Source organism: Glycine soja, chromosome 14, assembly GCF_004193775.1.
Source record: "Glycine soja cultivar W05 chromosome 14, ASM419377v2, whole genome shotgun sequence".
Classification (NCBI taxonomy): domain Eukaryota; kingdom Viridiplantae; phylum Streptophyta; class Magnoliopsida; order Fabales; family Fabaceae; genus Glycine; species Glycine soja.
The window spans coordinates 7,843,558-7,915,646 of NC_041015.1; the positions used below are offsets into that span (position 1 = coordinate 7,843,558).

General features: G+C 32.4%; 6 protein-coding genes across 9 annotated transcripts; 3 read left to right on the forward strand and 3 right to left on the reverse strand.

The window, feature by feature from the left end:
* Positions 1–4,584: 4,584 nt before the first annotated feature.
* On the reverse strand, positions 4,585–8,810 carry LOC114384904 (acyl-CoA-binding domain-containing protein 5-like). Its single transcript, XM_028344734.1, has 5 exons — positions 7,686–8,810; positions 6,104–6,209; positions 5,918–6,021; positions 5,728–5,794; positions 4,585–4,941 (listed from the first exon to the last, which is right to left on the reverse strand). Exons 1-5 carry the CDS (start codon positions 8,588–8,590, stop codon positions 4,930–4,932), a joined length of 1,194 nt encoding a protein of 397 aa, XP_028200535.1. The 5' UTR covers positions 8,591–8,810; the 3' UTR covers positions 4,585–4,929.
* Positions 8,811–10,238: 1,428 nt separating this feature from the next.
* LOC114384699 (transcription initiation factor TFIID subunit 4b-like) lies at positions 10,239–20,413 on the reverse strand. Its single transcript, XM_028344433.1, has 15 exons — positions 20,295–20,413; positions 19,811–19,882; positions 19,596–19,701; positions 17,175–17,716; positions 16,903–17,004; positions 15,083–16,006; positions 12,882–13,000; positions 12,687–12,774; positions 12,438–12,573; positions 12,261–12,316; positions 12,130–12,186; positions 11,906–12,046; positions 11,714–11,779; positions 11,374–11,638; positions 10,239–10,869 (listed from the first exon to the last, which is right to left on the reverse strand). Exons 2-15 carry the CDS (start codon positions 19,847–19,849, stop codon positions 10,703–10,705), a joined length of 2,808 nt encoding a protein of 935 aa, XP_028200234.1. The 5' UTR covers positions 19,850–19,882; positions 20,295–20,413; the 3' UTR covers positions 10,239–10,702.
* Positions 20,414–31,779: 11,366 nt separating this feature from the next.
* On the forward strand, positions 31,780–34,098 carry LOC114384445. Its single transcript, XM_028344116.1, has 3 exons — positions 31,780–32,317; positions 33,183–33,244; positions 33,486–34,098. The coding sequence occupies exons 1-3, from the start codon at positions 32,218–32,220 to the stop codon at positions 33,696–33,698; spliced, it is 375 nt and encodes a 124-aa protein (XP_028199917.1). The 5' UTR covers positions 31,780–32,217; the 3' UTR covers positions 33,699–34,098.
* A 7,580-nt stretch (positions 34,099–41,678) lies between these two features.
* Positions 41,679–48,330, forward strand: LOC114385486 (QWRF motif-containing protein 2-like). Its single transcript, XM_028345595.1, has 6 exons — positions 41,679–43,470; positions 43,779–43,898; positions 44,492–44,608; positions 44,740–44,829; positions 47,562–47,669; positions 47,786–48,330. The coding sequence occupies exons 1-6, from the start codon at positions 42,112–42,114 to the stop codon at positions 47,837–47,839; spliced, it is 1,848 nt and encodes a 615-aa protein (XP_028201396.1). The 5' UTR covers positions 41,679–42,111; the 3' UTR covers positions 47,840–48,330.
* A 2,229-nt stretch (positions 48,331–50,559) lies between these two features.
* Positions 50,560–53,858, forward strand: LOC114384522. Of its 3 annotated transcripts, XR_003660708.1 has the most exons (5): positions 50,560–51,728; positions 51,832–52,483; positions 52,622–53,156; positions 53,239–53,487; positions 53,561–53,858. XR_003660708.1 is itself a non-coding variant. In XM_028344216.1 (4 exons), the coding sequence occupies exons 3-4, from the start codon at positions 52,632–52,634 to the stop codon at positions 53,413–53,415; spliced, it is 702 nt and encodes a 233-aa protein (XP_028200017.1). In that variant the 5' UTR covers positions 50,560–51,728; positions 51,832–52,483; positions 52,622–52,631; the 3' UTR covers positions 53,416–53,858. The 3 variants fall into 3 exon arrangements, 1 of the variants encoding a protein (XP_028200017.1); XM_028344216.1 differs by having other exon boundaries at positions 53,239–53,858; XR_003660709.1 differs by lacking the exon at positions 50,560–51,728 and having other exon boundaries at positions 51,780–52,483.
* Positions 53,859–63,094: 9,236 nt separating this feature from the next.
* On the reverse strand, positions 63,095–64,885 carry LOC114382954 (LOB domain-containing protein 39-like). Of its 2 annotated transcripts, none has more exons than XM_028342503.1 (2): positions 64,483–64,885; positions 63,095–63,538 (listed from the first exon to the last, which is right to left on the reverse strand). In XM_028342503.1, exons 1-2 carry the CDS (start codon positions 64,664–64,666, stop codon positions 63,234–63,236), a joined length of 489 nt encoding a protein of 162 aa, XP_028198304.1. In that variant the 5' UTR covers positions 64,667–64,885; the 3' UTR covers positions 63,095–63,233. The 2 variants fall into 2 exon arrangements, with proteins under 2 accessions (XP_028198304.1, XP_028198303.1); XM_028342502.1 differs by having other exon boundaries at positions 63,095–63,565.
* Between the last annotated feature and the right edge of the window lie 7,204 nt (positions 64,886–72,089).

Genomic DNA, 72,089 nt, shown 5'->3' on the forward strand with positions numbered 1-72,089 from the left:
AATTTAAAATTTTTATTTTTATTTATTTATTGAGATTTCAATTATTAAAAGCTAAGCTTTCAAAACTTCAAAGTTTAGGAAGTAAAATCTTAATGAAAAAAATTAAAAATATTAATGTCTCATAAAAAAAATTCAAGAATTAAAAATTAAATTTCAAAAATGTTTCGGAAGTAAAGACTTAGTCCTATTTTTTATTAAATATTTATAATTACTCAAAATAAAAGTTAAATATTTTAAACATAATTCTTGTAATATTTTATTTATGTTTTTAATAATTATTTAAGAAAACACGTTAATATTTTGTTTTTAATCAATACTCTTTTATTTTACTTGTTTTTTTTATATTTATTTTAAGAGAATTTAATTCAATGAAACAACTATCATTGACATGGACTGTTGGAAATCCGTTGATTGAACCTACGAGAAAATGGAAATGAAAGAATAATATAAATTTAAATATGTTTTTAATCTTTTAAAATTGAGTTTTTTTAATTCTCTAAATTTTTTAAAGTTTTTCTAAAATTCTTGAAATCCACAAAATATTATTCTTAATCCTTATGGAATAAAAAATTTATAATTTGTAATAATTTTTTACCGTCAAAATTTGATTTTTTATTTTATATTTTAAAATACACTTCTGCTAATTAAAAATTATCCTAATCAAGTCAATAAAAAAATTATAAAAAAAACTCATTAGTTACTTTAAAAATCACTTTAATTTTTTATTGACTTGATTTTAATAATTTCAAACAACCAAAAAAGTCTTACTTTAAAATATAAAATAAAAAATCAAATTATCACAGTAAAAAATATAAAAAATTATGAATCTTTAATTTTTCTATTTGGCCCACAATTTATACAAGGACAAAAAAAGAATATTATGTGAATTATAAGAACTAAAATAAATAACTTCAAATTTAAAAGATTAAATTGAAAATGATTTATATTTGAGTGACTACAAACATATTTAAGTTAAAAATATATTTATGATTTAAATTAATATTACTAATAACTAACAAATTACTAGTTTAAGTGATTTTGAAGTGAGTCCGCATAAGGAATAGTTGAAACACTTGATATATTTAATTTAGATTAATGGTCAAGGGTTTTTCATTGTTTTTTATTTTCTCCTCTCCCTCTTTTCTCGATTTACCTTGTTTTTCTTCTTTATTCTTCCCCTCATTCTCCACCCCCTCTGCCTCACCTATTCTACCCTTTCACTACTGGCAAACCCTTCACGGACTGATGCAAACATGAGAAGCAGAAGGGCGAGCCTCTTTGAGAAGCAAAAACAAAACACAAACAAGTACGAACCTCTACACATAAATGGAACACAAAACAATGTGTCTCCCTATGTATTCAGAAGTATAACTTGGGGGTGCCAACTGACTGGATAGGATAATCCTAATCTGTATTATAATGAATTGGATTGTTAAAGTGCAATAAAGACATTCGAAAAGTCTCCTTAAAAACCAATTCATAAGGGAGTGATCTATCCAGTTATATCATGTTCATTAATCACCCGATGTGGGATTCTTAACACAGATTAAAATAATTCATTAGGTTGATTTATTTTATTCAATCCATTAGGATAGAAATTAAAATTGATTCAATCCATCTATTTTTCACCCTTAATTAGAGACGATGAAAAGTTTACTTACAGTTAAGAGGGGTGGAGTTGGTGAGAGTAAAGAAAGAGATGAGAAGAAAAATAAGAGAAAAGAAAAACAAAGAGATAAATTAAAAAGAGAGGGATAAAAGGAGAAAATAAAAAATGAATGAAAAAATCTCAATAATTAATCTAGTGCAATTCAAATATATGCACTATTAAAATCCATATGATTGATATCCCAAAATTTATAGATAATAATAAATTAGTATTTACATGAAAAATATCAAAATTGATATTAAATGTGCAATTCAACCTTGATATAACTTTAGAATGAATAGCCAGTTAACAATAATTTTAAAATTGGATCAACCATTAAATTGATCAAAATATTAGTTCTAAGGTGTAATAGTTTAATAGTGATTTAACTTATACTAGTAAATAAGAGTGTAAATGACTTAAATAGGATTGAATTTAGTTTAATTAAAGACCCAACTCAACGAAACACAATTGAATTCAGTTGGGTTGGATGATTTTTGTTAAGCAACTTAACCCGAAACAATCTAACCTTAATTAATATAACATTATCTCTGGCGTAATCTTATAACGCATTTTTTGTTTGGGCTTGTCAAAATGGAGAAGGCTTAGAGCCTTTAATTTTGTTTATCGAAATGGTGGATAAGGGTTTGGGGTTTATAGATTTCTCTTTAACCAATGGTGTTAATGCTCTTGGCATGCTTGTTCGTTATAAGGTCAATAGGAAGACTCAAGGGTTTGCAGAGAATTGGTTGAAGTTGCATTGTCGTCAACTGTTTTATCACCTTTACTGCAAGTTTCTGAATCTCGAAGTGTTAAATTTCCAATACTTTCAAATATTAATTTCCAAAAATGTGTTAAAACATTAATACATTTACTCATTATTAAAATCATTTCTGAAATTTTATTTATGAGAAAAATATATTTTTTAAATAAAATTAAAATTAAAAGAAAACACAAAAGTGTGCATAAGTAAAAAGGAGTAGTACAAATAGCAATTGTCTCAAGGACACCATATCGAAATCCAAATAATAGATTGATTTTGTTTAGGAACTATTTTAAATAGTTTAAATTTTTAAATTTAGTTTATCTTAATTTTTTTAAATTTTTTTGTACAGGCCTAGTCTCATTGTTGTAGAAGAACCTGAAAGATGTAATCATGCTAGGCAGAAACACTTGGTCTATATAGGTCCTTTAAGTATAGGTTTGGTTTAAAAGATGAAAATAAAAAAGAAAAAAATATTTTTTAAAAAAATTAAAATAGAATATAAGAGATGTAAAATCTACATGAAATTCACACAATTTTTTCTTTATTTCTCTTCTTCTTTTTCAACCAAACACATCCTAAGGCCCTAGCTAGACTAAGGTACCATTTGTCGGGAACCCTTCATCCCCACCATTGAAGGTAAGCTACCCCTCCTCTCTGGCTCTAAGGTAATTTCCCAACGTTGCTAGACATCTTTCATGAGTAGCCTTGATAGTATGCACGCACTAAAAATTGGAAGGTGCGAATACTAACATAAAATTATGGTAAATATTGTTATCTTAAACAATGCTAGAGTATTATATAGTTGACCCTAATTACCATATTTTTAAATACTCTATGATTAAAACGGTTACACCAATAACATGAACCCCGAAAAATCTAGCGAGCAGTTCTAGTTGCCGGTGCGTGGTATCAATTTTGATGGTGGTTTAAGCATAAGCCTGCCAAATAGTACCATTCATGAATCTGTGATCAAATTATCTTCCGTTACAATCATATCCCTTAAACGTGTTTTGTTTTGGATGTGTTTTAAGGATCAACATATTAATTTAACCAAATTAAACATATGCATACATTTTTGTCCATGTATTAAAATAAATATTTATTTTATGTAACTAAAATTTATAATAAATAAATATTTTAACTATATAAATTATATTTGAGATTTATGATAAAAAATATTAAAATTCAAGGTTTTTTTTGTTGTGAAATTCAAGTTAGAATTCAAAATATTAATAATAATGGATTGAAAGAGATATTAAGAAAAATCCTTAAAATCACTCTTGTTTTTGTTGAAGTAAAACTCCTAAAAATATTCTCATTTAATATACTAAAAAAGCTATTGTTTAAGATAGTTGTATGTACCCTAGCTTCATAAAATACCATGATTTAAATTACTTCATCTCCATATTTGTCATTTACATTTATCAATCACTTCAACAACTTTACCAAGTCTATAATTTAATAGATAAATATTAACCAATATCCTAAGAGCATGGGTTAATATTATTATTGTGAGACCAAAGATTGCGTTCCATATGATTTTATTTATGTTCTCTTATAATTTACACAATAAGATTTTTTTTTTAGTTCCTTAACCAATATATTAAAAACACTAACTAGCAAGACCCAGTCTAGTAGGCTAACTTTATAACTTTCAACTAAAAACTTCTAGTAACTTTTCAGATATTTTTAATAAACATAATCTTGAACCCAGTTCCCAAGTTAAGAATAATAATAGATTGTAGTAGAGAGATTTTTTTCTTCGAATGAACAAAGGGGCCTAAACTCAAAATGCTTTTGAGATTAAGTGTAGATTTGAAATGGCGGTAGAGTTAAACTCACCATGATTTTTGAAAGTAACAAATAGATAAAATAACGGTAAATTCACCACAGAATCAACTATTTATTACTTTCAAAAATCATAATTAGTTCAACTAACCACCAATCTAAACACACTAATATTGCAAAGCACGGAGTGCTGGAAGAATACACACTAGGAACCACAACATTTTTTTTATCTACTAGCAGACTTCAATACCATATATAACCAAGACAGTAGAATGAAAAATCAAAAGATAGTAAACTTAACGATAGTTTGGACTTTGGTGTAACCGGATTTCACGTTACTAAGAAATTTATAAATACTTAAATAGGTAGGTATCTTAGATAGTTGGTCAAATTGAGATATTGCACTAGATAGCATAACATTCTGAAATGCCACAGGAGTGACATGATATTGATAATTAGTTTTTAACAACCATAAGTACGTAATCTTCGGCTGCGCATATGATCCTATACACACATTTATTTATGTACAAAAAATATATTAACAACTTGAGCATATTGAAGAACAATAGAACACATCATGATCAACAAATAATTTAAGGAACAAAGCAGAAAACAAACAGCCCAAGAATCTCTCGTACTTCCTTATATACTTGAATCACTCTTTCTTTTTGACGAAATAAATGCAGGAGAATGTCCCGTTGCGCGGGATATTAGCAGAGAGATGCCATCATTTGTTAACCTGAAAAGTTTCCATGTTAAGCTAACTAATGTCTATGCAATCTACTCATGAATTTCAATTTCTGAAATAATTCTAACAATGACATAGATAAAAAGAGTAGATGGTAACATATGGCATGGGAAATTTTGGAGCAACATCAAATATTTTCATCCAAGATTGCATTTACAAATTTCATATGATCAAATTTTGTTGGGTGACATCTTTAAAAAAAGAAGAGAATACTAATATATATATCCTTAGGATATAAGCTAAGGTTTCAAAAATATTTTTTTATATATATATGAATGAGTAATATTTGTTATTATCAATGCCCCCTACCGTGATTTAATAAAAAATATTTATTGATTCTTTAAGCAATGCTTAAAGGGTATTTGTGAGCAAAAACCAAGATAAAAAGGACAGAAAATCAGACTGTTAGCCAAGGAAGAACAAAATAAATCATTCTAGTTGTTTGCAGTTGTCGAAAAAAATCATTCTAGGTGTCAGGTAGAAGCCTAAGAATGATACAGTAAGAGAAGGGAAGCGACACAAGTAAAACATACAATGAAATCCCACATTTGCAAGATGAACAACAGTCTCCAACTGTTTATGTTTTCTTACATTTTCCTTCAACAATTTTGTATGATTATTCACTATGTGGCTCCTCATTTTAGTGCAAAGTGTCTAGATTAGAATTTGGTCACTAGAATCTAGATAGATAGATAATGTTTTTCATTAAGATTCAACATTATGTAAGTTATGATTGTTCGTCAATGAACAAGTCTCTGAATAATATTAAAATCTTACACTGTTCTCCAAATCTGACACTGTAAGTGGGCTACGGTCCTTGGAATCAGACTCTTGTTCAAGCTCCCTGAATGAGAGATGTAACCATCATAAAATCAGATAAACCAAAATCAAACTACACAAAATTTGATCTAATAATATTGGTCAAATGAATAACAATAACAAGTATTAAAAATAGACTATCAACTACCTTTCAGTTGTGATCATTTGTTGTTGATTAGACAAAGTTGTGCTCAAATCAGAAGCAGCAGACTCAGAAACTTCAGGCCTTGTGGTTTCATGTTCACCTATTCCCTGCGAAAGGGTTTTGCTTCAATTCCATTGCCATGTGAGTTAAGATATTAAAACACAATATGCCTCAACAGCAAAAACTCACAGCAGAAGTATCTTTCATCCATCCGGGAAATTTATCCGAAAGAAGGCTGACATACTGCTCCATTGCAACCTCTGGATTCATGTTCCCCAGTTTTTGCCAAGCATTCCTTGCACAACGGAAGCAGTACTGTCGATCACTCATACAAAGCAGCTCTCAACCCTGTTATTATAACTAGCAATCAAGCTATGCCGTGTAACTTGTACAACACGGCCCCATGGGTTGTTTACATTGATTTACCAAGTTAGAGCGTTTGACACAGTTTTTCTTTCCCTATTGAATAATAATACCTGCGTCTTCTATATTTAAATTAATGGAAGAAGATGGAAAAGAGAATATAAATATTATGTTTCATTATTTGGATTGATAAAATGAAGATGAGATATATTGAAAACTATGGAATCTATTCCATCATATTTCATTATTTACCTTCTTTTTTTATCCTCAATTTGGGAGAAATAAGATGGAATGGAAATTTTGTTCCATTCCATTATAGCATATCCAAACAAATGGAATTGAAGTTGTTATTAATTATTTCATTATATTTCATTCTTTCTCATCTCTTTCCATTAATTCAAATATTGGCATGACTAAGACAGTCTTATCATTCACATTAATGATTGATTTCTTATCTGTCCATTTTTCATGTATATATGTCTTGACGGAATACCCAACCAAATGCATGAGAATTACTAGGTGACCATATTCGCTGACAACATCGCAGCCTAAGGGTATGTTTGTTTACACGTTGCAACCAATTTTCACTCTTTCCAATGAATGAAATGCATAAGTAACAAAGACGTGTCTATTGCGTTTTAAGCCTTGGGATGATGCAAAGTCCGTTGGAAACGTTTAAACAAACATACACCAAGTGCAATTATGGAATTATGTACACAGAACTGGGTTGTGTTTCTTGTCTTTTGGGGGAGTGATTGAAACCTATCCTCTACCCATCAATTTCCACATTCACAGCTTATTAACAAGGGGATTTGAATCTCCATGTTCCCATCTTATAAATAACGTTGTAGTAGAGATTAAAAGAAAACTTCAATTAATAAAAAAAAAAAAGAAAGACAATTCAACACCCAATCAGGTAACTTCTAAGCACTAGAAAGAATTAGTCGTCTCTTGCCATCAATTCAGAAATATCTTGGTGCATAAAAAAAATAATCACACACACATGTTTAGCACAATTGGTTGAATAATCACACACACATATTATAAACTCTTTGGGACGGTCTTCGATTCCTAAGAATAGAAAAAAAAACACAAGCGCGCACACACTTCTTTCCAATATAAAAAAAGTGAATTCTATAGCTAATCACGGCAAGTCAAAAGATTGTATCTCTATTCAACAATGCCCAGTCTATCACGTTATTTAAAAATCTAGAAAGGGTAAAAATTTAAATCCTAATATCCTATTAGTAATAATTGCTTCAAAACAAAACCAAGCAAGTAGAGTAAAAAATAAGGCAATGCAAAGTTAGGCAATTCAACAAATTAAACAAGGCATGACACAACATAACATAACACGAAGCATTAATTGATACCAAAAAAGGGAGTTACGTAAGTTTAAAATTGATACCACTTGGCACGTGCGGCGAGCTTGAGAGCCATTGGTTGAGGTTCACGGCATGGCCCTTCGGTGGCAACCTTGTGAAGCCCATACAACTCCATCCTCAAATTGCTTCCAGCACCCCCCAATCGATTTTCCTCGCCACTAACAAATTTCGTAGCCGCCATAAACTCTTTCTCCAACTCGCTCCTTTCAATCCCTTCCCAATCATCATCATCATCATCGAAGTTCTCTTTTACGCCGCTATCTGTAACAGAAGCTTCAATTTCAGTTGAAGGTTCTACGCTGATTTCTTCAACGCTTTTCACGTTCCTCTTCTCCGCAGAATCATCCAACTCTTGTGTTCCTTCATTGCCCTCAGCGATTTCCTCTTCAACGTTTTTATCGGATTCTACCGTAGTAGCCTCTTCTATCTTCTCTGCGGTTCCTACACACGTGTCATCTTGAACCGGACTAATTAAACCAACAGTGACCTCGGTCTGAACCGGAACCGGTTCGACCACAGCCTCTTCTATCTTGCGTTCCGGTTCGACTGCAATCTCTTCTCTATTACATTCTGTTTCTACGCCACTCTTGCTTTGAGCGGGATGAACCGTGAACCGTTTCCCACGAGGACGAACCGGTTTGACGGCAGCCTTTTTTTCTATCTTGTGTTCGGTTCCTACTGCACACGTGGCAAATTCCTCCTGAACCGGACTAACGAAACCGACCTTGGTCTTGGCTGGAGCGGGCTGAACCGTGAAGCGTTGTTCGGCATGAGAAACCGGACGATCCGGTTCGCGGTGGACGACGTGACGTTTTGGTATGGCGTGAGTGTCGTTGATGACCTCAACGAGCTTTAAGACGATGAAGGTGAGAAGAAGCGCCAGGGAAGCCGTGACAAAAAAATCATCCACCACCGTCAGAAGCTCCATAACACAATTTTTAGTGGAAAAAAAAATCACAAAACTATGAACAGTTTGGTGAGTAAGGGTTTAAAGTATAAGGATTAGGTTTAGGGATTAAATGGTGGTTGTTTTGGAGAAGAGAAAATTAATGAGAGAAATGATAAGAAGGAAGGAAGGAAGGGATAATCTGTGCAACAGAGCAAAGCATATTCTGCGGTTATTTTACTTTATGCTTTGGCTACACATAATTCTAATACAACAACAATCTCTATTTTTTTTAGATTTTTTTTTTTTTTTTGTATATAACATTTTCGAATTTGTAACTTTTTGGATTTGGGAAGGGTAGAGTGAGTGGGTCCCGTTGTTGCGGAGACAACGGGGAAGGGGTCACCGACGTGTGTGACAGAAAAGCGCAAAAGGACGTATGTCCGTGACCACGTTGATTATGCTGACTCATCACTCGCTGCCACGATCATCATCGTTATCCAACTCCAACATCCTCTATCTTCTTATTCATCACATGTTTCATTCATTTTACTCTTTTTTTTTTTGTCAAAATCGAAAAAGTAGTTTTTCAATTAAACATCTTATTTTTTAAGGCTTAAATAATATAATCCCTGTAAAATAAGGTATTTTTTTTATTTGTCTTTTAATTTTTTTTAATCCTTTAATTTAAATTAAATTTATTTTATTATGATTCCTACTATTAAGAACCGCATTAAATGATGATAAACATCAATAATCTACTACTTGTCATATCATTATGAGTTTAACAAGAACAATTATATGTAATTCATTTTATAAATTATATTTTTTAAATCTCATCTAGTCTAACGTAAGACAATCAAAATCTCAAAACCAAAAGACTATTTAAGCATATTTTTAACTATAATAAGTAAATTCTGTCAGTGTTGCAAACATGACATTCTCCACCACAAAGCACCATAAAAAGAAAAACGAGATTTAAAGTGCTCATGTGCTCATCATTATCAACATTTTCATAACTTTTTATCAATTAATACAGTAGCTTATTGCATTGCTAGTTCTCACATGTAGGTAGTGTTTTATTTAATTACACAATCTCATCCCTCTACATTCTACTTTGATTCAAATATTTAATCTCTTTATATCTCAATTTGCACCTTTTTCATTTCTTTAAACGGATTGGAATCTCAATTTTAAAACACTCGGCCTAATTTGCCAGCTAAATGAAAAAGCTAATGCTAAAATTTGAACTGCAGCAAATAATCACGGTACGATAGTTTACATGGATAAAGTTCATTAAACAAATCCCCGATCCTCCTCCTTTGATCGTACTTCAAATCTTACTAAAGCTCATAACTACAAAGCAACCACCCGATCCACAAAACAAAAAGCATGGACTATTTACCCATTGACTTTTTTCAAAATTTGGGAGATTGAAATAGCATTTTGAATTACCCTCGAGTTAGCTCGATTAAGCTGCCGGACATAAATTGGGAGTAAACACATTCGATTTTCCACAATTTATTTGTCCCTTTCCTATTCTCTTATTCCCTCCCCCCTCCCTCTTGCAAGTCTAACCTCTCATTGGACCCAAAAAAAACACCACAAATGGCATTTTGAATGTTTAAAAAGTAATGTCGCTGTAAGTAAAAGCGCCTCATGCATGGATGTCGGGAATTTAAAGACTCAGTTAAAGAATCATGCTACTTTCGATGGCCTGCACTTACAAATGTATTGAGCAAAAAGCTACAACTCTGGCTCAATATTAGTTTAATAGCATTTAAACAACAATGGCACAAGGCGATAGGGGTGCTGTTGTGTTAGTAGCATCACTGTAGCTAAAAAAGCCTGCCCAGTGAGAGGTTTCTGTTTAATTGCACTAATTTCCAATTTTACCGAGTGACTATACAAAAGAATACACACAATGGAACCAAAAACTAGGCAAACCTCTGACAAGGCGATCACAAATAAAGGAGAAAAATCAAATTCAACAGGTAAACTATCCAGGGTTGTATGAAGTGGAAGTCAAAACAGCCGATTTCAACTTGAGGAAACCTTTCAATTTCTGTCGGCAAGCATTAGAAGATAATAACTTAACAAGCTCAGCAACAACATTAAAAAACCCAGACACCTAGGTACTTTGCTTAACCTTTGTTAAACTGGGGCATCCGAATGAATTCTCTCGTACAAGCGGTGCATGAGTGGAGATTTAGACATCTGGGGTTCCCTCTCCAGGACTGCAATCACATCCTTGACAGAGATGCTTCGAGCTACCCTAGTTTGAAGTGCCATGGCATGACTCCTCCCAAGTTTTCTAGCCACTGTTGGAGGAATCAAAAGAGCAAAACAGCAATGATAAGTGGCACAAACCAATAATAAAAAAAAAAGGCACCAATTTACTTGATTCAAACCAACATAGCATCTCTGCAACAAAATGTTACTTGAAACCATTTTGTTGGAAACATTAATCATTTAGTAACAAGACAATGGCAAGGCCGGGGAATCTGAAGCACAATACAGTCCCTTCAGCCCAAAGAAGCGGAAAGAGTAGGATACTGTACAATCTCTAGATATTTATCAAAACATTTTCAACTAAGTATAGAATATCACGCAAAACATATGCACTAGTGACTAGTTTTTTATTCTATATGAATGAGTTTTCTGACAATGACATAGTCCACTTCCTTCTATTCTATCTTAATTTGTTTTATCCACATATATTAAGAAACAGCATTTGGATCATGAATAACTAAAATTGATTTCTATCTTGCAATCGAATAATTTTACAATGGAAATAACAGAAAAACAGCTTAAAAAAACCTCACCTGAACTTGCTATAAAAGTAGATGAACCTTTTTTCTCCCCTTCTTGATTATCCTTTGTACTTCTTCCAGATGTTGATAAAAATTTGCGGTTCACATCTTTAGCTGGTTGAGAACCAGATAACACGTCCACCCCCCCTTCGCGTTTCTGCTTGGCTTGCTCAGCCATTAGTTGCCACTTTGACAGCATGTCATCTCCTCCATAAGCAGCACGGGCAGCAACATTTGCAGCATTTGTCCTCATCTTCTCATCCTCTTCCTTGTTCACCTGCAGCGTATTATAAATCACAGAATGGATTTCAAATGTTGACAAAGGTGAAGTATAAGAATGAGATATAAATACCTTTATTGATTTACCACGGCCGTCGTCCTTCTCCTTGTCACCATCAAGTCCAGTATTGCTGTCAACCTATAAATGATAGGCACACAAGTTACAAATGAAAATATACACAAGACATGCAAGGATGGGAAATGTGTATGAACAAGGTTTTTATGTAGTCAGTAACTCAACAAAATTCCAATATTTGGAACTCACATCATTTAGTTTCCTAATCTTCTCTGCTTCTGCCTGTTTTTTATCCCACTCTTCCCTTACTTTCCTATTTATTGTCATGATTTGCTGCCGAACATCTGAAGTGACAACAGTCCGATGTCTTGTTTTCTCAAAATCAACCCTCTATTAGAAAAATTCTTGTAAGTACAAAATTTTATACGATTATGAAAAACTATTCGCAGGAGCACCTAGAAAAATCGACTGACCTGTTTTGATATTCTAATCAGGTTACTTATCAGCCCACGCATCCTTTCCTCTACACACTGAACATTTACTCAGTCATAAGATTACATGCAAACCAACTGCAATGAAAAGTGAAAAATTGCTTGAATCTCACCAGTGACAAGCATTTCTCCACATCATTGCTCATACCCTTCAAGCCACACTTGGCCACTGCCAGAGTAACAACATAAAGTAGCCATAAGGTTTTGTATGTCTAGCACATATCTAGATCAGCTCAAAAGGAAAGAACTAAAACAGATGGACAGAGGTATGACACAAATAGGACACTGACTGATGTCAATTAATTTTTTTTGCAATGGAGCTTTCTGCAAGATCAGCCTTTCCTCTTCTTCTTGTACAGCCTTTCGAGAAGCTTCTGACACTCGACTATCCTCTTTGGGCCCTGAAAATAACTGCTCTTCCTCTTCCTGTAAAAACAAAGAAATATTAGAAATGACTCCCAGATTCTGAGGTAGAGGAGTAAACATTCCCTACTTATTGAAACTATCTGATTTAGTTGAACATTGGCATAGTATCATACCCTGAGGTCAACTCCACTAACAGCAGTGACATCATTAAGTTGTTCAATGCTTTGTTCTACAGATCCCCCAGAAGTTTTTTGTTTTTTACTGTAGGGTAAAGGAACATTATGTATATATTGAAATGAGTTAGGAGATTAAGAAATTAACCCATAAAATAAGTTATTCATGATCCAGTAGAGTAGGACATGTCTCACTTTGCAGGAGGAGGTGAGGAACCAAGTGCTTCATGTGGTTTCTTTTGGGCAGCAGCAGGCTTTTTAAGAGATGTCCTTGCACCAATTCCAGAAGCATTTGATGGGATCTGAGAGCTTAGCTGATCAATTTCAGAAGTGGGCCAAAGGAAATTAGGCATCGACAAATTTGAAGATATATTTATAAACATGGGGCATGCTCAGTGTAAATAATATTTTGGAATTTTTAAAAAAATGCATTGAAAAAGCAAGATGAGTTAGTATTTCCCAATAGTAGATTCTATTAAAAAACTAAAGTTGGAGCCCAAAGACATGAAATAAAAAACAAGCACAACATTATATCCTTGTCATTCTCCATTGAAGTTTACAATACATTTGTGATGCACCTCATAAACTTGCTTAAGAAAACTGATCAATCAGAGGTTTCTTAGAGGTGAGCAATTTTGCAAACAATAGGTTAAAGAGTCAAATCTCAATGCTAGTAAAATTGGAAATCAAGGTTGATGATGGGTCTAATAGTACAAATTAAAGCAATCAAGGATTAAAATAAACCTAGCAATCAAGGTTAATGAACTGACATAACATACACATCTTTAGAACGTATACATTTATCACAAATTATTTGTCATGAACCCAACTATCCCAAAAGCTTAAGTTGTTAGGTAAAATACATGAATGGTTTTATATCTAACATGCCCCCTCTTGTAAGGGCTTCCATGCTTGAAGCATTAATAATGCTCAAACACACCATAACTTGTGCTAAAATTTAACTTCTTATTTAAAAGATTACGGACATCAAGGATCAAACTCATGACCGCTTGATCATACAGGATTTGATAAAATGTCATGAATCATCTATTCCAAAATAAATCACCAGGTGAAAGTACATAAATGATTTTCTAAAGTATATAATAATAGTTTTTGATCCATTGAGTGAGTTTTATGCAATCTGGAACTCCTTATTTGGGTCATTAAATGTTGAGAGTTCACTTGGCTTAACCCAATTGAGCTCATTATGTGGACTCAAGTCTCATGATTCTAACTAGAGCCAAGCATGAGCCTGGAAAATTGGCTCACAGAAGGAGTAAACTGAGAACTAGGATAAAAATGAATGAGCAGTGCATGAGACAGTGGAGCTTCCAAAAAATCAAATTTTAGTCGTCTTCCAAATAAGGAAAATGACAGAACATAAACCTAAAACCAAATGAACACCATCACCTATAGATGGAAAATTATAAAAACACACCTAGGATGGAACTAATGAAATTAACTAAGTTCCTAACAAATCTCAAAAATTAAGATCTGGTAATGATCAAAAGGAATATAAATCAGCCCCACAATTATAGTTAATTAAAACAGAGAAAACAAAAGCTAGGAAAAATTTTATCTTTGAAGTTGGCTTGCTTGGCACTTGTACATCCTGTGTCAAACTTACTATATATATATATATATATATATATATATATATATATATATATTGCATTATCTGTGAGCTAGTTACAAGTAAAATACAGAATAAAGATGATTTCGAACAGGGTTCTTTTTATATTCATTAATTGTGGTTTATGAATTGGGGATTTTCAGTTTTCCCAGTTAAGGATACTACTATCCCACCTTATTTCCAGTTTGGTTCCTGGTATTACATTTTTATGGGGATAAGTGGGGTGCATAAATTAGTGTGGAGGGATAAAATGTCTCTTTTCAGTTTTCATAACTTGGAAACTTTTTGCTTGATTATTATTGACAATCATGAATTTCAGAGTTGTTTTAATCATTTCTTGCATGCTTTGTTCTACCTAAAAGTACAGTAAATAAGCTATCCCAAATAAAAGACGGTGAGTACTATCTATGCTTACTCAAAACTTAATTACGAAAGGGTTTTCAGAACTATTAGTGAAAAAGATTCTTTGTTAAACAATTTAACAAAAAATGAAATTTCCTGAAAACATATCTGAGAGAACTAATGTTTCATATATACATTCAGCATCAAATAGTACTAAAGGATGCATTATGCCCATGAGAATAAAAACACATTTGGGCACTATCTATGCTTACTCAAAACTTAATTACAAAAGTGTTTTCAGAACTGTTAGCGAACATTATGCCCATGAGAACAAAGACACATTTAGGCACTACTTGACCTGCAAAAATTTACCATTCTCTCTTTAGACAAGATCACATACATCGGTCGGTCTCAAACTTACCGAGACACTGGGGTCTAGTTGGGTCATTACAGAAGGGGAAGCAGAACTTTGTGGCAGCAAGCCAGTAGATGTAGGAGGCATGCTTGGAGGTGCTTGACCTCTTGAAAACTCATCCTTTACAGTTCCTTGACTAGCACCACCCTGTTCAAGCTGAGCAGAATTAACAGGAGAATACCCATGCAATTTAGACAAACTATGCCTATTTTGCTGCTCAGTAGATAAGTCACTAGGTTCCTTTTTGACATAAGAAACAGATGACATTAAGCCCAGATTTTGTTCTTTGTTTGTTGATGGTTGCCAAGCATTTTTAGTTTGTTGAGACACTGTATTGTTTACAGCAGGAGACACAGATCCACCTGGCAGTCTCTTGGGATCATTAAAAGAATTCTGCTGTTCAAGTTTTGGCATACCAATTACATTCAAACCATGTGTTGACCCACTTAAGTGATGATTTGAACCAATACTTTGATGCAAAATTTGACTCATGTGTGAATCATGCGATTGTGATTTGATAGATGAAGTGGAACTACTGGTTGTCCCAGAAAAAGGGTTATAGTTAACACCACTATTTCCATATGCTGATGGGAAATGTAGATGTTGTTGCTGCTGCTTATTAAGCCCTTGTATGTGAACTGATGTTCTTTCTGTTTCTTGGCCAACTGTGTTGGAACTGGAAGATGTCAATTGGCTTGGTTGCAATCCTTGAGATTCTAATTTAACATCCAGTTCCTGAGATTTTCTAGCATTGCTCTCCATAGTATGGCCAGCCGAAGAACCCATGCGAGATTGGTCAACGGCAGCATTCATACTTCTCTGGTGCATCTGTGCTAAAGCATGGGGATCATTCAATTGCCTTGCACCTGAACCAACAGTTGGCATCCTCATAGGGTGCTGCTGCCCAGCAGATGCTTGATTGGGCCTTATCTATAATAATATGAAAACATGAATCTTAGCATGACCATAACATCAGTACTACTTCGATTTCAAATATAAGCAAAAAATTCCATTGGGTGTTGGTTTTTAATATTAAGCAAATCTTAACTAATTTTACTTCATTTAACAAGACCATCTCCAAAAAAAACCCTTCATTTAACAGGGGCCTTAATTCCAATGATTCCTTATTCTTGATATCAAATTCTAATGAAGGCAGTTTAGGAAAATAACTTATTTTTTTAAGGCCAAATGACCTATTTGGTCCTTTATCTTATTTTTTTGATTCAATTTAGTCCTTTATCTTTTTAAAAGTTTATTTTGGTCATTTATCTTTTCTTTTTCTTCAGTTTAATCCTTTGATCCATTTAAGATTGACGTCATTAATCATTTAAGAATGATCTTTTTTTGTTAAAAATAAAGTGCAGGGGTAGGGGAGAAAACTGAACCAAAAAAGTTCATTTTTAAATGATTAACAGTGTCAATCTTAAATAGATTGAATGACCAAACTGAACAAATAAAATAAGATAAAAGACGAAACTAAAACAAAACAAAAAAAAACAAGATAAAGGACCAAATAAACTTTTTAAAAAAATACAGGACTAAACTGAACCAAAAAAGTAAGATAAATGATCAAATTGAACTTTTTAAAAGATAAAGGACCAAACTGAATCAAAAAAATAAGATAAAGGACCAAACTGAATCAAAAAAATAAGATAAAGGACCAAATAGGTCATTTAGCCTTGTTTTTAATTGAGATTGGTGCAATGTTGTTAACCAACTTTCTTAGTTAGCGTGAAACAGGTTTTTTTGCTTATATTTAAATCTGGAGGGAGTATTTAAGTAGACCAATAAAAACCATCCACAACACAAATCATGTCTCTTACTACCTGTGGTTGCACTTGCACCTTTGCTAATGCTAATCTAAGCATCTGATCCCCTACGATACCTTTCATAAGCCGCACAAAACTGTCTTTCGGTATCTCCTCTTTCTAGAACAAAAAACAATAAAATAATGAAACACAAAATTAGTAGCATACTAGCATGGGATATCTGTTTATAAGCTGGTCTCCTAAACTATCATCACAAATACTAAAACTTAACACAGAAAGAGGGAGGGGGCCAAATGACCGGATAGCAAGATAGGATTTTGAAAACCCACCTTCAATTTAGCAAATAAAGTTTGAAGTTGCATGGCTCTGTCTTTGGCAAGTTGAGGAAGCAAGATGGGTAGCAACATGCCAAATGGTACTTGTTTACTAGTACTACGATTTCCTTGACTACTCGGCTGCTCAGAGACTGTAGCCTGTTGATTACTCATCTGCTGCAACTTTGCATACTGAGATTCACTGCTGGGGTTATGATTCTTTACTACCTCATTATTAAGGACTGGATCTTTTCCAGAATTCTGAATTCCGATAGCTTGAGAATTGGGGAGGGAAACTTGTACAGCTGGTGCTTGGTGGCATTCATCTTGAGATTGTTTCTGTGATAAATGAGGAGTATTTATGTCCTGAGAAGCAACATGCTGTAGTTGTTCCGCAAGAGATCCGTGCTGCTTCAGTTCCACCTCAGATGAAGGTTGCTCTTGCTGTTGTGCAGTTTTAGATTCTTGCTTTTGACAGTCAGTTTGGGTGTCATGGTTAGAAGTAGGCCACTGTGATAAAGATTGACTTGATATATTATTGCTTCCTTGAGACAACACTGCAGCAATTATAGCAGCATAAAGAATGAGCACTTGTCACTTGAGAAATCACTAAGCAAATATAAAAAATCACATGACCCAACACTGAATTAAATTTAGAACTAAAACTAATATTTTTCCTATTAAGGTTCAACTCCCACTATGCTTGTTCTTTCAAGGGATTCAAAGAAGAATTACTACTTCTTAGTCAATTATTTGGGGGAACAAAACCAGAAAGCTACATGCAGCTTTGTTTCAGAATCAGAGTGCTACAGTTATTATTCAGAAGCAAAAATGATGGTAGTAGTCGCAACTTGCAAGAAACAAAGAGGGGACTATTATTTATAATGCAATGGTCACACAATCAGCTCCTGAGGGTTGGTTGGTCTATGACTTATTATTGTTTGATCCAGGAGTTGCTAATGCCAATTCCAATAGCAAAGTGAGTTCCAAGGAATGGGACTCCTAGCCACCATATTTCTAGCAATGGGATCCAGGGGAGTTCTTTCAGAAGCTACCGGGCAATCACTCAAACCTCTAATGCCAACTCAAATAACAAAGAATTCAGAGGAATGGAACTCAGTCACCATACTCCAAGCAATGGGATCCAGGGTAGCTCTTTCAGCTACTACAGGGCAACCACTAGAACCTCCACCTTGACAAGGTGATTCTTTCAGCTACTACTGGTTATTGTTAGGCATTCCTATGCTAGACCACATGAGAAACATGAATAAGGGAAGAATAGGGATTTATTTAAGCTATTACAAACACATGACATGCCTACATGGGAACACACATGGGAACTGGGAAGCAATGAGGTGAAGTTAGAGGGTGTGTGGGATAAAAGGGAACAGGGGGAAATGAGATAGGTGGGCTATTATTTAGTGCAAATTTGTAGGTTTCAGGCCCTTCAAATGACCTGTGATAACTTTCCTTTTTCTGTTTTGTGGAATTCTAGAGACCCATCTCTACCTAAGGAGTTAGCCTCCATATTTCCATGAAGAAATTCGATATCCTATCACTGTGATTGGGGAACTATCCAGTTAGCTGTAGTCCAGCGCTTGGTCTCCTATCAATTGGTAATAGAGCTTCAGATCTAGAGAACCATCAATAACTGGTAATAGAGAATATAAGCTCTGGGCAATGAGGACAATGAAATAAAAGCACAGAGTGCATATTTGGGCTGCAACAGCTTTATGTGGTAAGGATGACGAAACACAAGGGAGGAAATGGGAAGAAAAGGGGTATTACATTGAATAAGGTATTGGTAGGGAGGGCCGGAGGAGATAGCCAAGTAGGCACCTCAACTAGCTTACAGCTCTATTTTCCTTTTCCTGTTTGAAAGAGATCTATGTTCCAGACTCACCCTGTTTATGAGGTCATTTTGTTTCAGCAACAGAGTGAATTTTAGTTCTGATTATCAGCTCTATCAACAATGCTGGCAAGAAAATTAGCAGTCCACAAAAAGCAACAAAAATCTAACCACACATATACTTTGTTGTAGTGGGGCATAATGATAATTTGATATTGAAGTAGAAATCCGTTTAGTCCATATATTAAATAGTAAAACATCTCTTGGACCTTTGTAACTAGTACTGGCCAAATTCCATTCAAAGAAACACAAGGCATAAATGGAGATATCAACTTGAGGCATAGTTAATTAACATTCATCAACAACCAAAATTCTTCAGTTTTCAAACATCGTGATCAAACATAAAGATTTTCTATATCATTTTTTATTTTTAATGTGTAAAAAGTAAACAATAAACTCAAACATGGGCTGAAGAAGCAGTGACTTTGAATAGAATAATAAAAAATAACAACAAAGAAATCAAGCATTACCAGAATGAGAGAGAGATTAATGTTGAACAGAAAATAATGAATAAAATTGAGAGATACCTGCATCTGAACCAGAAAACTGTGAAGTAGACCCAGCTCCACCTATATCTCTATTTAGGGCAGCCTGGAAAGCTTCCACATCCACCCCTGAATGCATTGTTTCATCCTGTGAACAATCAAACACAGTGGTAGGATAAGCAAAACCCCAATTCAGTAAAAGATAGGCCAAAGTTTTTCTCCTTGAAACAAAATAATGAAAGAAGAACGGAGTAAACCTCATCATCTTCTAGAAGCTTCATGATAGATGGGTCCATAGCAATTTCGCCGCACTTGTTATCTTTGTTGCTCTATTTAACCAAAATGAGATCAGAATTTTTCTTTACACCATATCAGTCTATAAGCATTTTGATCACGTGTTCTACTTCTACAGTTCTGCCTAAACATTTACAATCACATACTAATAGAATTCAATTAATTTCACTGTAAAAGGGGGGGGGGGGGGGGGGGGGATTTCATGGTGTCATGTTAGCTGGGATGGTGAATAGGGTTATTCACGAGCTTGCAAGCATGCTCTAAATTCTAAACATCTAAAATAAAATACACGTCAATTCATCAAACACATGGGGTGCGAGAACAAGACCTAGCAATTATGATATCCACTATGTATTCCAAAGTTACGCGCTAAAATAATATAAATTCTAATTACACAGAAAATTGAGAATAGATGTGAATGAAATAGGTTGAGTAATTGCAACTGACCCAACCAAGAGAGAGAGCAAAAGGAACCAAGACAATTGTCCTACCGAACACGATTCGCGAACAAGGGATGATCAAAGAGGGATTTTGTATTTGTAGGTTCGCTTTTACACAGGACAAACCCTTTATATATAAGTGTAAGTCTTCTATTTTTTTTTTTTTTCTTTCTTTAGCCTCTTTTTCATCATGATAAAAAAAAAAACAGATGCCAATTAATATAAAGTTCGATTGAAAAGATAAATAAAATTTAATCAAAAAAATTGAATTCAAGCACTGCAAAAATCACTTAACTTAATTTTGGCACATTAACTATTTATATACAATTATTTGCGATAATAACCAAAAAGAAAATCAATTATATGATTTACTTGTAACTAATATCAAAAAATCAATTTTCAATATATATAATTCTTCTTTAAAATTCAAATTATTTATCCTATTATGTCTTGATTCAGAATATATCTTTTTTTACACCAATTTCAGAATATATCCTATTATGCAATATCAATGACAAAATATCAAAAACTAATTTAAATATATATTTATTTTTAAAAAATTCAATTACGCTTTTAACATACATATTCTAGATTCTCTTATACTTTTAATATCAATCAATTATTAAATAATATATCAAAATATAAATTATTTAACAAAATTTAAATATAATTTATAAGTACAAAAATATTTATTTATTACAGATTTTAATTATAATATAATTTATACATTTAAAATATTTATTTATTATAAATTATAGCAGTATAAAATAAGCATTTATCATGCGTAAATGTGTAATGCATACGCTTTTTTTTTTTTCTTCTTCTTACTCTGGTGTAATGCATATCTTAGAAAAAAAAACTAGTGAAAATCAAGGCTTTTATATACGAAGCGAAGGAAGCATTGAGACTCGGACATCGCCATATCGGTTCGGCCATTTTATTGGGCTTGTTGTTTTGGTCTTCTTGGACAAAGTTCTCATTTTTAAACGGGAATTACTTTTTGTATATTTTTTCTAAGCAATTTTTTTTTTCTTCACGTCTGAAAAAATAATTTTAGAAGATCTTTAATACTCAAATTTAATTTTTGAATGGAAGATCGAAAATGATTTACTAATTTCTTTTAGTACTAAATTTGTATTTAATATATTCTAAAATTAAAATTTTTGAAGAAATTTTAAATATTTCTGAAATTAACTGAAATAAAAAAAACAACGTTTTATATGTTTAATTTTCTTAAATTAATGTAAGAAACTGTGGGGTAAACAATAAATCTCTTTCCAAACTTGTTTCAATTTTGCGCATAGTGAATTTAAGCAGTTTTATGTGAGACGAAAGGAATTGTGAAAAAGCTACACTTGGCTCCTTTCTTTGCCAATGAATCCGCAACAAAATTGTATTGTCTCAACGTATGCTTGAAGGAGAGATCCCAAGAGAATTGCATGAAGTATCGAATAGCATCCACAATGGAAGCATAAGGATAAACAACCATATATAACTCCTTTAGATATGAATTGTAGAGATATAGTTGAATCCGTCTCACAAATTACATGTATGCAATCAACTTCTTTAGCCACTTTAAGACCATATTGGATAAAGCTCTGCAATGGTGGTATTTGCTGAAAAATCACTAGTGTCCAAGTATCCTGAAATCCAATTTTCCAAAGTATCACGAAGCACGCCACCAAACCCAGATGGACTGTGATTACCAAAGGAACTTCCATCAGTTTTAATCTAAATAACTAATGACATTGAAAGGAGAGGAGGTTCCCATTTGATAAGAGCTATAGGCCTAATATGCTGCTAAACCAAATTTGCTTTATGAGATATATGCAGCAAATACCAAAACTGATTATAGACATGTACCATGAAAACCACTTGTTGTTGTTCAAAGCGATTTCATTTCGCGCTTTCCAAATCATCCACCAAGTTTTTGTGACCTCATTGTTATTTTTTAATATTGAAAAGGCAATATTTTATCACTATCTTTTTTAAAAAAAAATTAAAGAATTTTGGATCACTTTGTTTAAATTAAAAAATATTTTTTATTTAAATGTCTTTTAAAAAACGAATAGAATTTGTTTCTTAAAAAAAGTAAAAAATTATTTATTTTAAGTAAAAATAGTTTAGAGGAGCACATTAAAAAAATCATAACATTGCTTATTTTATTTATAAAAATATTTTTTTAAAAAAATAAAGCTTAAATAACTAGTCCCTTCATTTCGTTGAATTTTTATTTTTATTTGAGGTGGATATGTACACTACTAAAAAATATCATTTTAACATCAATTCTATAAAAATCAATGTTAAGAAAAACATGATGGCATAATTATAAATAATTTGAATTCATTAGCATTAGTTTTTTTAAAAAATAATATTATTTATTTATATTAACATCGATTTTTATAAAAATTGTTATTTGAACAATTTATCAGGTTTTATAAAAATTGATGTTGTTTGATCAATTCTTAACATTTGTTTATATAAAAACCGATGTTAGTTCAATAACGTTGTGCTCTCTCTCTTCGCCACTCTACACTTCCCTCGCTTCTTTGTTCTCTCTTTCTCTTATCTAAGTGAAGACTTTGACCGGCAAGACCATCACCCTTGATCTGGAGAGCAACGACACCATCAACATTGTCAAGGCAAAGATCTAGGTTCTCTCTCGTGATTTGATTTGGGGCAAAATTGCGAGTTGGGGATCTTGATTTGGGAAAAAATTACAAGTTACAGATTTTGATTTGGGGGCAAAATCATTCTTGGGGTTTGATTTGGATGACTACCTCGACGTTGGGGGTTTTGATTTGCAGTGGTTCAAGGTCATGGTTCTCGAGTAGGTTTTGTAGTTGACTCCGATTCTAAATCTAGTTTCGCACCACCATGAGAATGTGTTCCTATCTGGCTTATGGTTCATTTTAAATATTTATACTAGACCTCGCCCCCTCTTATAAATAGTAATAACTTAAGGATTGAGGATTATTTGTTTGTTTCAATCTTCTTGCCATAGCTGAGGATCCTCGAACCTTCTAAACACCAATGCTCTTACTCTCAAAAAACAAATTTTTATAAGAGAAGGAAGAAAAAATTTTAGGGAGAAAGAAATCGGACTGTTGCTCTGCTTGTCTGTTTAGAGGAAGAAAGAGATATATAGGTATAGACCCCTTATACAACAACAAAAATTTGACCATTGGAACCTAACTTACACGTATCAAAATAAACGTAACAAATTGCATTAACCCATTAAAGCAAAATTTTAGAAAGATAGCAAATCTAATTTTACGTAACAGATTCTAAAATAAATATTTTATTTTATAAAATAGAATTAATATAAGTAATATATATTTATAAATTTTAAATTATAAAACAAATATTTACTAACATTCCCCCACATAATTTAAAATTTTAAAAAATATTTTTTTAAAAAAATAATTTGTATAAAAACGTAAGAGAAAGAGCATGTGATATTATATTTCGGTATAAGGAACCTTCAGGGTTTGAGTCTTATACCTAGTATTTATGAATTTCCACCTGCGAAAAATATAGTGGCTTAATTGTCTTGAACTACACATTCTTTAACCGGACTTTAGTACACAATCCCTACAATATTGGCGTTCAATTAGGTTCTAATCAGTGGTAGCGCGTTACACGGCCTTGCACATGTATCTTGTTTCGTGAGTGTCACTTAAAAATTAACCCATATCTCACAGTGGCGGCCCCACCACCACACTCACAAGGTGAATCCTCAAAGAGTGGTTTGTGACCCCCCCACCCGTACAATAATTGTCATGGGATTCATTAAGAAGTATTTTTTTATACCAAAAATACACATATATAAATACCTCAACCTTAATATTGACACAATTTATAATACACCTCGTCATAAGAATGAGAAACGAAACAACTCTGCAAAATTTTTATTTTGGTGTACTTTAGCCAACAAACAATTTCGTTGTTACCCGTTGAACTCCATTCATGAGATCACCAATCACACAGAGACGGGTGTCCATTATTGTAACTAAATAATGGGCTCTAGTCCCATTCCCCTCGACGACTCAAGTACTTGTTGACGCGTCAACCCTTTTGTAAACGGATCCATAACATTATTTTCTAACCTGACAAAGTCAAGAGAAATGACACCATGAGAAATCAAATTTCTAATAGACTTATGTCTCACTCTTAAGTGTCTTCTTTTTTCATTAAATTATTTTTGCCAATAACTTTAGATATAACAACTTGGCTATCATAATGCATTGGAATTGGAGGTATAGGCTTATTCAACAATGGTAAATCACACAACAAATTTTTAAGAAACTCAGCCTCACTATTAGGAGTATCTAAAGCAATAATTTCAACTTCCATGGTAGAACATGAAATAATAGTTTGTTTAGCAGATTTTCATGATATTGCGCCACCAGCTAAAGTAAAGACATAACCACAAATCTATAAGTAGTACTATGCAAAGAATATTCAATTTTCCTTTTCTTATTAATAGGGATGTTAACCTTTGCTAGACACCCCCACACTTTAAAATATTTTAAATTTGGTTCTCTTTTTCCCCACACTTTAAGAATATGACATGCAGAATATAAACCTTTACCCAAATATTCATTTTATTGCTTTGTGTGTTGTATTTTCACATGTTTATTTATTTTTGGCAAGGAACTACATATACAAAGGCAACTAGTCACCAACGTGTAGCAACAAAATACTTGCAACAATAACGTTAAAAACAAAAAATAAAAATCAAACAACAAACTTCCTAATTTTAAAGACTTGTAACGTTCATAAAGGAATTTGACCAAATAAAAGATAGTTTCCTAACACAGTAATGAAAGTAGTGGGATGTTTTTAGTTTTGCATGGAAACTAATTCTAAAAGTATTTTATTTAAAAAAAAACATAATTGATAAAGAAAAGATGTTTCAATTTTAAATTTCAAATTATAAGAAAATATTTTTCAACATTCTCCCACTAATTTAAAATTTAAGAAAATGAAATAATATAATAAAAACATTTTTAATGAAGCATAATGCATTGCGTTTTCACCCGTAAATTTTCCAGGCTTGTTAGAAAAGGACTTAATCATATCCATGATGGACATTTTGATAAAATAGAATGCTACTGCAAAAAATATCATGCAAGAAGAAAGTGAAACTTTTCTCTCTAAGACTGTTAGAAAATTAAAATAAAATAAAGAAATAAATAAAAAGAAAATGCAAAGCCTTGAATTAAATAACAAAATAACAGTAGTAAAATAACTTCATTTGGCAGAACATGAATCAACAATGCACTATATCATATAATAAGCACAAAGAAAAAATAAATTAGGGGAAAAAATAATTAGCCTAGGTCGAAGTGCGCAACGCTATCCTTAAAGAGAAAATGCCCTCACTGCACCGGTAGGAAAATCTGATTGCGCTCCTGTCTCAAGATACGACAACTCGTTGGTTCTGATCATGTGCAGCGAAAAGATCCCCGAACCTTCTGAACACGAATGATCTTGCTCTCAAAAATAAGTTTTTATAAGAGAAGGAAGAGAAAATTATAGGGAGAAAGAAATCAGATTGTTGCTCTGCTTGTCTGTCTTTTATATATATATATATATATATATATATATATATATATATATATATTGCTATTGTTATTATGTTAAAGTGTGGGGGTTGAGTTTATTGCTTTAGATACTCCTACTAGTGAGGTTGGGTTTCTTAAAAATTTGTTATGTGATTTGTCATTGTTGAATAAGCCTATACCTTCAATTCCAATGCATTGTGATAGTCAAGTTGCTATATCTAAAGTTACTAGCAAAAATTTTAATGAAAAAAGAAGACATTTAAGAGTGAGACATAAGTCTATCAAAAATTTGATTTCTCATGGTGTCATTTCTCTTGACTTTGCCAGGTCAGAAAACAATATTACGGATCTACTTATAAAAGGTTTGACGCATCAACAAGTACTTAAGTCATCGAGGGGAATAGGACTAGAGCCCATTATTTAGTTACAACAATAGACACCCGTCTCTGTGTGGTTGGTGATCCCATGAATGGAGTTCAACGGGTAACAACGAAATTATTTGTTGACTAAAGTACACCAAAATAAAATTTGGCAGAGTTGTTTCGTTTCTCATTCCTATGAGGTGTATTATAAATTGTGACAATATTAAGGTTGAGTTATTTATATATGTGTATTTTTGGTATAAAAAAATACCTCTTAATGAATCTGATGACAATTATTGTAGGGGTGGGGGTCACAAACCACTCTTTGAGGATTCACCTAGTGAGTATGGTGGTGGAGCCGTCACCGTGAGATGGGCTACTCTCTAAGTGACACTCATAAAACAAGATACATGTGCAAGGTCCTGTAACGCGCTACCACTTATTAGAACCTAATTGAATGTCAATATTGTAGGGGTTGTGTACTAAAGTTCGGTTAAAAAAGGTGTAATCCAAGACAATTAAGTCACTACACTTTTCTCGGGTGGAAGTTCATAAACACTAGGTATAAGGTTTAAACCCGGAAGGTTCCTTATATTGAAATACAATATCACGTGTTCTTTCTCTTACGTTTCTATACAAATTATTTTTTAAAAAAATATATATATTTTAAAATTTTAAATTATGTGGGGGAATGTTAGTAAATATTGTTTTATAATTTAAAATTTATAAATATATATTACTTATATTAATTTTATTTTATAAAATAAAATATTTATTTTAGAACCTGTTACACAAAATTAGATTTCTTATATTTTCTAAGATTTTGCTTTAACAAGTCAATGCAATTTGTTAGGGGTATATATATATATATATATATACACACACACAAGCAGAGTATCAGTCTTATTTCTTTCTCCTTAAATTTTTTTCTTCCTTCTCTTATAAACATTTATTTTTGAGAGCAAGAACATTAGTGTTCAGAAGGTTCGGAGATCCTTTCGCTGCACACGATCGGAACTAACTGGGTGTCCTATTTTGAGAGAGGATCGCAATCAGATTTTCCTACCATTGCATTGGGAGCGTTTTCTCTTTAAGGATAACATTTGCGCGTTTCATCTTACGCTAATTATTTTTTTCTTGTGTTTATTATATGATATAGTGCATTGTTGATTCACGTTCTGTCAATTAAAGTTATTTTGTTATTGTTATTTTGTTATTTAATTCAAGGCTTTACATTTTCTTCTTATTTATTTTATTTTATTTTATTTTAATTTTCTAACATGTTGTTGGCTCTGTGTTCCTTTATTCCCACCTTGATAAACAATGAAACTGGTTTTTTGAATTTGTGTTTGTTGCGTTTGTTTTTCAGGTTGTTGAGATACTAAAAGATTAACAGTCGTGGTATGGTGACTGTTGATGCGTGGATGTGTTGAGTATAGTCCCCGCTGGGAATGGGGCACCATAGAGCTCCTGTACATGCAGGTATAGTGACTATTTTTTCTGCATTATGAATTGTTTTATGTTTGATACCCTAGTTGTTTTGTTGATGTGTACTTTTTTTTTATCAGACATATGCGCCCACAACTTTTGGTAGCAGCATGGGACTTCTAGACACTAAGATACACAAGTTTGGAAGATGGAAGTATTGTGGTATTGAGAAGAATTTAATCCTGTTGTGTTTTTTCTTAGCAAACAATTGTCATGGCTAAATGAAAGTTCATTTTTCATATGTTGAAAATGGTCATTTCTTGATGTGGTCTCAGTATATTCCCTCTCTTATTTTTATTAGAAAAGTAGAAAATAAATTTTTAAATATTTTAGTTTATCAACACAAGCAAGCTGCTGCCATTGGACGGGACTTAATTTCTTTTGGTTTAAGCTGCGCCTCCTTACTTTGCTTCCATTGTGAATTTTGGCTGTTTGGTTTTGGAACTGTTATGAAACATTTGAAGCTGTTGCTTATAGGGTGTGGCTTAAGAATGCGATAATAGTATATTTTGATGTGTTTTATGTCAATGTATTGGAGAATATTGAATGATTATTTCCTTTTGTGATTTTAAAATTAATTTGGCTAATTGAAATTGTCATGGTTGTAGATATGTGAGAGATCATTGACATGCTTAACTGGTGGCCCCACAGGGCCTCCTTCTACAACCTTTGTAAGAGCTGAAATGCTTTCCAGTGGTTTTCTAGTTAGACCTTGTGAGGGTGGTGGATCCATTATTCACATTATTGATATTGATTTAGATGTAAGTAAAATATATCCAAGTCATACCTAAAATTTTAATATCCTAGAACCTATAGTCCTCAATCAGTTGTATAATACTATTATTATTATTATTATTATTATTATTATTATTATTATTATTATTATTATTATTATTGAATGCAGGTCTGGAGTGTACCTTGTGCACCATCCCTTTTTCATGATTTTATCAACTCTTTCTTAGCTTCTTTTTCTTCTGCCTTTGATGGAACCCCTTTTGAGGATGCATTTATTCAGAGCTCAAAAAAACTAGATGATGATCATCATCATAACTTATATTTGCATGACACATTCTAAAAAACAAGTAGTAGTCCTAGTGCAGCGGAAAATATTAAAGAAGGGTTAACCAGAGATTTCTTGGGTCTTAGGACCCTCTCTCTTACTGATATTCTCTTACTAGTGCAGCTGGAAATTTTAGCTACCTCCATATATATATATATATATGTTATCTGACTGTGTGTGAATATTTTTATATTATTTATTAAAATATTATCATATATAGCAATATTACTATATAAAATTAATTTAAAATTAATATATATATATATATATATATATATATATATATATATGTATCTGTTTGTGTGTCTGAATATTTTTACATTATTTATTAAAATATTATCATATATAGTAATATTACTATGTAAAATTAATATATTTTTATAAATTGATTTTGGTTGATTTATTGTAACAAAAAATAATATTAGTTAATCTAAAATTGATGTAGAAAATCTCGATGTTATATATAATTTTTAACATTGATTTTTTTTTAAAATTAATGTAGAAATCATTTTAAAATACACAATTTTGACTATACTTTTACATTATTTTAAATCAAAACTAATGTAGAAAGTGATTTTCAAAACTAAAATTGAAAATTCTTATTTTTAACACGGTCATTTCAATAGAATCAATGTTGAAACTTCTCAATTGATATTAAAAGTCTTTTATGTAGTAGTTGCAATGTGATAACTGTGCAGGCAATGACATTAATATTAACAAAATTTATCAGCATGACATTAGTATTAATAACTGCAACAATTAAGGCACATGACGTTTGCTAGCTGTCCAAATACAATGCTTACAAGTAGTAACATTTTGCAAAAAGCTTGGTCTTTCGTCTACAGAACAATCAATCAACTCTTGGACTGCAAGTTCCATCCTATCTTCTGCTCTGCTTACCCATTTGTGACCGTGAACCCAAATCAAGCAACACAATGACCACATATCACACAATATATGGTTGTGATATTACCAAGCATTGGCCCCTTTTCTCTTGAGTCAACAAGCCATAAGAGGAGGCAAATAAATAATATTAATCGTCAAATTTATGTTGTTTACCAAATACTTTCTAATTTTCATGTAATGTTTCTTCATTATATTTTTGTACTAAGTGATAGTATTTACTTAAAATATGCTAATATTTTGCACCAAACTTATATTCTAATATGAAGAAATAAAAGATTTTGATTTACATGAAATCATATGAATGTCATTCGTTCAAAAATAAAAGAACTCTAATTTAATTAAAATATGACAAGATTTAGGTTAAAATATAAATTTGGTCCTTTATGTTTTAATTTTTGTTCAATTTAATTTTTTATGTTTTAGAAGTTTTATTTTAGTTTCGAACGTTTTTTAATAACTTTAAATTAGTCATTGACTCATTGTCATCAATGGTTAAATGTGACGTAATAGAAACATAGGCCCATGTTTTATAAAAAAAATCATTTTTTCGTTAATGTTTTTTTAAAAATATCCAATTGAGTCCTTTATGTTTTTAATTTTATTAATAATGAGTGATCAAATTTAACTTTTCTTTAAAAACATGTGTATTTATTTTTGTTACATCATGTTTAACAATTGACGAAAATGACTAATTATTTGAACCTATTTAAAAATCTTAGAAACTAAAATAAAAATTTTAAAACATAAATGACCAAATAGAATAAAAACTAAAACATTAAAGATCAAATATCTGTTTTAGCATCTGATTATCATTAATAATTTTTTTTATAATCGATCATTTTTTGTAACTAAAGTTTATTCAAATTCATATTCCTAAATTTTTTTTAAATATTTACCAATGGAAATAAAATTTTAGCTAAAACGTAAAAATAATTTAGTGTAAATTTTTACTATAAAACATTAATTAAATTATTCATAGTAAAAATTTTAATGGAAATATATATAATTTAAAACATGATTTTGTAGATTTCAATTCTTCATATTATGTAAAAAATACTAAATTTTATTTATTAAATAAAATATGTAATATTGTTCTTATATTTTTTACAACAAATGCTAACCTTTCTAGTTAAGGAGTTTAAAATAAAAAGTTTTTTTGGAATTTATGTTAAGAATGCACTAGAAATTATAGTAAAAGTGTTTTAATATGATATGCTAAGAATTAATACATTATCTAACATGGCATAAGCTAGGGTGGACAAATTGAAAAGTTGGTTTATGCTGCACAATTTTTTTAATGTTTTAGTTAATTTTGGTAGATTATTTTATTTTGGACTTTCAAGACCTTATCTTCCTCCCCTAATTCTCTCTCGCTCTTTCTTGTGAACCTCAACGTTGACAACTGCACACAACAACAACGGGAAAACGGTTGAAAACACCTTATCTTGCATTTCATTTTTTGTGTCCAGTTTTTCTTCTTGTTTTCTTCAGAATTCAGACTATTATTTCACTTCCTTGGCTCGTTTTTTATGTCATTAATATTATTTAACTAACTGAGTTAAATTTTTTTAGTTCTTTAGCATTCTCTTTTAATCTCATTGATTATAATTGATTGAAAACCATAAAATTTTATGGGTTGTATAACATTATAAGTACTTAATAATACCTATCTCTTAATTTGGTAGTTTCTCATAAACTCCAACAATAAAAGAGAATGTGTTAAGAAGATTTTAAAAAGTGCGTTCTTAGTACCCTTCTTCTTTAAATTCATGCATGCATTATGCCTCATCCTTCTCAAAATAGATATTGCATTTAAGAAAAAAAATTATTCTAAAATAAGTATCATATTTAATTTTTCAATGTAAATGTTAATTATTTTTCTTATAAGTATCACTTTTAGTTTTTTTTATAAGGAGTATTTATTTATTTTTATAGATTAATAGCAGTAGTACTGTAGTATAATTTATGATTTTGTAATTTCAATAAAATTGTGAGTAATAGTATTAATAGCATCATTGCTTGTACCGAGTAATAATGTGGTAAGTATAAATGATAAAGGGCAGCATGGAAGTTTCATTGTCATTCATTGCGGTGCCTCTGGAGATGTTTATTGCTTTTGTTGGAGCTGCAGATAGAGCAGTGGGGAATGAAGAGGCTCATGATCAGTGATGAGTCTTAAATGCATGCACTAAAGGTTGTAGTCGAACGCGAGTCCCCAAGCACGTTAATGCTGACATAACGAAAAAGCAACTTAACAAAAGTGTTTAATACAATAAAATAATGCAAAACGCATGAAAGGGTGGGTTTGATTTATGAACCTCATCTTTTTCCCACCCCTTCAAACTTATTACTATCTTTCCGCGTTTTGAGGTAGAGACTTTGGTCTCATGAACCTGCAGTGACTAGAACCTGCTTCTTTGCCTCCTTTCAAGAAGGGTTTACACTATAGTTAGTTTGTAGTGTAGTGTGTGATAATAGTAACTTCACTTCAAGGACATTATCCACTTGAGGTTTGTTTGTAACTGATAAGCAGTAATTGAAAACATGAAGAAGGTTTCTGGCTTCTTTGTTTTGCTCTTGGTAGTTGGAGCAACTCTGTCGTTCCTTAACTTCTTAAGTCCCACTTGTGCCTCATGGTTTTCTGGTATATATCTTCTTTCCTTTATTATCATTTGTTGTAACTCTTTATTTCATTTGAGGAAATTAGATCTCTTGCAATAATGTAAATATCTTCAAATATTTTGTTATTATCACCATGAAAAACAAGCTTATCGGTTTAAAAGGCACATGGGGTGTTTTTAATATTGTGTTCCCCTTTGAATTTTATTTGTTTTTGTTTTTTTACTTTAGATTTCTTTGAAGAGATAAGGATGCATGCATGCATTAGTGATGGCAGCTTCCAATCCACAAACTCTTGGAAAAAAATCGCATTCTTTGTTTTTTTTTCTTCCTTTTGTGTATGATTTTCTGTGGTTGACAAGTTGTTTATGTTGTTATTCTGTTGATTCTATTTCTCACAGCCAACACTACTATGTTGAGACTTGAGACAACTCAGTGATGTTCAACCGCAAACATGAGTCCTTAAATTGTACGAATAATTTAACATGTGCTATAGCACGGTGAAATGCATTTTTTTTACTTCTCAAGTTTGCATCTATTCTAAAATTATTGCTCGGGAGAAAACGGCAACATGCTTTTAAGTTTTCAACATACACCTGATACGGTTGGAATTTTTATATCAGCCAAGTATACCATGCATCCATGTTAGCTTCTTGGAAAGTTAGTAGATTTACTCTAAAAATTAACTCGATTCTTGAATTGGAAATTAATTATCTTTCACAGTTCATACTAGTTAGTAAAAGTGACTGATGGTTGATTTCCCCTTCAGTTTTCCCATATTTGATAATGTGTACGGTATTTTTCAACCAAAATATTGCTCTATTGTTTAGATTGTTTAGAATCTGATGCCTTGATGTATTTAACCTGTCACTTTTTTAATACCATCTCAGATTTGATTGCTACCAACTGTGGTGATAAAGCTACACTGATTGCAGTAAGCAGGAAACTTAAGGTATGGACTTTAGCTCTGACCCTTTACCATGCTGGTTAAAACAATCAAAACCTAATTATGATGGGAATTTAGTTAGAATCCTCTGACAATATAAAAGTTTTTACTGTATCAACTAATTATATAAATTGTCATGTTTGTCTACTTTAGTATTTAACTACTTTAAAAGTAATTCCTAAAATGATTTCTATTTGGTTGATACTTTATCCTGACAAGCATAAAATTGTTCTCTATGAAATTTCAGGAAAGTGACAGTAGTACTATTAAAAGCAGATCTAACAATAAGGGTGATATAGGTCAGGTGACTCTGAATGATTACAATCCCATTGATCCAGTGCCAAGTTCATCAAAGGCGTCTATTAATCCAGGACCTATTGAGCATGGAACCCCTCTTAATCCATATATTGTCCCAAAACCTTCACCCCCTAATCATCCTAAGCCTGGAGATTCTAACTAACTTGATGTTCAAGCTAGTGACTATGCTCAAAAGAGGAATGCTATTCATACACTCTTTTTAACATATTTCCTATTATGGGCAACAAGAAATTGTTCAAAAGTGTGTGTTGGTAGTAGTACTTTTTTTGGTAGCATTCCTCATGCTGAAAATGAAGATTGTGGACTTCAGTTTTCACACGTTGTTTAGTCAGCTTTTTTGTACATTGTTATGCTCGTATTCTGTTTGACAGACTCTAATCCTAGTTTTCTCATGTGCTAGTTGTGAAAAAGAGAAAATTGTGCCTTTTGGCATCCTATGTAGTGGCCAATGTACGTACTAAGAAGGATCATGCGGATCCCTATGTTTGTTAGTTTGTGTTTGTGCAACTTTTCAGCTAATGTTTCTTTTTTTCTTCTCTCTTGATCTTTCTTCCTTATAAGGTATGAATTTACTTTAATTGTTGATCATAGATATTACTTATTACCACTCTACTCATATATTGTCAAATTGGTTACATACTGTTTGTTTCTCATTGAAATTGAGGTAGATGGTCCAAAAAGTAATGGAAGCATACTTTAAAACTGGCGAATCTGGTACATATAGCTAGCCAGCCATGACCCTTATGATGACTACTACTTTTAACTGGAATTCTGTCAACATGGGACAGCTAGTAGCTTTGGTTGCTTTGTCTTATATATTTAGTTGCACCGAATTAAATATCAAGTTGGCAACAAGGCTTTCAGTGACTCGATCATAATCATGAGAAAGGCATTTTTAGTATAGAGCACAAAGCCCTTCCATCGACTATTTAATATATATAATTATATATTTAGGATTCAAATTTGAAATTATAGATTTAACTATAATAATTTTATGTTAGTTAATCTGCGCATTCAATGGTATGATCGAGAGACATTAAAAAAGAAGTAAAATCAGGAAAAAATTGATGTTTCAAATAAATTTCAGAAAAAAAACATAATGAAGACTTGAAGAGTATATATGTTATTAGTATTTTTGTGAAATTTAATTTTTAGGAAACTTGAGGATGGTGACAATTAGCAAAAATAAAAAGGGCAGCCAAGGGCAAATTGCAAACATATGGTACACTTCAAATAGCCGCAAATAAGCCAAGTTTCTTAAGTGTAATTGTAAAGATAATAATTGCCTAATCCATTAATAGGTCTCTTAGTTATTAAATGCTTGTTGTTAGAGATAATCGCCACCAGAAGTGAAAGCATATTGGCATCCAATGAAATCCAAATTGATTAAGAATAATACCATACTTGGGCTAGACAATTTGTTGAGTTACTTATTGCTTAAGATAAAATTATTGTCGCGCTCATGTAGCTTGATCACTGAAAAATTTTCATCAGCAATTGCCACTAGGATTACTACTATTAGAAGTAAAGAGGTCCTTCAATTCACGTCCCATCAAGTGTGCCTTTTTCTTTTTCTCATTCACTTTTTCTTGACTCTCTAATAATACCTAGCAGGCCAGGTCATGGTGACTTGGTCTTCTAAAGATGTAACAGCTGTACGTAGGGATGGAACTCGTTCTTTCAAACCCAAACCGTGCCTTCTCAATTATCCAATTGATATATATATTAATGGGACCAAGCAAAGCATACATCATTTCTTGAAGCCCTTGAACCCTTAACATGTTTAAAGTGCACAAATATTATTTAGTAAGGTTTATATAAAAAAAAAGTTATACTTTTAGAAACCCATTATTATTGTTTGAAGTGTTTCTCAAGTGATGATGCTTTCGGAACTCCCATCTAGTCTAATTTCTTAGTGTGGGTTTGGTTAATTTTAGCTGATAATAAAATTAATATCTCACGCTTTTTAGTGGACCTCTTAACCAACAATTCCGCATATATGACTTTTCTTGCCAATGTGACTTGATACTCCTTTTCTTACAATGTTCTCAACCTCGATCTTGGTCAAATTTGTTCTCTTAGGTAAATTCTAGTCATATTGTGCTTTCAAGTGGACAAAGTGAAGTGATCAAAATGATGCTTAAATAATAATAATAATAATAAAATATACGTTAATCGATGAGATTATGGGGGAAGAACTATATTAGAACGTGACAAAAGTGTATTATTTTTTGTTGCTTTTTAATACTGTATATTGTAAGCTTTAAGAAATTACTCAATCCGAGTTGATTAAAACATAGTCCAATATATAGCAAACTTTGGGTTCTTGTTCTGTAACTACTTGCTATATTACTAATTTATCCTCATTACAAAAGAGATTGTGTTAGTTAGAAAATAATGGCTGCATCAGTTGGCAGTACAGATATTTCCTTATCCCTTTGGTCCTACCCATTTGGCATTCTCTAGTAACTAGGTAATGTATAAGCTGAGCCGAATTTATGATTGGAACAACCACATAAAATGGGAAGTTATAAGCAAATTTAATTTTGATTTTTTTTGCCCATAATAATTGTGTTCTTCCATCAACTGTAACCCAAAACCTTTAGTTCGGAGCTATTTGCTTAGGCTGAAATCACTCAGAGGTATTAGAAAGTAGGGATACAAAATGAAACAGACCCAAAAAAGTAGCCATAATGTCTAATTCGAGTAAAAATATGAGAGAAAAAAAATGAGGAAAAAGGTGATAAATGTAATGAAAAAGGAGGAGAGAAATAGAAAGATAATAGAGTAGAAATAAGATGAAAAAAAGTGAGTGAATGATTATAATTATTCCACCAAAATATTGGAAAATGGGAAATTTTAAAAAAAGAATGCCAGAAGGTTATATTACAGTATGAAATTTATATACTGTACGTAAATTTTAATTTTATATTATAATATAAAATTAAAAAACAAAAAATTGAAATTAAACCAGAGAATCTATATTTTAAAAGTTAGCACGGGTACGTAATTGGTATCTCATCACATAAAAGTTCAGAATATAAAAATAAACAAGTTTTAGAATAAAATTAGGACAACGTTACAAAATATAGATGAAAAACGTGTTACATGTACGTACCAATAGTATTTTAGCGTGTGTAGTTTCTTGGTGTGAACTTGTGAATCGATTTGGTTAAGGAAATAGCTAGGACTAGGACCTACCAGACCTCAAGCAGACAAGCACTACCAAAGCAAAGGGAAAGATATAAAGAGAAGAGAATGAACAAAGACACACACAGTACATGCATGCAGGAGCATCCTGAAAAGTGATGCCTTTTGCTTAGCTTGCAAAATCATATCAAAGAGCCAATTGTCCCTTCTTTTCTGTTGTAAAAAGCTAGCTAGGTTAGTTATTTATCTAATGACTATTGCAATTAAAGTTGAACAATGATCACACCACTCGCAATATTTGCAATAAAACAGTCATAACAACTAGCATATCATTAGCATTCTCATTAGACAAATAGCCAGCATTTCGTACGCAATTCTTTATCCATAGGGATAATGCTTACATATTATAGTACCGTTAATTGTATTTATAGAAATATGAGATGAGCTAGATCCATATGGGCACGGGGCCAAAGCTTCTCAAAGACAATATTGCCTCGTTTTATTGAAACAACATGGTAATTTTATTCGAAACTAAAGTATGATTCGTTGTTCATGCATGAGTGTATATATTTCTGGAGTGTGGACGTTGAATTCAATTAACACCTGTGATTTGAGCTATGTGGTGTCTTGGGAGAGTGAGCCATTACATGGATTGAGCCTCAAACTCCGTCCATAACAATTAGTTTTTTTTTTTTTTTTTTACAATTATATTGGTACAAAATATTTAGTGCCGGAAGGAAGTTGTAACTAATCTAGGTTGAAAATCATAAACACACCTAATGTAAATATTTCTCTTTTGATATAGTCTATTAATTTCATACATAAAAGATATAAATTTTTACTACTCGTGTGAATCAGTGCCGGTGGTCATATCAGTTATCAGTACCATATCAACCACAAAAAAAAGAGGCTGGTAAAATGAATCCTTACTGACGCAGGACATTCATGAATTAGCCGGAATCGGCAATGGCTTAAGGAAAATAAAGTTACTGTTGACGAATTTTTATGGACGGTGAAACTTATTATTTGCTGATCGTTACAAGGAAAAGAAAAGAACCATAATGAAATGGAGTGCTCAAGAAGGAAGTAGTAGCTTGTAGTGGTCCTATATATACGCGTCAAAAAAAGTGAATGAATGCATGTGTACCTGTCCAAGTGTCCATACCATTTTTATTAAATTCTTGTTTTCGAATATATCTGTGAATAGTGCTTCGCATGCTTCCACACCCACATATCCAAATGCATGTTGTTCCGGTATCACAAAGTCTCATATTATTTAGAGTCAAAATTAATGATTATTTCTAAATACTATTTCTTCTCAATCAATTGAAATGTTTTTTTATTAAAGACAAAATAAAGACGGTCCACCGAGCATACGAAATACCTACCTGCAAATTTAAAGTTGGAACAAATGTTATTGCTATGGGCCTTCTATTTACCTGCTGTGAAGCATTTACTTATGACCCCGAAAGCTGCCGGTGTAACATAATATTAATACCACATAGATACCCTATTTCTTAGATTTTTGAGAGATGATGGTGGTCACGCGTTTAGGTGGAGGTAAAGTTTAGTTAAGACATTCACACAGGACAGAAGCTATTAAGAGCTAAAAGTGGCTATCCCTGGTTTTATTATGCAAACCTAGACCAAACGATACAATTAATTAGTACTACTACCAATTTTGCAGCAAGAAACAAATTGAGGTAATTATAATATGTTGATGTTTCACTTGGTACTTTGTGGTACAAAGGATATTGTCCGACCCCGACAACATCAGGTGCTTTCAGGATACATATGAAAAAATGTGTTGCAGCAACATGACAATTATTTCATATGTAGCCTAGCATGCATATCCGAGGAAGGTGTTGGAAATGAGATTCAAAATCTAATGACTTGGGACTTTTGATGTGATGCATTTTACAAATTAATTTCACCTTGAGTTTTTCTATCCGAATGAGTGATTGTGAATTTGTGATGTGCACAAGTGGATTAATTGAAAGGCCAGATCCAGACAATTTTCCAATTATAAGATCATTGATCTTATTCCTTTGACAAGTATTTGATTGAAATCATTTAGATCTCGTAGTTCCTATGTAAGTGTTTGGCACTAGCCAACCAAGTTGAATGATTAATTGCAATTAAATTAGACCAGATTGTAAATGTGTTTACAAGAGCCATGATGCTGTACTCTAGCCATCGAAAATGTCATGATAGAATGGTAAAACATAATGATGTTAGATCTTGTATTCAATTTTCGCTGCTATGTTTATAGCTAGGTTGGCGGAAAATATTTTTTGAATATTAAAATGGGACAGCAAAAATTTGTTCTCTTTAGTTTTAGGGTATGTTTTTACAATTCTTACAAAAAAATTAAGCAAAAAGATGATAAATAATACATATAATTAAAATGTATTGAATACGTAAAAGTATTTTATAATTATGTATAATAAAATTATTGATTTTCTGTGATTAAAATCGTATCTGAATACCACACTAACATGAAAGCTATGCTATATAATATGTAGCCTATTGGAGGATATATGTTTTTTTTTTATCTGTAAATGTGGGTCTAAAGAGTAAATACAGTAAATAGTAGCCATTTTTACTATAATTCCTTTAAAATTTATATTTAAAACAATTTCAAGTTATTAACAGTCTAAAATTCTTTATATCGTCATTATGTGAATTCTTTTTAGAAGGCGTCATTATATGAAAATTAAACATAAAAAATAATTATATACAATATTTTGCCGTTAATTTCTTGACATTCAATCATTATAAATAATGTGCTTCCTTTCACTAATTAATTACAGTTCATCTCGCAGGTTCGTACGTGGATATACATATCTCCTTTTATTTCTTTTACTAAAAAGAGAAAGAAAAAAAAGATTTACGAAGAAGGATAGTTGCCCGTAATGACTCTGAAAATCAGAAAAGCAAAACTTGCACGTAATAATAATACATAATAAAATAAGATGTATTAATGGTAATCTGTATTCATTATTTTACGTTTTTGGGTAATTTTCTCACATCTATAAAGAATAATTTATCATGAGACGATAGAAGGATGAATTTACGGCGAGAGTTTAATTTTATATATCAGTGTAAATATTTTTATCCTATCAACAAAATAAAATTATTTTAAATATGACTTTTTTAAAAAATTATTATAAAAATCAATAATTTTTTTATTGATAAGTCAATAATTTTAATTACTAATGTATATATTATGAAGGCAGGGACACATCAGCATTAAGAGGTTTGAGGTAGCTGTCACACAAGATTTTCTTCTTCTTCTTAATATATCATATATAAATTGTCTCCATAATTTAAAATGCAGTTAAGAAAATATTATAATGTCTATCAAAAACAAAAAAAAAGTTATTATGTGAATATTGTCTCCACTAATTATATATGTAAATATATTATTCTCATAACTTAATTAATTTCTGAATTCCTCACTATGAAGGAGAACTAATTAAATTCTTACTACAAAATAGAAAAAATGAAACAGATATATTAAATATTTTCTTTTTATTTAATATTTTATTTTGTTAATAATATCTAATTATTTTGCCTTACAAGATAGGAAGTAACTATATGTTTTTACTCAAGATAGTAAGTAACTATTACTAGTGTGTGTTTTTTTTCTTTTTGAGATCAACTATTAGTATGCTCTAAATCTTGCATTTTCTAATAAAAGCAATACAATGGATAACTTATCCTTTAATTTAAAGTCAATAAGACGAAATAATTGAAGCTGTAAAGTTTTTAAGACAAATAAAAAAAACGATTTAATTTTAAAATTGTGCTCACCATAGCAACCAATGGACACAGAGACAAACAGGAATGAGGGGGAAGTTTTATATCAACTTTAGTAATTACCAATTTACCATTTAGATGTATTGTATTCTTATAATTATCCAAAAAAATATATGGTTATCAACTAATAATCTCCTTTGTTTTCTCTCTTAGCCTGTTAATTAGCTTTTAAGGTGTTTTTAATTTAGAGGAAGAAAATAGAAGAAAAATTTTAAATTTAAATAAAGTGTAAAAGATGTGAATTTCACTTAAAAAAATATAAAATTTCTCTCAAATATTATTTTTATTTTTTCTTTCAAACACACTTTTAGTGTGATAGTTTTTTTTTTGTAGTTTTTGAAAAGAGAAAACTTTAACATAATATTACTATTACTTTAAATATAAATTTCTAATTTTAATTTTATTTTAATAACGCATGTAACAAAAATTGACATTATAAGATTGGTACAAGTTATCAAAATAACGCTTTAACTTTGATTAAAAAATCATAACAAAAACACTAATAATATATAGTTTTTTAGTTGAATTTTGCCTACAGGTTCCACCAAAGGTAAAAGTTTATAAAGGTTAAAAAACCTTAAAAGTTAAAGCAACCTTCCTACTTGCAAGATCCAAAACTAATTAATTATATAGTTATCGATAAGTTGCTACTAAGTTCATCCGAACTTTTGTACCTTGGTCCATTTCGATACGCTGAAAAGGAAACGGCTAGTATTTTATAATTTTTCCCGTTAACGACCAATTATAAAATTTGAGCATTGTCGTCGCGTAACGTCTCTCCGAAGATTCATTCCCTCGTGGAAACGCAAATATCCAATTCCAACTTAAGCCTTGGGAGTACTTTTTAGTTATACACTCATTCAATTGGATTGATTTTTTTGTTTTATTTTTATTTTTATTTTTCTAAGGAATATTAATGATAAATTATTTAAAATATCAAATATTTTATTTATATATTATTATATAATTATATTTATATATCTAACTCAAATAGTTAATAAAAAATATCTTCAAATAAATATTTTTTTACATAGATATAATTTATATGATAATTTTCAATCCGGGTTATTTGTTTATTTGGTTTTTGGTTTTTACTGGAATGAGTCGGTTCAGAAACACCTCAACCTCCAGTCCCACGAAAGCACCGCAAACTGACGTAAACCATTGTACATTTACGAAACTGCCCCTAAAGTCACGGCGAGTGCATTTATTCTCCCCAACACCGCGCGTACGTGTGCCACAGTGTCAGCGTCACTCTAATGGTGGCTGAGCTTGCTCCCTCTAATTTTTCCCAATCGCGCACACACTGCTACGACAGTTACACTCCTTATACTCGGTCAATCCCCGGCAAATCGTAACGGTCATATTTCCCCTTCCAACACCAATTTTGTTTATTCCCTCACATTGAATTCTGTTCAATACTTCATGGAACTTGTTCGTTTTTTCATGCCATTTTTAGGGTTCTGCGACTCATCGTGATTTCCAATGATGAATTTTGAGTCTCGAATTTGATTATTATGGAATAATATTAATGTTACTGCTGGTACAATTTTAGAATTGGAATTTTGGAATAAGTAAGAACAATGGTGGCTGCAATTTCTACGGCGATAAACCCCAAGCGAGCGCTGACGCCAACTCCAAGAAGAACACCTTTGTTACCTTCTGAATCGGACAATGCACTCGCTCCACCACGCAGGCCCAAAGCACGAGAAGTTACTTCTCGCTACATGTCTTCTTCTTCGTCTTCGTCTTCCTCCGTTTCGTCTCCTCCGAGACGATGCCAGTCGCCGCTGGTGGTGACGAGGACGCTGAATTCTGCAAAACCGAAGCAAACGCCGACTCCGACTCCGACTCCGACGCCGTTTGCGAAGCGGTCTCAGTCGGTGGAGCGCCGGCGACAGGCTACTCCACGACCTAACGGAACGGAAGCTCCGGCTGCTCAGAAAATGCTCTTCACTTCCACCAGGAGCTTGTCCGTCTCGTTCCAGGGCGAATCGTTCCCGATCCAGGTCAGAACGACGAAACCGCCGTCGTCGCAGAGTTTACGGAAGAGCACGCCGGAGAGAAGGAAGGTTTCAACGACGCCAACGCCGGTGAGAAACGGCAATTCGGATCACACCGAGAACGCCAGGTCACTAGATCGGCACCGGTGGCCGGCAAAATCTCAACCGCCGCGAGAATGTGCTGATTCCGCTGCGAGAAAACAAACTGACGCGCCGGCGAGCGTGGCTAGGTCGTTGCAGAATGTCATGGCGGACTTTCGAGGTTCTCACGACGCGACGACGCAGAGATCGGAGAGCTACAAAACTAGCGGATCTGAGTTTCAGCACGAGGCTGATCCTGTTGCTTCTGATACCGAAAGCGTAACCTCTGGAAGTTCCTCTGGAGAAGGAATTCGAGGTTCTCGGGGACTCGTGGTGCCGGCGAGGTTCTGGCAAGAGCATCATAATAACCGTTTGCGGCGCCAAACGGAAACTCCGTCTTCTAGAAACGGCGTAATTGGAAACAAAGGAACGGTTAATACTCCTATTCCTAGTTCTAGACTTCTGGTGCAGAAGAAAACGGCGTTGGATTGTCCTGTTTCGTCGCCACGTGGAGTTCTGAATAGCCGTGCTCTTCAAGGTTCTCCGATTCGTTCCGCGGTACGTCCGGCGTCTCCGAGTAAGCTAGCGACGACGCCGTCGTCGGTGTGGTCTCCTTCGAGAGGAGTGAGTCCGTCACGAGCGCAAAACGGCGTCGTTGGTGGCGTGAGTAGTAGTAGGTTCGGTGCTAGTGAACCTTCTGTTTTGAGTTTCGCTGTTGATGTTTCGAGGGGGAAGGTAGCGGAGAACCGGATTTTTGATGCGCATTTATTGAGACTCTTCCATAACAGGCTTCTTCAGTGGCGTTTTGTTAACGCCAGAGCTGATGCTGCTCTCTCTGCGCAGACATTGAATGCGGAGGTGTTTCTCTTTCTTTTCTTTTTTTTTTATTTCAAATGTTTTTGTATTGAAATTGAATTGCACTGTTAAGAATTTACTTGCTTGTGCGTCACTCGTTGAAGATTTTGAATAGATAATTTTAGTTTGATATTAGTTCCATTTTTAGCATATGATCATGAACACCAGTGTCATTTTAACAGAGGAGAGAAAGGATATTCATATTATATTTATCAGACTGTTCGCTAGTGTTTGTATTGTTTTCCACTTAGTTTTTTTTTTGTTATGTTTTATATTTTTTTTTTCTTTCTAAATATTCTTAATTGTATCAGAAAAGCCTCTATGATGCATGGGTTGCTATGTCCAATCTACGAGAATCTGTTAGAGCCAAAAGAGCAGAGTTTCAGTTGCTGAAGCAACAGTTCAAGTTAATATCCATCCTGAAGGATCAAGTAAGATTTACAGCTTCTCTGTTCTTAAGTTTACTGGTGTATATTTAGATTTTGCTTCACTTGATTTGAAGTTTTATCATTTCTCCGGTAGTTTGATCCTTCAGGTTAATATCCATTCTGTTCTTCATTGTGCAACTGCCGTATCATGGCATCTGGATTCATGCACTTAGTTTCATTACTGTAATGTGCATTTATTACCCGTATTAAAATTATATCACAAACTATTGTATATTATTTGTTATTTTTGGATTTAGATCCATTGATTTTGCTCATTCTTCCGATCTTTTATTTCAATTGAAGTTGATAAGAAAATCAAGGTATGAAATTGTTCCAAAACACATACATGTGTTTTCTACCACAGGACACACGCACGCCCCTAATGAGGCAAAGCAAGAAAATGTTCATTTGGGAAAAAGTTAGATTGGAGTTAACTGGGAGGTGGAATTCTTCCATTGACTGACTAGAATGTAATCCAAACAGGCCAACGGAGAGATTTTTGTTTGCATGTAGATAATGTGGACATGATAGCATTGGCTTTGTGTTCAGCTTTCATAGTAAGTTGACTAAGTGTTTAATGGAAACTATTTATGTAGATGGTGTGTTTGGAAGATTGGGCTACTTTGGATCCGGTTTACTCTAGTTCACTTTCAGGAGCTACTGAAGCCCTAAGGGCTAGCACTCTTCGTCTTCCTGTAGTTGGTGGGGCCAAGGTATTTTCCTTTTAACTTCTTGTTTATTCTTTAATTATTATCTAATTATTGATAGTGTGTGACACAGCAATTCAGTTACTTCTTATTATAATATTGGGACTAATATGAAGAGCCTCTGTATTTTGCTTCAGACAGATTTGGTAAATTTGAAGGATGCAATTAGTTCAGCAATGGATGTGATGCAGGCAATGGCGTCCTCCATATGCCTATTGTCGCCAAAGGTATGTTTTTCTTTTGCCTAACCTGCTTTTACAGATGTTGAATCTCAATTATATTTGTGATGAAGTGATAGTACAAAAGTGTTGTTTTATTTTTCCAGATAACTTTTTCGTGACTTCGTATCTCCCAGCTACATTATGATTATGAAAAAAAAACTGATTTTGTTATATAATATAAGTCTAGGCTCTCCAAGTTTAGAAGGTTTGATGTTTATATATAAGCATATAGTAATCATTGCAAGCAAGTCTTGCTTCTTAAAATTTTTGAGCTAGCTATAGCACTGATGGTTCCAAACTTAAAGTTCATTGGCTTCCTGACCTTGGTTGTTCTGTTAAACCAAAGAACTCAACTGCCTAGTGCCTATAATATATTGTGGAGAATTGTCCCAAAGAAGATTAAATTTTTACCAAATGCCACATGGTGATACCAAGATTGGTACTGCATATCATGGAACCTAAAATTTGAGCAATTGCCAATTTAAAACCTTATATTCGGAGTTTCTTGGAACCTAAAAGGTGGGCATTTGCCATTTTAAAACCTGTACTCAGAATTTCACCCTTCAAATTGACTTGTTGGTGTGAGCGTATCCATGTGATTATGCACATTTTGAATAGAAATCCATAATTTGAAAGATCCCAACTTTTCATGCGTTGGTGGGTCTTTCACTCTTTGAGATCCTTTCAATGAGACCTATGTTGTGTTCAGCAGATATCTATATGATCTGATCAATTGTGTAAATAGTGTAATAGCATTGGAAGTGGATATAGTATACTGAAAAGACAGTTCTATTTTTATTCTATTAGTATATTTTATCAATATTGAATTCAAAATTATGTAATTGGATGATAGTGTAAAAAAATTTCAATTTGTCAGTGCATTTTGAATAGAAATCCATAATTTGAAAGATCCCAACTTTTTATGCGTTGGTGGGTCTTTCAGTCTTTGAGATCCTTTCAGTGAGACCTATGTTGTGTTCAGCGGATATCTATATGATCCAATCAATTGTGTAAATAGTGCAGTAGCATTGGAAGTGGATATAGTATACTGAAAAACATTTCTATTTTTATTCTATTAGTATATTTTATCAATATTGAATTCAGCATTACGTAATTGGATAATAGTATAAAAAAATTCAAATTGTCAATGCATTTTAATTAAATTCATATTAAAAAAATCATGTGAGATATTTGATGTGATGCAGAATGAACAATATTTTCACAATTATGTTTTTAAAGTTTCAGTTCACTAAGAATTGGTGTTTTTGTTATGTTTTTTTTTTAATCATTATTCTTTGTTTTTAGCCTATATATAGAGTGTGGCTATGTTTGTTCAGTCAAGAACAAGAGTGGTCATGGATGTGATGGAGAAAGTGAGGAAACAGAGAATATCACTGTGGTTAAGTGGATGTATTTATTATATCATTTAAGTTCCATATTTGTATTTTCATCCTAGAATGTCAATGTGAATAACAAATCTTTTTAAACCCCGTGTTTTGTATATGTAATAAGCAACTGAAATAAGGTGTTTTGGATCTTATGGAAAATAAATGCGGAGTAAAAATTGTTTCGTATCCTCTTTATTGAACTATTCAACAATTCCCCTTCACGGCCTCCATTTTTTTTCTGGACATTATTCTTCAATTTGGCAAAGGGACCAATATATTTTGAAATAGTAGTTTAAAAATGCAGAGTTTACTGAATAATAGATAGGTATAAATTTGGGTGGAAAACATTATTGCATTCAGCAATCTGATGAGTTGATTATTGGCATCCATTTTTTTTTTCTCATTTCGTTCCTCAATTGTGAGAAGAGAGCAATATATCTATCATGGTAGGTTTGTGATGCAGAGTAAATTGAGTGGTATGATTGAAAAGTTGAGTCAATAGGAATCAATTTGGGAGGAAGACAACTAAAATCCAGTAATCTAATATGAGTTGATTATTGGCTTGAATCTTGGTACAAACATGGATCTAATTATATGACTATTTTTTTTCTCTTGCTGTGTATGCCTCGTCAATTCATGTTAGCAAAAATGCATCGAGGAGTACACTGATAATTAATATTTAGACTAACCAAGACACTGAATACAGTAGAGGATAATTTATTTTATGTAAATCGTTTTGCTTTTGATATTAGGTTATTCAATTCATTCTCTCTGTCTCAAAAACTTGGAAAAGTAAAAGGGGATGAGGGATTGTAATTTTGTTAGGGTCTTGAAAGTTCAAACTTTTAAAATTAGGTGAGAAAACCCGAAGACAAATGGCTTTAAATTTTAAACGAGATAAATTGGCTGATTTTCTTTTATTCCTGCATGTGTTGTTTTATCTTGTTATCATTTTGCTGATGTGTGGTTTGTATTATATACGGTGCTGATGCTTTGATGGGGAAAAAGGCATAATTGATTTGTTTAGGCTACCTCGTTGAAATGCTCTTTACCCACCCGCTTTAAAAAAATTCTGCCCACATGCATTTCTTTTCGTTGTCAACTAATTATTATTTGCTTCACACCACATGTCCACTTCATTTTCTGTTAATTTATATGGAGGTGATTTTACAGAAAAGTATAATTGCGGCATTATAATTCACATGGTTTGTTTTTTTAATTTCTTTCTTTCTGTAAGGTCAGAACTTGGTACATTTATGTTTTTTTTGTATATCAAGCTAAAGTAGTTGTCATTGGTCAGAGTTATGTAGCAATTAGCAAAATATGTCTGAATTCATTTGCAATTGATAGGTTGGGCAATTAAATTCGCTGGTTGTTGAAGTTGCCAACTTAACTGCGAAGGAGCGTGTTTTGCTTGAAGAGTGCAAAGACCTTTTGTCAGTGATTACAACCATGCAGGTAAATTTCGGTATCCAGAGATGTTGAAGTTTTAAGTACTTTTGATTTTCCCTGGATTATCGTTAAATGCAGTTCTATGACTGACTATGGTTAATAAAACCTTTTTTCTTGAGCAGGTTAGAGAGTGTAGCCTGAGAACGCATGTTGCTCAACTGAAATGCCAACCGTGAAGTACTACAGTGAAAATAACAAGTAATACATTGGCTGACTAGCATACTTTCAGTGCTAACATCATAACATAGGAATGGTAATTTCGGCCTTGAATTCAATACATGAAATGAAATCATCATTATTGATTGAGTAAAGCTAGTTAGTATTTGAAAAAACAAAACAAAAAAAATCTACAGATAGCACGAATATCCTGGTCAAACAGGATTTCATCATATTGTACAAAGAAATTCGTAAAAAGTAGTTGCTCTCTGATTGGTTACACGCTAAGAGTGAGGGTTGAAACTTGTCGTTCGGGAGTTTCTATACAATTTTTTCTTTAAAAAAAAAATCCTTGCCCATTTGTCTTTTTTGTTAAAGGATGTACATAAACTGTGTATCATTTTTTTTTGTTTGTATTTGTGTGTATTAGCTTATGGAAAAAAATATGTAGTCAAAATGTGGATACGATTTGCTCTATATAAACCTTTTTCTACGACTTGCCCTTAGAAAATTACGCTTGTTTTGAGTTCTCTCACTCACATCCTCGTCATTTAAAATTAGGCAACAAATTTAACCGTTATTATACTATATAAAGTAGTAGTGTAAATTACTTTTGTATTTTTCTGAGCTTTTATAGTCCCTGATAAATTTAACCTATATTGTTGTATAGTTCATTAATTACGTAAAGATTAACACTAAGAATTTTCAATGAAAATTTCTTAAGTAAACTTTTAAATTATTTTTTGTGGTCTTTATTGTATTTTTATTTTTATGGTTTCCATGGTATTATGTCATTAAAAGAAATTCATACATAAATTTGTTTCAATGATAAGAAACTTTAAGAAATTTATATCTGTTAGATAAATATTATTTTTTTATTTGTAAGAAATAATTTCTTATACAAGATACAGATTTTTTTTTTTTTGTCATATAAATTTGTTCTAATGAGAATGAGAAAGAAACTGTTGGAAACAATTTCTTTACTTATGAAATCACATTGGAGATGCCTAATGTTTTCAAGACGTTATTTGCTCAAATTATAGGTTGTGTGATTAATCAGTGGTTGAACAACCTGGATTAGAGTGTTGCTAGGTGCACCCAGTGCTTTATGTGAAATGTCAGTTATGTCCTTGGGTTAATTTAAAAAAAAAAACGTCTGACTCTCTCTCTCCCGCTACTCTCTCTCTCCTCCTCGCACACCCAGCACTCTTCTTCTTCCCCGCGTTCGTCTTCTTCCTTCCTTGTAGCCTCTTCTTCCTTGCATTCTTCTTCTTTCCCCCCACAAAGTCATTCTTCTTCGTCGCATTCTTCTTCTTCTTCGTCGCATTCTCCTTGCAGCCAGCCATTGTTCTTCCTCCCGCGCTACCATCTTCGTCTTCTTCCTCGGCCACGAACCACGAACCACCGTGAAGGGAGCGGTGTTGCCGTCAAGAGGAGCCACGAGCCACGAACCAGCGTCCACCGTCTAGCATCGTCAGCGTCGATCGTCGAGGTAGGCATTTCAATCGTTTTCCGCCATTGATGTCGGAGCAGGGAAGCTTGGAGTTGTTTACGGATCAAGTGATCCGTAAGCATTTTCCTCTTACGGATCAAGTTGATCCAGAAAATGCTTACGGATCAGGTGATCCGTAAACAGCCACAGCTTCATTTTATCCTCTTTTCAGAATGAATTAGATTGATTAGCATGATTATGATTATATATAGATGTATCCTCTTTTAGGGAATTATTGAAATAATATATATTGATTAGCATGAATTATGATTATATTGATTAGATTGATTATCATGAATTATGATTATATATTGATTATCGAAATAGTATCCTCTTCTTCATTTAAAAAATTCCAAAAGATACCTAGTATGTGATGATTATACTAATCTTTAGGAACCACACATGGGGTAAAGAATTATGTATAGGCTTAAGTTATGGCAGAAAAAAGGGAGTGAGAGACTTAATATAAAAGCTTTATAAATATCAGAATATTGTGGTGAAATTAGTGGAAATATAACAAAATATAAAAGCTTAGGAATGAATGTGTTAAGACAAAAACTCAGAGTACCACTTATTGATGAAAGATGATCTGATACTAATATGCTGGATACCTACTAAACAATGTAAGAATCTGTTACATTGGTCCTATATAAAGACTACATTGGTCCTATATAGCATAGACAAATGAGGACTACCCAAGCCATATAAAGACTACATTGGTCCTATATAGCATAGAGCATAGACAAATGGGAGGTGGACCAATAACAACACCTTCACACTTGAGAATAAACATCTATAGCATAGAGCATAGACAAATACAAGTAGCCCAATAACGAATCTAGCATAGACTTTGATACTATCTTAGAATTTGGACTTATGGCTGAACTCAATTCCACAAAACCAGCTTTTAAGGTGATGATTGCCCCAACCTTTATAAGGAGTGGACCTTTGGAGCATGGACAAAGGTGAGTATCCTCTGATGTTTGGGTTTCATAATTTTTTATTCTGCAAGCTCCTGAGCTGCTTCTGTCATGACATCTAGTATCATAATGCGCTGACTGATATCTACATTAGGTGAATACAAAAGGTTGTTTAGTGACTCAAGTGATTCAAATGGGCAGGTGACTACTAAGGCAACTAATGATCTTTGTCTTTTGTCTTCAGTTGATTCTTCTGCACCTTCTAAAGCTATATCAGAGCACCGAACCTGAACAAGAGTTCTGGTCATATCCCTTGCTGCATGTTTTAGTTCATCCGGGGATGCTCTTATGAGCTTTTCAGCTACATTAATAGCCCTTTCCACCTGCAGAAATTTCAGCAAAATAGCAAATATGAAAACGTTTTAAGTGATATTTTAAACTATTGATTGTTAAACTGAAAAGGTTGAATCATATAGGAAAACAATCCTGGCAAGTGAATACATTTGTTAAATTCTTATTGGAATTTATTCATGCGTACTAGACTACTAGTACCACTTGAATACAGGAGAAAAATCCTTAATTTCTTAAACAGCAAAAAATTGCTAATTGGGTGGTAGCAGGGAAATGAAGGTTTGGGAATGCTGACATATAAACCCTACAATCATTCTAGATCATAGGTGAGTAGCCAATAACAACACCCCCTGATGCCTAGAAATAAACATCTAGAGTGGATACAAATATGGGTGATCCAATAACACCCTTCTATGTCTAAGAAAATACATCTAGAGTGTAGATAAGTATGGTTGGCCTAAGAGTGAATCTAGGATAGACTCTGATACTATTTTAGAATTTGAGTATAGGTCTAATATAACCTCCAAAAGCTACCTCCTTTTCTGCTTCCAAGTCATTTACGCAAAACCAAAGAGACAACCATGAGTCACATTGGCTTGTCCTTCCTCTTCCTCATTTCTTTAGCACTTCTCTCTATTGCCAGAGGCCAAGAAAGGGCACCTCATGCTTGATGTGCTTTCTTTAATCACATCAAAATCTCAGCTTAGAACAAAGCATAAATACTCTTTCACTTTGCCCAAATTTCTTAGCACAAGTGTGTGCTTATTTATTTAGTCAATGATTTCAATGCAGATCATAGTGAGGACCAGAGGATTAGGTCGTGCCTTAGGTCAGGTCACTCGCAGAGGTGTGGGCAGAGGAGATCATAATGATTCCGATGATGCTCCATAGCGTCGACGACCTACTGCATCCGCACGGAGGCAGCAAGTCGCTGTGACTGCGGATCACGTCGATGAGTCAGTCATCCCTGACCCAGACGTTCAGGATGACCCGATGGAGGCACCAGTTGCTGTGGAGGACATTCCTGCGGACGCAGGCGCAGAGGCGGCTGAGGATTAGCCTCAGGGATTTTCGGGTGGTCCGAGCGACCCATTTGTGCTGACAGCGTATGCGGATCACGTTGCTTGCAGTGTATGGACGGGAAAGGTATTTATACTATTTATTTTTAGTTACTTGTAAATTATACTATTAGTTTTCCTTTAAATGATAATTTTAACGAATTTTGCGTTCCTTTTATACTTCAATTCAGGAGCGTCCTGAATTGAAGTTATCCTCGCATGGGAGGAAGTTTAGGCAGGCTTGTCCCTGCCATTGAGGGACTTATCGCTGGTACAGGACTAAGTCCTCTGATTGCGTGTTCGGTAAACACCAGCGATCGGGGACTTTTGTCCGCGTTTGTGGAGCGGTGGCACCAGGAGACGTCTAGTTTCCATCTCCCGGTGGGTGAGCTCACCATCACATTGGACAACGTCTCCTCTCTTCTCCATCTTCCCGTTATAGGCGACTTTCACGCATTTGAGCCCTTGCACGTGGATGATGCGGTTCAGATGCTGGTGGACTTGCTGATGGTGTCTCCAGAGTCTGTTAGGGCTGAGACAGTCCAGTGTCACGGACCGTACGTACGCCTGCAATGGGTACGTGATGTATATCAGCGCCGATGCCAGGCAGGTCATTGGACAACTGCGGCTCGTGCATATCTTCTTCACCTACTGGGTTGCACTCTGTTTGCTAACAAGAGTGCAACCAATGTCCATGTTGTCTACTTAGAGGCCCTTCGGGACCTCAGTATGACAGATAGGTACGTTTGGGGAGTGGCTGCTTTATTTCATATGTACGACCAGCTGAACGATGCATCCATGAGCCACAGTTGACAGCTTGGCGGTTACATCACACTGCTGCAGGTAACAAATATGTTTTTCATTCATTCAGGCTAAACAATGTTTAACTTTAAATTTTGTTACACTTTCATTATTAATGTTTATAATTTGAATGTTACATCTGTAATGCTGGATTTACGAGGCTTCTCCGCGTGCGTGCAGGTGGATTGCGATGAAGAAGACCGTGAAGAGCATACGCACGCCGTCGTATAGGGAGCGCCTGGACCGACTCCGGATTCCGGATGTCTGTTGGATCCCATATGGGGAGCATCGGGAGGTCCGGGACTTCCACGTCAGATCATGCTACTCCGGTCTCTTGTGCTGGGGGCCTGTTGTTGTGTATTACCGATCGGAGAGGGTCGTGCGACAGTTTGGTTACACGCAGACCATTCCTGCTTCAACTGTCGATTCATGGGTCTCGTATGATGATATACACGACAGGTGGATGCACTACGAGGATCATATCGTACCTGCAGGTGAGGTGTGCGTGGTGTCAGGGGCGTGTTCCAGTGACTACATCGACTGGTTCTTTCGCACCTCTCATCCTTTCATGACACCAGGCCACGCAGTAGATCCTCTACCTCATGGTCACGCCCCGCAGCCCCGAGTCGTCCCTCAGGCCCCGCAGACGGATATCCCTCGCGTGTCAGAGCCAGGAACATCGTCGACATCTACGGAGGAGCCCAGACATGCAGTGGTAAGTAATACTAATAATTTACGTCATTTACCTCAATATTTGCATAATAATTTGTGTAATTAGTTTGTTTTGTATGTAACAGGAAGTTTGTGATGACATTGCTGAGCGGTTGGAGCGTCATCTGAGTCTAGGGGTGGTCACACCTGGCTCATCGACACATGAGATGATCGAAGAATGCCTCAGATTGGCCAGAAGTGTCACACAGGACCATCTAGTATACGTTAGGTGTAGACGCAGGCGGCGCACTAATCAGGCTTAGTTTTATATACATATTTTACATTGATATTCCTTGTATATACAGATATTGTACATGAACTCATTTCATGCAGTGGTAAGTAATACTAATAATTTACCTCAATATTTGCATAATAATTTGTGTAATTAGTTTGTTTTGTATGTAACAGAAAGTTTGTGATGACATTGCTGAGCGGTTGGAGCGTCATCTGAGTCTAGGGGTGGTCACACCTGGCTCATCGACACATGAGATGATCGAAGAATGCCTCAGATTGGCCAGGAGTGTCACACAGGACCATCTAGTATACGTTAGGTGTAGACGCAGGCGGCGCACTGATCAGGCTTAGTTTTATATACATATTTTACATTGATATTCCTTGTATATACAGATATTGTACATGAACTCATTTCATGAGTATTGTTGGTTTTATTTATTTTTATTACTAATGTTAGTTTTATTTATTTTCATTGATTGTGTATTCCATTTGTGTTTATATACATGCGTGTTATAACTTTAAATATAATTAAAATAAAGAAGTTGAAAAGGGTGTAAAAAAAATAATTAACCAAAAAATGGACATCATTCATTATCTAAGATCGTATATAACGTACTAATATTTTTAAATTATCTTATAATTACAATTTTCCCACTTATACTAATGATCATGTAAAAAAATGTATTGTAAAGTAGTTAGTATTTTAATTTTTTATATAATACTAATTATTTTTTTATATTCTTTATAATATTAATAATGATATGATTAATTCTTTATAATATTATCCTTTATGTATTTATTGATTTTTATTAATATGTATAAAATAACCTTAAACAATAATTATAATGGGACTGAGTAAGTATTTTAATATCATCTTCTAAACAAATTTATTCTAAAAAAATATATTAAAAAATTAATTATTTATAATAAATCAATATTTATAAATATATTATATTTAATAAAATAAAAAATAGATTTAATTATATTATAAATAAATATGTTGTATTTAAAAGTATATTATAATTTTTTTTTCCTCTTACGGATCAAGTTAACCCGGAAGAGACTTACAGATTAAGCTGATCCGGAAGTGGAAAACTAAGCAAGGGTAATTTTGGCATTTTTGAAAAATGCTGGGTGCACCTAGCAACACTCCCTGGATTAATACTGATGTGGTCCATAACTGTCTGTTCATAATGAACTGAACCGGTTTGTCCATCATTTAAATGAGCCTGGACTTGCTTCACGTATGTTCGTAGGTTATCGAATTGATCCGTCATTTTGTCATTATTTTGGGCCCTTACTTAAAGGCTATTTAGTGGCGGAGCTTAAAATAAAAAGAAAATTGTTTTGGACACCCTGCATTTTTGCTAGGACACCAGTATAACATATGAAATTTTGATTTTTTTTCCTTTGTAAAATTGATACGGATTGACAATTCGTAAGTCTTAGATCTTTTTTTTTTCAAAAATATATTTTACGAATTATTTTAAAATTAATGATCCAAACATGAATCAAACATATGACTTTCACATTATTAGCACAATGTTCTAACCAATTGGTCTAATAGATCAATTATGTTATAAAATAATTAATATCACTATATATAACATTAAAAAAAATATGTATATTTAATGCACATGTAAATTTACATAATAATTTTTGTGATAATTAATTTTTATCTAATAATTAACTCGTTTACATATATAAATTGTAAATAAAAATCATGTTTAATAAAAATTTACATATGTAAAAAAAATATATTATTAACATAAATCTACTAATGTATTTTTTGACCTTATTACAATTAATTCTAATAATGTATTTTTCTTTTTACATAAATAAGCATCTAAATACATCATTCAATTAAATACCAAATTTATTTAATTTTCAATCACAATAATAAACATCTAAATACATCATTCAATTAAATACCAAATTTGTTTAATTATCAATTGTCGTAATAAACATCTAAATACATTATTCAATTAAATATCATATTTGTTTAATTTTTAATCACTGTAATAAACATCCAAATACATCATTCAATTAAATACCATATTTGTTTAATTTTCAATCATTGTAATAAACATTCAAATACATCATTCAATAAAATACCAATTTTTTTAATTATAATTACTATAATAAACATCTATATACAACATTTGGTTAAATATTAAATTTTTTTAATTATCAAATTTTGTAAATAAATTAAATGTATAAAAAACTTCTAAATAAATTATAATTTTCAAAACATACGGATTGACAATCCATATGGTTCATACGAATTGTCAATCCCTATTCTTAAAAAAAATACACATCTCTTCTTCTCTGGCGACGAAAAACCACCGAACTTTACTGTATATTCGTACGCACGTATATCACCGACGACAATAAATACTCACAAAAGGACGCTAACAAAATCAAGTTACACTAAGGAAGTACGACTTTATGCAAAAAGTTAAAAAGCTAATTTGTTATTTATAACCGAAAATGTCTATAAGGGCATTTTTGATATAAAACCATTGGGTCTACCAGCAAAAATGTTAGGTGCCCAAGCAGTTTTCAACTAAAAATATGGGGGAGCCCAAATAAACTTTAATGCATAAATAAAAAATGTAATATTATATATCTAAAATTAATTTAAGTTGTAGCATAAATACAAAGTTGATGAAAAAATAAGGATAAATAATGTTTTAGGTTCCTCTAAAATTACTAATGTTTAAATTTGGTCCTTTTAAATTTTTGTAGTTATTTTGGCATTTCTAGTTTTGATATTTTTTTTTTGTTTTAAACGCTATTTAAAGCATTTCAAGGATAAAAGTGATATCTTTAAAATTTAGAAGGAAAAGAAAGATACATTTCAAAATTAGAGGAATAAAAAATAATATACAAAATAGAGGGACCAAATTCAAACATTTAATAATTTTGGAGGGCCATAGAACATAATTTATCCAAAAATAATATCAAGGTAAATGATAAAAAATAATAAATTATATTCCACAATAAATTATTCATTATGGATTAATGTTAATAATATTATGTATATATATGTAATTTTTGTTTTAAAATAAACGAACCAAAGCTTTTATCGGGAAACAAAAACTTTTATCAAGAAACAAAAACAAGGATAGAGAGTGGAGTTTTATCAGCAAATGTAAATAAAATATACTCAATCCAACACCTTCTCATAAAATAAAAAAATAGCCACCACATATCAATATTAATTTGTTAACTGTGAATATAAAATATAGATAATTTAAAAAATATGTGTAAATAAATGCATCTCCTAATTAGGTGGTTGGATTGAAGTTGAATTCACAAGAACATTGAAAAGTAAAGACCGAAGTTTTGAATAAAAGCAACCAAATAGGTGAACAACAATATGGGTGTTTATGGGAATGGGTCATCCGCAAATTCGAATTGATTTAAATTGATCTAAATAGTTTGGGTTGAGTAATTTATATATTTGGGTTAAAATTAAACCGAACTGATCAAAATTATTCATGTACGGATTCAGTCACAGGTTTAGATTTATAAATCCGATAATAACCGATAAAAATTTCATATTTTTTTCATGTTTATAATATTAATAGATCATATTTTTTCATTTGTTTTGGCAAATTTGGCGACAACAAATCTGGTTGTAACAAATTTGGTTACAACAAAACTTATTGTAAGAAATAGTTGCGATTCAGAATATTATAGTAAATTTTGTTAAAGATTTTTTTTAATTTATATTAGTTTATTTTAGAATATTATGTTAATAGTATTAAATGAATCAATTTTACTACTTTCACACATTTTATAATATTGTGTTAATTATATTAGATATTTGGATGAATCATAATATAAAATAGTAGTTCTAAGAAGAAAAAAAGATCAAATTTAAATAGATAACTCGTGGTCCGAACCGAACCAAACCATTTAAGAATGAGTTGCATTGGGTTTCAAGAAAAAATTGTGAAAACTAACTAGAACTAAATCGATCAAATTTGATTGAATTGGATCATGAATTTGACAAAAACTGATCTGAACCGATTAACGAACACCCTTAAACAACAACAATGATATATCCTTTATATTTTATTATATAATATATGTTCATATAAAAAGTTTTTACTTTAAAAACCTATAAGATTATCTAATATATTATATTTCAACACATGTAAGAATAAGAATATACAAGATTCTGTAAAATAATAAAAACATTATATAAGATATTTATATTATAAAAGTTTTAACAGATCAATGTTTATTTATGGGTTGTAGGGAACTTTTTTAGATTTTAATTTAGTTTATCATTTTTGAATAATTTTTTAGTCTTTCATTAATTTTTAGTTGCCACTTTAGTCTTTTATTAAAAAAATATCCATTTTTACTTCTTTATTTATTTTTTATAACTCAAAATTAGTCCAAAATATAAAATAAACTTAAGATTAAAAATAGGTAAAATCAAAGACTATTTCTTAGCAATAAAATAAAGAAGGGATCAAAATGTGAAATAATTTTTTTTTGTGGAATCAGAATTTTAGAATTGCAAAACTATACAAGAGCAAAAGTAAATTTAAGTCTAATTAAAATAAGTTTTATAAAACTAATTTTATTACCAATAAAAGTTGAGTCTAGGGAAAGGAGTTAATCTTTTATAATGTAATAGATAAGATTCAAATTCTAAAAGAAATATAAAAACAAAAAAAAAACTTTAAAAAATCAATTTTATAACTTAAATACAAAAATTTGGGGTCCCACTTATTTGAATGTATATGTAGAGTGCTTATAACTCGCCAAAAAATATACAGAGTGCATATTGGCGTGGAAGGAGAAGTCCCATGCCCTACGGAAGAAGCTGACGTGCACCGCACCATTTTTACTTTCTGTGGCTTTCCTTTGCAAAATTCTATCATTTTATGGGCAAAAGCCCAGTTCCCATCATTCATCACCTCCTTTCCTATGTATTCTTCTTATTCCCCCCAAACAACATTGATACGTAACGTTATATGATTGGGTCACACTATTGTTTACAGAGAAGCTATCGAATTACTCTGAGATTCGTAATGTTACTTTTATCACATTAATCAACTTATTCTATATTTTTTTCTCTTGTTATTTTTCTTTTTCCTATAAAACTTACATTGCCCAATTATATAATTGCAATGTTCTGTATAATTCACGCAAGACTCGTAAACTCATGCCCTTTATATTCAGTGACGTATATGTGTATATAAAATAAATTGAGGTGATGAAATTATATAAATAAGATTTTAATAGTATATACTATAAATAACTAAAGTATTGGATAATTAAAAATATTTTTATTTAATTTTTACGTTTTTAATATAATTAATCTAAAAATTAACAAATTTATTATAAATAATTGATATTTGTTCTATGTGAATATATATTATTTGTAATAAGTAATATAAAATCTTTAAGTAATGTGTTCTTTAATTTCTTAATAAAGGGACATTTTTATCATTTTACAAGATATCATTATCCAAATGATTTTTTTTTTGTTTTTTTTTATCTTGTTTTATTAATTTAGTTTAATCTTTCATCATTTAAAAAATTTATTTCAGATCCTTTATTTGTTTAAATTGAATGATCATTTTGTCCATCTAAATCAACATCGGTTCATATCTCATCCAAATCCACCACAAAATCGGTTCATTTTCAAGTTGAACATACAAAATACAAATAAAAACACATAAGACATTCATAACAAATCCAAATCTTGTCGGCGTGGGAGTTGCCAGGAATTGTGGATCTAGATTTTTGCCATCTTCCCCTTTGCATCCTCCCCTTTGCATCCTTAGCAGTCGCACAAATTCGTGGACCTGAATTGGGATTTGGATCTTCAATGCGCTTTAAGGTTATGGTTGGGTTTGGGATCGCGAAATTGGGGGTGGATGTGAGAGGAGCACCAACTTCCGCGTCTCGCCTCCGCCACCGTGCTCTCTGGTGAACAAGAGGTAAGGCTTTCTCCTTTTTCTGTGGAACACAACTTTCAAATCACGTCCTCATTATTCAAACAAGACTTCTTCACCACCAATTTGAAAGAACCCTTGCTTTCAACCCGTGTCTCATTCATCCAATGTCGGAAAATTCAACATATACAATGAATTACCTCTATAATTTATCAGAAAGCATGTCGTCTTGAACATCATACTACCATTAACCTAAGATTTAGACCAATAAAATGGCAGTTTGGGTGAGAAAAATCTTTAAAATAGAAAACAGTATTTGACGCTAAAATTTTACTTACAACTTCTCAAAAGTTTAAGAAAGTACTGAGATTTTTTAATTTTGCAACTACCACTGTCTCAAATCAGGTCTCATTTTATAGCCAAAGAAAACAAACCGCAGAATTTTATTTCTTTTCTATACTCATCAATTTCATAATTCTTTTCGACATCATTCCATTTTGGGTATTCGTAGAAAATTCCTCGAATGGTACCACAATTCATTCCATGTACAACAATGTGTTGAACCACTTCAACAAGTCTGCGTGTATGATATTCAGTGTATCTGATGTTCGTATTAATTCTTTAAAAATACAAATTCATTGATTCCAAATTTTATAGGATCTTTTGTCAAGTCTATTTCTCTCTAAAAATACATAAAAAGTATTAGTTCATGTAAAAAGTGCAGTTTATTGTTTTTAACCCGTAGCTATACAGTATCAATCATAATCAATAGGACATGTTGTAGTGTAAAAATCGCTAAAAATCACACTAAATTTGAAATGACATGAGAGCAAAGGCATTGCGGAGAGGACAAAAGGAAATTGGAGAAGAAAAAACAGAGAGACGGGTAAAGAAAGGACCTCTTGCTTGCCCTTGGTGAGGGAGGGGCATGACGACGAAGTTTCTGTACTAGTTCTCTTTCTTAGGTTAACGATGATTGGCACTGGTTCTTAGTGAGTATACTCTTTGCATTTTTTACTAGCTTTCTTTGTTGGCATTTTAACTACTAAGTAGAAGTAAAATCTTCCTAAATTTGAAATTTACTTTGAGTTGGAGTGTTAATACGTAGTTGCATTAGAAATTTTTTTGTTACTAATAAGAAAAATGATTCATCCTGAATTTAGAAAGATTTCTGTAAATGATACACGTAGTTTTTATCTTACTTTAACAAAAATTTACTCCACAGAGCAGAAATTCTAGCAAATAAATGCATTTGTTGCACAAAATATTTGGATGAAAGAAAATTTGTTTCTAACAAATTGTTCGTTTGCAGTCACAAAAGTTTATACAAACAAGTTTTAGTTAGTGTTTCAATTGTTTGGAAGGAAAGTAACTTATTAAGGATAATCTTTCATTTTTTAAAACTTTGTTGCTACATATATTATGTGTATTCTTATAACTAACACGTGTTCTTTTATTAAGGATAATCTTTCACATACTAAAGCACTAATCAGATAAATTAATCAAAGTAGCTTATAAATAACTTATACACTAATCAAAGTTACCTATAAACTACTAAAATGTCTTGCATACATACTACACAACTTATTTCTCACATTAATAAAATCAACATAATGTTACAATTTGTGTATCTCATTAATAAAATTAATTCACCGTTTTGACATTTTTAGTTATTATAAAATTTAGTCAAAGAGCATTGATTTTGGTGATAAGGGTAATTATTAAAAAAAAAACAGTTTCTTTATATTTTGTTTTTCTTTATCATCATATCTCTCACTTTCTCTCTTTCTTTCATTATTTTTCTTTTTATATCTTTCTTTCATACATTTATCCACTCTAAATTGAGAAAGAAGCTTAAAATTTTCCTAATAATTTATAGGAATTCATACACTTCTCAATTCTCTCCAATTCCTTTAACTCAAATGCACTTACTTTTTGTGTTTCATTTCTTTTTGATTGTATATTTTCTCTCTTCATCACATCATTTGTAATATATATTGTTTTCTCCTTTTTCTTTTTAATTCTCTTCTTTTCACCATATAAACCACAAAAAATAGGATGTACGTTCATCACTAACCTTATGGAAAGCAATCTTAAAAGGTACGGATAAAGCACAACAGCAATTTAGACACAGAATATAAAGTCCCAAATGCTATTCCAAATGCTAAATGGGTGTACGTGATTTATACTTTTACTTTGATTTGACGAGCCCAATTCATTGGAAAATTCTCGGGCCCTATTGTGCAAGCACGCTCGTGCATGTAGTATACAGTCACTGGATTGTGTAGATTGACGTGAACAAAATGGCCATAGAGCATCACACAAACCGACAAACACCTCATTAACATCAAATCCACTAAACTTTTTTGTTTTTTCATTCTATTTATCTTTTTCTCTTCTTGTTCCATTTTTCAATTCTAGTGGGGGGAGTTCTCAAAGGAAAGAGACGGATTTAGACATGTAATAATGATAATAAATCACTCTCATTATGAACATCATCATTCAAACAGGGCCAAAATTTCCAATGGATTTGATCATTAGGATACATCAATTCACCCAATAACAGACGGAAAACGCAGAGAACGTACGAATTGAAATTACTTGAAGCAACTTTTCAAATCGAGCTGAGGTTACTAAGAACATTTTTTATATATACAATAAATTAAACTTCGGTATTTTGTATTACATTTCTCAAGTACAAATAAAAGGAAAATATTTCGTGAACATTAAATTAAATAATAATAAAATGATTTTTTTAAATTAGAAATTATTTTCAAAATATATTTGCATAAAAATAAAAAATGATAATAATTATACATAATATCATTTTAGTGTTCATATTATTTTTCAAAAAAGTGGTTTTTGTATAATATTTTATTTTTCTGGTTTATTCTAAACTATGACACTAAATAAAGAATTATTTTTAAATGTTGAAGACTCAGAGTTAATGTATAGTAGTAGGTAACAATAAAAATAACAAGTAGTAATTTGTTTCAATATATTGTTTTGTTTTATTATATTGCAGGACAAAAATATAAAAAAAAATAGGTATAATGCTGGTAATGAAAGAAATTTGAAATTAGAACTACATGCAAACTATGCAAATATAAAATATACTTTTTATGAAAACAATTGATCGTCATATTACATTCTTTAATTAAGGGTATTTATGTCATTTTACATCTATGAATATTGTTTTTCTTCACAATGTATGTAACTAAATAAGAAATAAAAAGTTTTTACCTTATTTTTTATTTATTTTTTCTTGTACCAAACAACCTAAAAAATAATTTTACATACTTCTCATTTTTTTTCTTCCTATTTCTTTCATTTTCAACTCCTTTTGGTTAGAAGAGCATGATAGAGATAGTGTACATAAAGGAGCAATGGAAAAGTCTAAAGAATCACAAACATATATATTTTCTATACAATCAAATAAGAAGAGTTTTTTTTTAAAAAAACTTTTCTTCATTTTAATTTTTACCTATCAAATAACTTATAAAATCGTTTTATCTTTTTACCTCTTTTCTTTTAACTTTCTTTCATTTTATTTTTTTTCCTACCAAACAACTTAATCGTTTAACTTTTTACCTATTTTCTTCCCTTAAAGCAAACTTACCGTAAGCAAATGCCCTCAATGATTTCCTTGCATTATTAGCCTTTACCTTCCTTTTTTCCCCTTCTAGACATTGTTTGGACGAGGTGAAATAAAGTAGCGGAGAAAAAAAAAAATCAATTTTATGTTATTTAATTGGAAAGAAAGAAAGTAGAGGGGAACAAAGGAAAAAAAAAACAAAAAACTACAATTTCGTAGCAAATGTGTTGATTCCTTTGCACAATCCACCTTCACCTCGCCAAGTCTATTTATCATGTCATATTTTTAATATATAGTAACATGTCATAATATAACGCATAATATGGTCTTACATGAACAAATTTAAAATCTGATTTTTCTTGTGGCCGTCGTAACTTGCCATCTCCGATTCTTGTGGTCTATTGACTCTATTCATCAAACTTGAGTTGTCATTCATCTCTCTCACGTCATGCATGAGTGTTAATGGCCGTAAATGATAGCGCGTGTCATCGGAATCTCCGGTGAATGTCTCCGCCAACGGGCGAAGAACGCCTCCGGAGAGCACCGTCTGGACAGCGGCCTGGCACACGTGCCAGTTTCCGCTCCACAGAAGTCCCACGGCTCCGTTCACCGGATTTACCGTTCGCCCGCACCCTTCAAATAGCAGAGACTGAAACAATGCTGATAATAAAGAATATAAAAAGAGAGAATAAAAAGAATAAATATCTAATTTACTGTTTCAAGCAAATACAAGATATACTTTGATTCCTAAATAACGAAAAATTAATCATTTAAAGTATCTATGATTTTTAATTTAAATATATTTTTTTCAAAATATAACTAAACACGATTGATCATAGGCAACAGCTTTGGTATAGTAGATGGTGCAAAGACAGGAAATAAAGTGTGAAAAAACTAAAGGAAAAATTGAACAACATGAAAAGAGAAGAAGGCTGATGAAAAAAAAAAAAATCATCTAACCGTTTCTGTTTTTAAAATACTTGTTTTATAAATAGTTTTTAAAAATTAATAATTTGGATGAGAATTGATTATTGCATAGTAAAAATTGTTTTAGAAAATAATTTTTAAAATTGAAAAGGGAAAAGTGAATCACACAAACCTCTTACTTTCTCTCTCTCTCTCTCTTTTTTTCAGAATCTCTTAAACTATAGATATATTTACTCAAATACAAAATAATGTTGATTACAAATATCTAAAAACTTATCTATAGAGAAGTCATAAGATTGATTTGATGATTAAGAGAGAAAAAAAAAGATTATAAATTCAAATTCTTCTGACTAATAAAAACATAACAAATTAATAAATAACATTTAGCTTATAAAAGAACCGATCTATACATCTAATTAATTTAAAGACTACACTCTATTTCTTTCCTATGCATAAAAAGAAAAGAGGCTACACTCTAAAGGATTTATAATCATTGATTCAAATCAAATGAACAATTATAAATATAATTCATCTTATAAAATATGAATACACTTTATATTTTAAGACGTAGGCAGCTATATAGCATGAAATCTAAGCACACGTAAAAGCATGAATTATGAGTGAGTACAAGGTAGAGTGTTGGACAGTACCAGGCCTTTTGGTTTCGGGGACGGAGGAAATGAAGGACATTAGGTCGCTACGGCCAAAGAACTTAGCGAGGAAGAGAGTGGCGTGTCGTTGTGACTCCGAAGATTCGATCCACTGCAGGCACGACCTCAGAGGGCATGTGTCGCTGCACCCCTTCCGGAGCACACGGCAACCGTTGCAGCTCATATTAATTTCCTGGTTTTGAGTTTTACTACGTTGTTGTGATTGGTTTTCGTTTTGTTCCAAGTTTGAGGAGAAGAATCGTGTTTTGTGTCAGTACTTTATTTGTAGGAGTGAGGAGGGCAAAGGAAAAAAGGTGGTAGAGTTAAGTTAAGGAATAACTTGGGTTGAGTTTGAGTTTGAGTTTGACGGTGGCTTTTTTCTCTCTCTATAATAATACATCAATCGTCTTTTATTTTGAGAAAAATGTTATTTGTTCACACAACCCACTATTTGTATCAAATTTTGTCTTTGTTGTTTTAAATATTTTTAATAAGGATTTACTTTTAAAAAAATCCCAACCGTTTATTACATTTTTCGTGTAATTAATTAGTGTGTTTAGTTTTCTTAACAAATAGCTCAGTTTTTATTTTAAAAATCTTCTTAATATTTTTTATTTTTTTTATATTTTCATATCATATCATATTTTTTTAATTCTCTTTAAGGGTTGGATAATATTTAGATTATTTATTATATATGTATATTTGTTGTTGTGTGTGTGGGGTGGGTCCTTTGCTTTGTGCTGTTTGGGGTTGTGATGGGAATATATTTTTAGCATCCATCTCAGACTCGGTTATAAGAAGAACGGCTCCGTGTTTCTGCACCGCTTTGTCAGACTCTACACATGCCTCCCTTGTTTTTTGATTCCTAATCTAATCTAATGCGATTGAAATCACTTTTCTTTTCTCTTCCCATCCTCTTTTTTCTCATTTTCTAATTAAAATAAAAGGTGATCATGCATTATTCATTTGTGTCTTTTGATTCTTAATAGAAGAGATAAAGAAAACAAGTATTTTACCTATTTAAAAGTCATCTATTAGATTAATCATTGAAAACTTGTTGAAAGAGAAAAAAAATCACATTTAAGATGTAATAGTGTGTTTGGAAACTTATTTAGAAAGGAAGAATCATGTTTGATATACGAAAACTATAATTATTAACTTTTTGAAAATCACATTCAAAATGTGCAAAATTTTATTGAAAAATGGAACCAAACATGCTACATAATTTTTAGTTTCTGAAAATCATAATAAAACATGAAAAATCACATCTAAAATATGAAGTCAAAGATGCTAAAAATCGTCATATAATATTTGGAATTGTATAATAGTTATATTTCTCCTCTGAAACCAAAACCTATAACCAAGCTTCCAAATTTGACTGTTGGAAGAAGGCCATGGATGCTGAGATTACAGCTCTTGAGGTAAATAAAACTTGGACTGTTGTGGATCTTCCTTGTAGAAAGGTTCCAGTAGGTTGCAAATGGGTATATAAAATCAAGTATCATGCCAATGGCACAATAGAAAGGTACAAGGCCAGGCTTGTGGCCAAAGGTTACACTCAGATGGAGGGTGTTGACTACTTTGACACTTTTTCCCCAGTAGCCAAGATGACTACAGTACGTGTTTTACTAGCTGTTGCTGCTGTTAGGGGTTGGCATCTTGAACAACTGGATGTCAACAATGCTTTCTTGCATGGTGACTTGAATGAGGAGGTTTATATGTCTCTTCCTCCTGGTTATGATGCTTCTTCCCCTTCCAAGGTATGCAAATTGAACAAGTCCTTATATGGGTTGAAGCAAGCTAGCCGTCAATGGTATTCCAAACTCTCTACTGCTCTTACTTCTTTGGGCTATCAAGTCTCTCAAGCAGATCATTCCCTTTATGTCAGGTCTGATGGCACTTCCTTTACAGCTCTATTAGTCTATGTTGATGACATTGTGTTAGCAGGCACTTCCATGGAAGAGATAAAGTCTGTCAAACTATTCCTTGATCAACAATTTAAGATCAAAGACCTTGGTCAACTTCGATTCTTTCTTGGCCTGGAAATTGCAAGGTCATCTTCTGGTATTTTCCTAAATCAAAGAAAGTACACTCTTGAGCTACTTGAAGATACTGGATTTTTGGGTTCCAAACCGGCTTCAGTACCTCTTGATCCTCACACCAAATTATATGCCACTGATGGTGTTCCCTTTGATGATCCTTCTGGCTATAGAAGACTCATTGGCAGGCTTCTTTATTTGACTCACACAAGGCCAGACATCTCTTTTTCTGTTCAACACCTTAGTCAATATGTTTCAAATCCCTTAGTGCCTCATTATCAAGCTGCTACAAGAATTATAAGGTACCTAAAATCTTGTCCTGCCAAGGGAATTCTATTCTCTAGTCACAGCCCACTTCAACTCCATGGTTTTGCTGACTCCGATTGGGCTTGCTGTCCTAATACTAGGCGATCCATCACCGGCTACTGTGTTTTACTTGGTAGCTCTCTCATTTCCTGGAAATCTAAGAAACAAAACACTGTTTCTCGTTCATCTACTGAGGCAGAGTATCGTGCGTTGGCCTCATTAACATGTGAGTTACAGTGGTTACAATACTTGTTCCAAGATCTTAACATTACCTTTCCCCAATCAGCTTCAGTTTATTGTGACAACAAATCTGCCATATATCTTGCCCACAATCCAACATTCCATGAACGCAGCAAGCATATTGAACTGGACTGCCACATCATTCGAGAAAAACTGCAGTCAAAACTGATCCACCTCCTCTCAGTTCCTTCGCAGTCACAACTGGCTGATGTGTTTACTAAACCCCTTCACTCTCCCTCTTTTTCCTCCATGATGTCCAAGTTGGGATTGTGCAGCATACACCATCCAACTTGAGGGGAGCTATCAGCTTTATTACCATTAGATTTGTATATATCTAAATTAGTTAGTTTTGTAATTAGTTAGTTACAATTCTGTTAGGAGGTTAGAAGATTTCTCACCTTGTATAGATTAATATATAAGGCCTAATCCTATCTGTAATAAGTTTGAGTTTTCCCTTTTCACATTCAATGAGAATGAGTTTTCCTTTCTTCACCTTGATCCTCTTGTCAACAATTTGTTTCAATAGTAAAAAAGAAACCTAAACAAGAGACTACTTGTGGAATAATAGAGAAAATTGGAAGTCTCCGCCATAAACCAATCCTCCATCTTATAATCATCAATCCATCATTACAAAATCCTTTTAAATTTAGTTTTTTAAAATATATTAAATTAAACAATATTACACCGTTAGTAATTTAGTAACAGTAATGTCTTAAATTTTCACGCAACTGATGACTAACGTATCTAGAAACGAAATAGACTCCTAAGGAATGAAGTATTCAAGCAATATAACTTTTCAATTAACTAGTCTGACGAGCATTCTCCTTGAGTTACAAGTTCACACTTCAGGTTGTATCCATCATAGCCAATAACTTGCTTTTAGGAAATAAAATAATCTTAACCATATTAAATTTTTCTTCAAAAATAAACATATGAAAATTTAAAATCAATTTTATCTATTCTATATATAGACTATAAAAAAATGTATAATTATGTAGTTAAAATTCACCGCAATCACCACTTACACTTTCATTAGTATGTGTCATACCCCTCCTCGATTATATTAATTTTAGTGAATTTACCATTGTGATTTCAGTTATATGAAGTTAGCTTCCTGTTTAAGAAAATTAAACTCTAATATCTCTTCTAACTTTAAAATTCACCACAATCACCACTTACACAGAATCATTTCTCTGAATCCAATCATGGGTAGAATTAATTTTGTTGATAATAAAATGGTGTTTAACCACGTGTTTGGAACCACTTAACCACTTCATGCTAATGCAAAAGCTACATATGGTAATACATGATTTATTTTATTTTTTTATCAGCCAAAGAGAAACATTTTATTACTACAGTTTTTGGTATAAGACATACCTCCCCTGAGATTAAGTTTAACGAATTGCAAAAAGAAAACCCATCATCTATGGGAGACCCAACCCAACAAATAAAGTGTCCCAAAGACCCCTCTCTATCATGAAAAGGTACCAAATAATAATGTATCATGAACGTGCGTTTTTCATGTCTAAACGCAACTTCAAGCACTCACCAAATAATCTTGATCTCGCTATAGCAATAATTCATGTCAGTGCAACGAAGCCATTTGTAAACTAAACAATCATCACAGTCCGAATTCATAGTTTGTCAAACTGTCTGGTTTATTCTTTTTATTCTCGTGGCAATTTCACATAGCTGAGTTAGTATATTTTTTGACGGTGAACACTTCTTTAATTTCTTTGCCGTAATAACGTGGATGTGTTATATATATTCACGAATATGTATAGTTACTTATATTCTAAATTTTGGACCGTGAATTACATGTAAATTTTATCATTATTAAAAATGATATATTTTAAATTTCAGTATTATGATTCATTACAGAAAACAAAAATCATTATTAATTTATTATCATTAGCAAGCACCAACTAACCAACCCGCTGGGTCCTTTTCCTCGCTTTGTTTGGGTCGTTAAGATACGCATTACCGGTTGGGTCCTTATAGTTGTTCAAGAAATAAGCCCGATTCAATTTTCATATAAGAACCATGATTTTAACACCTCCTTTTATTATCTTCTCACCCCTCAATATTTTTTAATTCTTTGTAAGATTCCTATGTTACCCCTTCCCTCACTCCCTCCTCTCACTCTCGATACACCACCCCCAGAACTTGACCTCATCTTCAAACATCTTTTCACTTTCTCTTTTACAAGCATTGCTCTTCCAGTCATCCATTATATTCTTAATGTGACTTTTTGCACCTTCATCGTTTCTTTCCTGATAATGTTTTGTTTGTTAATTTTTTTGCATGCTGTCGATTTGACTGAAACTGGTTTATGTTATGACAAGATATAAAGCAAAAACTTGTTTTTGTCAATGGTATTTTTATAAACTAAAAAAAATAAGCAGAGGTAGAAAGATCAAACAAGGGTTCTGAATATAACGTGCCTACTTATAAATGCCCTCAACAATGGTCTACTAGATGGGTTTCATCTTTTGCCTTCAAATCACGCATAATGAACCAAAATTAAAGAAAATAAAATAAAAAATTCACGAGTACTGATCACAAAACTAAGACTTGGCCCAGATAATGGTAAGTATTTTTCTTTTCTCATTCCCCTTCAATTTACATATTTAAGGACATAAAATAGCAAAACATTAAAAGAAGGAAAATGAAAGTTCATGAGTTATATTAGGTGAGGTAGCAGATGAGGAAAGGTGTGTGTGTGGATGTGAAGACAAGAGAAATGAAAATATGGCATGGACGGCATCGCCATTTGGAGACACTCTGACACTCAGAGAACGTGTGATGTGAGGTCCAAACAAAGGAAGAAGTGCATGCCTTGTGTGATTAATTAGTGATGGATGTGGATGTAGAAGCCAGCCACATGTAATGTAACGGAAGGCAAAATGAGTAGATGCCAACTTAAAAATAACTAGGATTCAATGTCACAGCATCCATACAAATCAATTAGTTTATTCACAACACCAAGAAAAAGAAAGTAAAGGAAAGATTCGAAATACATGGGCAGATTGGATTGGAGATGTGGATGTTGATGAAAGTTTAATTTTTAACTTCAGGTATTTCCTGCTATAAAACTTTCAAAGGAAGACTATACTTTCACTAACTGATAATCATTTTACTATACCTTGGATCTTTAATTTTATACTTTTTTATCCTGTTTTTATTGATATATATCACAAAACAAACCGAAAAGACAATTTTTTGTTTGTACAAACCGACAAGATTATATAACTCAAAATCTGCAACAAAATGACATCCATCATAGAATATTATATCATTTTTATGTGAAAAATTAATATCTCACGATATTGTATAATTTGGAAACACTGAAGTCCGATACTCCTCTTGATAAGTTTATATATACATATAAGTTTTGAATTTGATCTTAGAAATATATATTTAAAAAAATCTAAATTAGTGAGTTCATTTTACTTCAATAGCAAATGTTGTATTTTTGCCTACGCTCCAAAATAAAAATCTAGTCTCAATCTTTTTTTTTTTTTTAAATGATTCATAGATTACAGTACTGATTCCCAGTGGGCTGAATCAAGGCCTTCTAAACTGGTTTGAGTTAATTAGGACGGAAGAAGCTCATTTATGTCACATGCGTGAAAGGAATGATATTTTGGAAGAAAATTGACTAGCTCATTATTAAAGTATGTTTAGACCTGCCTCTTTAACTAAACTACTAAAGGGATCTGTATCTGGTTTGAAGTGACCGAGAGTAGCTTTGCAATTTTATTTTATTTTGTACTTAAATTTTGATATGAGAATAACAAAACTTAAAAATATGCATCCAAACACTATGAAAGATTCTCTCCAGCGTCTTTGTTCCAAGGTTTATCAAGTGATTGTAAGTATTTGATTGGAGATTTTATTTTATTTTTTAGACTATGTCTATTGGATCACCTTTATAGGTGGTTGATGGTGCACAATTTTTTCAAACTATTAGATCGATCATGTGCTACCTTATTACAATACACCATTAATATGATATAATTTTTCAACCCTCATTTTTCCCTCTCCCATCCACACTTTCACTGCCACTGACAACACATCACTATCACTGCCAAACTCCTCACTCTCTCTAGCAACCCCACCCCGTCAAGTCACCGCATCATGACCTTAGACGTGATAGTTAACCTTTGCCTCAACTTTGATATGGCGTTTGCCCCATTGCCAAGAAAATCGTCGCCCTTGCTCTCAAGCAGCCATTTGCCTCTCCTGCATCTCCTCTTCCTCCACTACTTGCCACCGTTGATCAGGTCTTTTCACACGTCAATCGCACCACGCTATGTGTTACTCACCTTTTAATCAAAAAGAATTTGATGAAGGAACCTACCATTTGATGAAGTAATAAAGCCTACTTGACGTGAGTAAATTGATCAAGTTATTCACACAATCAAGATTATATTTATTTGATGCACTATTGTCAATATTAGTATTGAAAAATGACATCTCTCTGGCATTAATTTTATATAATTAAGAATGATTTAAAGGAATTAATTGATATTATCTATATCAATAAAATGTATCTACTTTTTGATAATTTATCACTTAAAAACTCAAAGTTAATTGTGTTTGGGTTAAAGTAGTTATGGGATGGGTGATCTTTTGAGAAATTTCCTAAAAAGCGTGTGAGTGAGAACAAAGCACACTGAAAAGTCTTGTGTTGATTTGTAAGATAATCATTGATTCTAAAAGCAGTCGAAACAGATTGTTGACATCTTGGAAAGGGCTATCTGCAAAGGGTTTTGATTGGTGGAGAATTCTGACCAACGAGGATATTGAATGAAGTGCCACCACGTGAAGTGACATAGTGTGAGAGTTGTTGAGAAGTCGAAAACCATGAATGTTATAGACTTCGCTATCGAATGCGACTTCTCATGTTCTAGCTCGTCAATGTTGCGTAGATCTAGATCAAAACCCACACCTGTGAATGCACATTTGCGTTGTCATCATTCTACTTGTTATTATCATCCCCTTTGCACTTCTCATCTA

Coding starts and splice junctions, on each gene's coding strand:
- LOC114384904 (XM_028344734.1), bottom strand. CDS start 8,590: ATGGAGCTTCTGACGGTGGTGGATGATTTTTTTGTCACGGCTTCCCTG. Junction 6,210..7,685: donor CTCGCCGCACGTGCCAAGTG/GTATCAATTTTA, acceptor CCGTTGTGCAAG/GAATGCTTGGCAAAAACTGG. Junction 6,022..6,103: donor GGATGAAAGATACTTCTGCT/GTGAGTTTTTGC, acceptor ACCCTTTCGCAG/GGAATAGGTGAACATGAAAC.
- LOC114384699 (XM_028344433.1), bottom strand. CDS start 19,849: ATGGACCCATCTATCATGAAGCTTCTAGAAGATGATGAG. Junction 12,574..12,686: donor TTAGTGGAGTTGACCTCAGG/GTATGATACTAT, acceptor TTGTTTTTACAG/GAAGAGGAAGAGCAGTTATT. Junction 11,639..11,713: donor GCCGTGGTAAATCAATAAAG/GTATTTATATCT, acceptor AATACGCTGCAG/GTGAACAAGGAAGAGGATGA.
- LOC114384445 (XM_028344116.1), top strand. CDS start 32,218: ATGAAGAAGGTTTCTGGCTTCTTTGTTTTGCTCTTGGTAGTTGGAGCA. Junction 32,318..33,182: donor TTGTGCCTCATGGTTTTCTG/GTATATATCTTC, acceptor ATACCATCTCAG/ATTTGATTGCTACCAACTGT. Junction 33,245..33,485: donor CAGTAAGCAGGAAACTTAAG/GTATGGACTTTA, acceptor ATGAAATTTCAG/GAAAGTGACAGTAGTACTAT.
- LOC114385486 (XM_028345595.1), top strand. CDS start 42,112: ATGGTGGCTGCAATTTCTACGGCGATAAACCCCAAGCGAGCGCTGACG. Junction 43,471..43,778: donor CGCAGACATTGAATGCGGAG/GTGTTTCTCTTT, acceptor TAATTGTATCAG/AAAAGCCTCTATGATGCATG. Junction 44,609..44,739: donor CTGTAGTTGGTGGGGCCAAG/GTATTTTCCTTT, acceptor ATTTTGCTTCAG/ACAGATTTGGTAAATTTGAA.
- LOC114384522 (XM_028344216.1), top strand. CDS start 52,632: ATGAAGAAGACCGTGAAGAGCATACGCACGCCGTCGTATAGGGAGCGC. Junction 53,157..53,238: donor AGGAGCCCAGACATGCAGTG/GTAAGTAATACT, acceptor TGTATGTAACAG/GAAGTTTGTGATGACATTGC.
- LOC114382954 (XM_028342502.1), bottom strand. CDS start 64,666: ATGAGCTGCAACGGTTGCCGTGTGCTCCGGAAGGGGTGCAGCGACACA. Junction 63,566..64,482: donor CCCCGAAACCAAAAGGCCTG/GTACTGTCCAAC, acceptor CTTTATTATCAG/CATTGTTTCAGTCTCTGCTA.